This window comes from Hydra vulgaris, chromosome 11 (assembly GCF_038396675.1).
Source record: "Hydra vulgaris chromosome 11, alternate assembly HydraT2T_AEP".
Taxonomy (NCBI): domain Eukaryota; kingdom Metazoa; phylum Cnidaria; class Hydrozoa; order Anthoathecata; family Hydridae; genus Hydra; species Hydra vulgaris.
In genome coordinates this window covers 21,203,165-21,275,253 of record NC_088930.1, presented here as the reverse complement: position 1 = coordinate 21,275,253, position 72,089 = coordinate 21,203,165, and the positions used below count along the sequence as shown (strand labels likewise).

Sequence of the window (72,089 nt, the reverse complement as noted above, 5' to 3'; positions counted from 1 at the left end):
TGGTGTTTTTAACGCAATAATTAATTTTAACTTTCGTATTTTAGTTATATATATTAAAAATCCATATCTGAATAATTATAAAGCAATTAAACTATTTAATTTTATTTTATTTTAAAAAATGCATATTTGAATAATTTTGGAAAGATTATTAAAAGATTGAAGTTTTTAGCGAGTTCTAATTTTTTTCCTTGTTAGATCTGCAGTTAAAAAAACTTTGTTGCAGTAAATGTTGATTTTATTGTTAGAAGTGCGTTAAACAATATACACAATTTATTGTTTTTGTGTTTTTTAAAAGCATAAAATTTTTTTAAACAATGCAGTAGTTATGCTGCTCTTACCTTCAATATGGTGGTTGAGAAAATCACTGCCTTCAATTATTGTTGCAGAAAATTATTAGCATTTTGACTTTCAAACACACTTTCTCTTGCAATTTCTTTTACAACTTCCTAAATCTCATTAAGTTTAATACTGTTACTGTTACCACTAGATGTATGAACCCTTTTAATATTTTCTACTGCTAGGTAAATGGCGGCAAATTTTGAAGTATAAATATTAATTTAGAATGTGGAATATTGCCTGTTTCTAAGAAGATTATTAATGTCATAAAAAATTTATTTCAACCTTCACCCATTTCCTTTTTTACATTATAATAAGTTTAAACTTAATCTCGTTTGTAACAGATCAAAGCTTTCTAATATAAGATTTATAAACGCCTTCAGCGGTCAAAAATTCTTCTTTATTGCAGTTTCTAGCGTTATAAAGAATCTAATAGTTCTTTTAAAGTTATTTTCTCCTCTAAAATATTTTGTTATCCTATTTCATTAATAATTTTATTTATAGAATCCTTTACTTGAAGGAATTGTTTGAGCATGGTTTTCAATGAATTCCAACGAATTTTGACACTAACATCAACTGTCTTGCCCGCTTCTTCATTAACATATTCTTGTAAAATGTTGTTTTTGACTGATAAGAATTATTCATTTTTATCATTCTTCTTAGGTTTTTTATAAGATCTTGAAAATCTTTTATGAGTTCTATGACTTTAATGTTTTTTTCTCGTTTGCAGAAAATGTTTCTAAGTTTAAAAACTATTTGTATTCAACTCATCGTTAATGTTTCAACAGATTATGCTTACACTTTGTAACAAAGTGTAACACTTTGTGTAGGCAACACTTTGTAACAGTGTAACAACAAAAAATTGTTTCAAAGAGTAGAAAATAATAAACTAACGTTTAATAAATAAAAATAAATTTTTACTTTTGGTAAATATAATGAATTTGTTTGAAAGTTAATTATTTTAAATAACTATAATACTAAACTTTCCATCTTATGATAATCATGATAATTTATGATAATCATTTAATGACTCGTTTATCGTTTATGTTTATATCTAGCTAACATTATTTTAGTGGATTTGCAGTGGACGGTTAGATAGGCATTTTGAACGGTTCATTAGAGTTTTGCTAATCGATTACTTAGTAGATCATTAGTGGCATCCGCTAAAAGTGGCAAGCCGACATCTTTTCAACAACAATGTAGTGTCTATCCATCTTTGGCAACTGCCACTTATGGTCCACTAAGTAACCGGTGAGCAAAACTACAGTAAACCGGCTAAAATATCTAAATAGTTCCACTAAAAATCCTCTATAGAATATTTGCTGGGTGGTTGTTTTTTTTAGACAACACTCTGTGTAGCCAACACTTCGTGTAGACAACACTTTGTTTGGACAACACTTTGTAACAAAGTGTAACAACAAAAAGATTGTTTCAAAGATTAGAAAATAATTAACTACACTTTTGAGCAAAAAAAAGCAATATTTTGTTTTAAAGTATCCGGATTGTCAAATATTCTTAAGAAATTATCCGGATTTTCAAATAGTCAAAAGTAGGCGAATTATCTGGACAATCGGATATCCGGATTAGTAACCCTAATTGTAAAACAGCATCATAAAACTATGGATCTTGGTTCTTAATTCCTGCCATTTCTAATCGAGAAACCCCAACTATTGTTGTTGGGGTTCGCCTATTAGAAAATCTTAAAATCTGCTATATGTATGTATACATATATATATATATATATATATATATATATATATATATATATATATATATATATATATATATATATATATAAATATATATATATATATATATATATATATATATAGTATCGGACAAAACGAGTGCAACCAGCTAATTTAGTTTCTTTATATAAAAGTGCTGCATTTTTTCAATTTAGAGAAATAACAATGTAATTGTTTAGAGACAAAGTTCTTCAAATTTTATTCATCACAAAGTTCATTATTTGTACACGAAAATTAATAAATTAATCAAAAGTATTAAAAAAAGTTGATTTCCTTCTGAACAAAACAAGTGCAACTCGACAAAATGTTGACCAAGCTGTATTTCGCTATCAATATTTCGTGGCGAATCCTTTGTTGTCGATCACAGCCTTGCATCTTCGAGGCATAGATTCGATCAGGTGATCAATGAAACTTTGTGGAATAGCTGCCCAGGCCTTTTGGATTTGTTCAAACAGTTGATCCTTATTACAAACACCTTCACGATTAATTCTGCGGTTGACGATCTCCCACTAGTTCTCGATAGGGTTGCGATCCAGAGATTGAGGCGGCCAAACCATCACCGATAGGTGGTTGTCTTCAAACCACTGCTTGACTACTTTTACAGTGTGTTTCGGATCGTTGTCTTGCTGAAAAACCCATTTTATTGGCATATTCCATTCAGCATGAGGTAACATAACATCTTTCAAGATATTTTTATACATAAAACGGTCCATTATTTCATCGTTTCGATATATAAGACCTAGACCATTAGCAAAAAAATACCCCCAGACCATTACATTGCCTCCACCATGCTTCACGGTCTTATGGCAGTAAAGTAAATTGAGGCGTTTTCCGGCCGGTTGACGTACACGGCAAATGCCATCGCTCCCAATGATGTTGAACTTCAATTCATCACTGAACAGAACAGTTCGCCATTTCTGCACATTCTTGTCAGTATGAGATGTAGCAAACAGGTTTTTTAGTGAAATCAGTGGTTTCTTTGCAGGGCGTCGAAAAAACAATCCGGCTTCAACAGCACGTCGTCTGATTGTTCGGTCCGATACAGGCAGCTCTAATTGCTTTTGTATCTCGACTGATGATATTCAGTGATCCTTCTTGACGGATCTGACGATCATAGAATCTTCTCTAGAAGTGGTGGAACGCGGTCTTCCACCTTTGTTATCTGCTGCCAACTTCCCCGTAGAACCATATTTGGAACATAGTCTTGATACGGTCCATTCTTTCACGCGATATTTATCACAAATACTTTTTTGTGACATTCCACTTACATAATCGCCAATAATTTTCTTTCTTAGTTCCAATCCAAGACTGTCGGGAACCATTTTTGCACTTGAAGTCATAAAAATAATAGAAATAAAATATCACGCTTCTCAAGGCTTACCGTGTTACATTTACCTTGTGATGATATATTAATGCTCTGTGGAACACAACGTCTTGGTTGGATGTGGACTATATTGATGTAATGAAACACTTGTTGTATTTCACTTCTTGTATTGATGTTCTTCGATAAAACACTTTGATAAAACTCACTTCGATAAACTGTCTTGATAATACTGACTGATTGACTTCCATATGCTGACTGAATTACATGTCGATTTACATGTCTCTTATATAGTAAAATGAACCTGTGTGAACCTGTTCTGGAAGATCTAGATGCTTCTTTTCGATGCTTCTGGATGCGTCTGAATGCTTCTGAATGTTTCTGGATATTTCTGGATGCTACTGGATGCTTCCAGATGCTTCTTCTGGAAACTTCTGGAAGCTTCTGCATGCTTCTGGAAACTTCTGGAAACTTCTGGATACTTTCTTTAATTATTAAAAAACTTCCGTGACGTTGACACAGACCAGACTTAAGAAAATGAAACAAACCAAAAGAGTTGCACTTGTTTTGTCTGCTGCAAAATGGCACTCATCAACAAAATTCTGTCTGTGTGCTGTCACCTGTCAGCTGATTGCTCATGTCATGGTATGCTATGACTCCAGACTCCTGAACTGTTTGTTTAAGACATGTAAAATTAGGAACACTTTTTAGCATTGTTCGATGTTGGTTGCAAATGTTTTGTCCAATACTGTATACATATATATATATATATATATATATATATATATATATATATATATATATATATATATATATATATATATATATATGTATAACAGATTTTAAGATTTTCTAATAGGTTTTCTAATCTCGAATGCGAGGAATTGTATTGTTTGGCGAGGTACATACGTGATCTAGCTGAAGTTCTACAGACTTGACTCGTTCGTAAGTCGTTATTTCGTATATTCTATTTAGCTTTAGGTCTTGCAGATGTGTGCGTTTGGGTCTGAGTTTATATGGTATTTGGAGACTGGTTCTTACCAATTTTTTATCAATATTTTCTAGGAAAAAAGTAACGTTTGAATTTGTTAAGTCAATAGGAAAGTTGTTTGTTAAGGAAAGTGCTCATAGCAAAAATTGCTAATCTTTTAGGAATACTTTATCGCGTAAATAGTGTAGTTTATTTTGATATTTTGATAGTTTATACATTTTGATAGTAACAAAGCATCTCCAGCAGGCTTAACAGTTACACCCGAAGATTGGTTTACCAATTCTGCTTATGTGGTTAGAAATTGCACAATCATCCATAGGTGAATGTGAGAAATTTCAGTTTGTACAAAACACATTTGCTCTAAAGCACTTATCGTATTAATTTTCTGTGTCATTAGAGCAATAGTAACAAGCGCTTCGCGCATAGCTAGATTGTTTCCAAATTTTTAGGAGTAATTTGCGGCAGTGGACTTGTACTGCTTAAAAACATCTTCTGGAAATGTGGGGTCCTTTAAAGGCATCCCTGCTCCGCAATGCTACAAGATATCAATGGTATCTTGTAGCTTTGAAAACGCTACTGCGACTTGGTAGTTGTCTGGTTGTTTGAGTTTTAAGCAAGTGGGATTTTAAACTTTTTATGAAAAGATTTAGCTTGGTCTTGTCATCAATATTTTTCTGTTGACTGAGTTTATCTAGGGTATTAATATAGAAGGTATGGTCTGTATCTTGCGTTAAACTAAACAGTTCCATCTTTCAGGTTAATGCGATATTTGCATTATCATAATAATGTGGAATTACTTCAAGCTGGTAGAAATCATTCTTAATGAGAACGAGAAGGGTTTTGTAGCACATTAAAGTGCTATCTTCTAAGTATCAGTGACGGATTACTCACTTGGCTCACTAGGAACGTGCCTAGGGCCCCCGTTGTAGAAGAGGCCCCGGTGTAGAAGAGGCCCCAAAATTAAAAATTGTTAAAAAAAATTTTTGTAAATATTAAATTTTTATTTAAAAAAAATTTTCTGATTTTGTATTTATTCACTCTAGAAATGAGTATTTATTTAAAATTTTATTTTGAAACAAACGAGTGTAAAGTTTAATTTTAAAAACAAATACTACTAAATATCTTAATTGTTAGAACACATTAATATAAAACTTGCATTTTCAAATCATTATGCCAAACGGGTGGAATTTCTCACTCTTTGAGCAGCGGCAATAATTCTAAGAAAAAAGAAAATCAAACTTCTCAAACAGCCAATAATAGTTGAGAAAAATCGTCGTAACTAATGAAAGCGTGCGTAACTATGCGCACTATTCAACGTTAACTGTAGCAATAATATTAAGATAAATCAAGTCGTTTCGTTTGTTTACTTTGTTTACTTAACTAATAGATTATAATGAAAATAAGATACTAATGAAATAATAATGAAAATGAGTTATAATGAAAAGAAGATGAAGGAAGTTGCAAAAGGACAAATGTCATTGCTAGGATTTATTGACAAACCATCGACATCAACTTCAACATCTTCAACGTTACCAGAATTATATTGTGGTGGTAATGATACTGAAATGCAGAAAGCGACAAATGCAAATGCAATGCTAATAAACAAAGGGAACTTAAATGCATTGGAGGAAGAGTCTATTCCTATTCCTATTGAATCTAAATTGTAATTTTAACTACGACACTTTTAGTAATGATCCTGCCAACTTGAAATCCTCTGAGGAACTAATATCTTATTTCGTCGTAAAAGAATATATCCCACAAAATGTGGAATTTGACAATTTATAAATTCTACTGTGCAGGTAATCGGAAATAAACAGCGTTTTTTTTCAAAATCAACGTTTAAACGTAAAATGAAAAATGGCGAAGAAGTAGATCGTACTTGGTTAATTTTTTCTCCAAAGACCAAAATGTTGTATTGGGGCGTTTGCAAATTATTTTCTCCTACATCAACTGAAATGTTAATAACGGGATTTAATGATTGGAAAAATGCGACATTGCGATTGTTATCACATGAAAATAGTCATTTACATTCTCGTTCCTTTCAGAGTTGGTGTACTCGATCAAAAAAGCAAGGTTTAAATTTTTGTAAATTATATGAATCTCAATGTGACTATCGGAAAAAATTTTTGCATATAATTATAGTTGTTATTTTATTTTTGTGCGAACAAGGTCTAGCTCTGAGAGGAACAAAATGAAATTATTGCTTCTGTTAATAGTGGCAATTATTTAGGTACGTTGGAGTTGTTGGCAAAGTATGATGCTTTCCTTGCAAGTCATACAGAAAAATTTGGAAATTGTGGTCGCGGAAATTTATCGTACTTGTCATCAACAATTTGTGATGAATTTATTCAATTGGTTGGTAAATATATTACCAAAATGATTTTAAAATAGATCAAAAAATCAAAATATTTCGGTATAATAGTAGATTCTACTCACGACGTACAACATGTAGATCAACTTACCTTTATAATACGCCATGTTAATTCGGCCACCTTTGAAGTATTTGAACGTTTTCTAAAACTTATACCAATTAAAAGTCACAAAGGTAGTATCTTAGGGGTCATCCATAAATGATCTCAGTAAATATAGGGGGGGAGGGAATGCTGGAAAGTTTGACACTAATTGACAATGGGGAGGGGGTGTTGAGACCAAAATAATGTCAATTTAAATTATTTTTTTAGTTTTAATGAGCAGACTTTAACGGTATTTACATCTAATAAATGGGGAAATTAATATTAAATGCGGGGAATTTGATATTATATTTTATTAAATTATTTATAATAAATTATTATAAATTAATATAATAAGTTTCCCAGAGACATTAAATAAATAACAACTACTAACGTAAAATAAAAATTAAAATCGTTTTATTAATATATTACCATTTGACTGCGAATCAAATTATGTTAGAAATATTAACTCTTTGTATATAAAATTCACAATCGTTATTCGCTCCCTAACGTATTATAAAATGTGGTTCAAAGTAAACTCATAAAAGTAAACTCATAAATTTGTCTTTTTTGAAATTAAATTGTCGTTATTTCAAATACGAAACTCTTATTGCTCTCTAGTTGATTGTAAAACAAGATGCAATGCAAACATAAAGTCTTTTGAAAATTTGAAACGCTATTTTCTTTCTAGCGGGTTGAAGAAACTCTTTTAAAAAGCTTGCGCCAACGATGAGCAAAATCATTATTCTGATTGTGATGTAAACAATACTAATAAATCAATATTAAAATATGGATAAAACCGCATTACTTAACTTATTGATGGTCTCGTATGGAAATGCTCATCCCGATAAAAAAAAGGCTAATATCCAAAAAGAAGTCCATAGTAAAAGGAATTCATTAAAAAAAGATAAACTGGTGCATAAAGATCTTGAATCAAGAGTAATGTATTTAATCAATTTATTTAATGAAAAGGCAATGAAGTTCAAGAGCAAGCAATTATCATTTTGGGCCAATACTCCAAAACAGTCTGCCCAACGTATACTCCACTTGAATTTGACAAGAATTCCTCATAGTTTGTTGAGCCCACCAATGAGTGATCTGTTATTGATGATCAACAAAGTGCATTAACTTTTAGTTTGTTAACCACGAAAAATCAAAAAAATGCAAGAACTGTGGCTCAAGATTGACTCAATTCTGAGATTGCAGCTTTAAATTGTGAAGTTGCTGGACTAAAGACTAGAAAGAGAAGTGGATTCATTGCTGAAGCTGAAGAGGATGATTTGAAAAAGAAAAAGAAGAAACTAGCTCATCTATGTACAGAACTGGCCAAAAAAAAGTATGATCAAGCTCAACAGAAGAAAACTAGAGAACTGAAAAAAGCTAGAATGGAGGAAATCTGCTTGAAGCATCCAGAAGTCGAAGAAAAACTAAAAATTCAGAAAGAAACCTGGTCGACCGTCATTAGAAGTAGATCAAACTCTTCTTTTAAAGGCGAATATGAATATTGCTCTCCATAGTTTGTCCGCTGATGAAAGACGTCGGTCAGAGATTCTTCGGGTAGTGATAGCTTAGCTATGTTTGTTAATATTGTATTTGTTAGAATTTTACTCTTAATTAGTACTTGCACTATTGTAAACATCCTTGAAATGTTAATAACTAATTTCAAGATTTGATTTGAATATAATTTACGAAATAAATCCCGTTATCTGTAAAAAAGTTAATTATATCCAAATGTATTTCTTTATTATTTAGAGCATTAAAACTCTCGACGAATTGACATCCGAGATGAACAAAATTGGATTTGCAATCAACAAGAGCGCCCTCTATACTTGTCTACTTCCGAGAAGCTACGAAACATTAGAAGGTAAAAGAAACGTCAAAACAGTCCTTGTTAGATTGATCAGTCCACAAAATGAATCTCATTTAAAACATGTTGACGGACTCTTTTGCAGTTCAACTATAAAATATGTGGAAGAATTTTGTTTTAATTTAGGGCCAGATGAAGTGTGTTTCATTAGCCAAGACAACAAGGCTAGAATGCCAATTGGAATCACAGCAGCCAAAAAACAGGCGCCTTTGTTGATGCATTTTGAGTACCGGGTAACTCTCCCGGACCACGACTGGGTCGTGGGTGCTAAACACAAGCTTTTACCATCTTTATACGTTGGAATTACGATCAAAAAAGATGGTCTCGGAAAAACAGATGCTGTTACTTATTCTAGACCTACCTCCATTGCTGTTCGATCAGGAAAACACGCATCCTTGACCACCTTCGCTCATGGATTAGACTTTTAGCGGCTCTTAGATATCAAAGAATTCGACTCTATTACCAGAGATTCTCAAACTAATATGATTAAGCCTATCGTTGTGTTTAGCGTCGATGGAGGACCCGACGAAAATCCCAGATACCAGAAAGTAATTGAAATCGGTATTCACCGTTTCTTGAAAAATAACCTTGACGCTCTTTTCATCATGACGAACGCTCCAGGCCGCAGTGTATTCAACAGAGCTAAGCGACGAATGGTACCTCTAAGTAAAGAATTATCTGGGGTGATTCTTCCGCACGAACAATACGGAACTCATCTCGATTCTCAAGGTAGTTACAATGATAAAAATTAATTTGTAAAAATATTATTACAATTTTTAACCTATAATAACCAACACATCTTTTTAAATCAGGCAGGACAATAGATGAAAATCTAGAAAAACAGAACTTTGGTTTTGCTGGACAGGCTTTGGCTGATATTTGGTCTGATCTACAAATTGACGGTTATCCAACCATTGCAGAGTATATTGATCCAGACAAATCAGAGCTAGAGTCAAGGAGCCTTTTATTACAAGATCAACGTTGGATTGCCGATCATGTTCGTAGAAGTTAATATTTTACTCAAATTGTGAAATGTGAAAATCGTTCTTATTGTCGGGCTATTAGAAGCTCTTATTTTACTCTAATTAAAGCAAGATTTTTTCCGCCACCTGTCCCTGTCACCCAAACGAGAGACGGGCTCAAAGCAGTAGATGTCTCAGAAAGAGCAAAAGAATTGTTTCCATCATCCGTCTTTATGATCATCGCATCAAACATTGAAAGTATTCTTCCTCGTACTGCCAAAGGATTTCCAATTTTGCCGTATGATGCGTTTTGTCCATCAATTCAGTCTAGACTAGCTGATAGAATCTGTAAAAAGTGTAATATCTACTTTGCCTCTCAAGCTATGTTGAAATAGCACGCTTCTATCCATTCTTCTGCTATAAAACTCCCTCTAATTAAAAGGGTCCAATCTGTTCATATCGCTGCCAGGCGTCAGACAGAATATTTGGCAGTCATCGCCTTGCAGAAGAGTTCGGAAACTGCTGAATGGTTAGATGAAAATGAAGTTGACGCAACGAACTTGATTGTACCTCAAGAAAACGATATCCTTTTAGAGTGCGGAGAGCATTCACTACCTATTGTTTCAATCGATGATCACTTCAACAATCCATGGGAAAATTATATTAAAGATATATAATACTATTTGCTTAGTTGATTATTTAATGAGATATCGACTATTATATAATATAATTTGATGTGATCTACTATTATATAAATGTATAATTTACTCAGAAAAAAATTAATGGTTTTTAAGCATTTTTATTGTTTTTTAGGGGAAGAGTACAAAAAAACTGACATCATATATAACTAATTCCAAAAATGATCATGCACTTGTTAGCTCCCGTCCGTTAGTTCTTAAATCGCTTTCTGAAACACGCTGGTCAGCGAGGCATGATGCTATAAAAGCATTAAAACAACACTATATACAAATTCTGAAAAGCTTACAGAATATTGCAGAAGACAATGAACAAAACACTGATACTATTAATGAGTCAAAAAATATTATGTGCAAATTACTGGAGCTGGTGCTTATTTTGGAATGATATATTGGAACGAATAAATAGGGTGAATGTAATGTTTCAAGAAGAAAGACTCACAATGAATGTAGTTGTTGATCATATGAAAAGTTTGTCAGAATACTTGAAAACAATTCGAGAATATTTTACGTATTATGAAGGTGAAGCTCGCTAAATGTTAGTAAAAATTAAAGAACAATTAAGTCTTGATGAATTTAAAATTAATTACAAAAGAGAACAACGGCGACTTATTAAGCGAAAGCTACTTCCGGGGGAAATAAATACAGAATGTTCACTAACTCCACAGCAAAAATTTAACACTCAGGTGTATTTAATAATTGTTGACAGTTCAATCGTTGAAATGAAAAAACGTTCATCATGTTATCAAAATGTTTGACAAAACTTTTCAGTTTTGTTCGATTTCAACAACAAAAATTTACTGTATAAAAGAAATCGTGCGACCCATCTTCAACAAAAATATTCTAATGATCTAGAAATTGAGTTAAATTTGCCGCGGCAAAGGCAAGAAAAGTAGATATATAAAAAAACCAAATACTTATATATAGTTTATGAATAATTTGTTTTTCTGTGTGTAATTTTAAGCCTACTCTGTACCTCTGTTTGAAAATAAAGTACTATATTTACCAAATTTCTTTTTTTATTTTTAAAATTTTTAAATGAGTAGTGATAGTGGGTAGAAAAAAAATATTTGTATGTGTTGTATATAAAGGGGGCCTCCAAACATAAAGTGCCTAGAGGCCCCAGACGTCCTTAATCCGGCACTGCTAAGTATAATGGTAAAGATAATAGTTTCCTTTCATCCGACCACTGGTTATGAAGAGCAACACGACCAATGCTGAACGTTACACGTTTTGTTTAGATTAAGCGTTCCTTTTGGTTAGTTCATTTTCGACCTTCGCAGCACTGCATATTTAACACAGTTGTTGTTATACTTAAAAAGGAGGGAAGTAAATTAGGCCTATTAGGCAGGCTGTTTCAAAATGATTTTAAATTGGGCTATTAAAATATTAATAAATCACATCATTTATAGTTACATAGATTACTTAGTATACGATATTTAAAAAAATTACTTAAAAGTGTATTGTGAAAATCTAAAGAGGCAGGACTTCTTAAAGCACCTAAAATAAATAAAATAAATAAAAATAACTGTGGAACAAGATTAATTTATCATCGGTTGTAAATGTCTAAGTTTAACTTTTTTCAAATCTAATGGAATTTCTATTTAACCTACGCCTATTTGAGAATAAGACTAGCTAGAAAAGAGATTTATGTATTTCAATTTATTAATCGTTGTATCTTTTTATGTTGATTATGATTTTCAGAAGAAATTTGATTCTTAGTCGTGCAAGCTAAGCCTTACGAGAGACAAGAACTTTTTTTTAATCAAAATAGATAAAGTGTAATACTAATTTCATATTCAAATTAAAGTAGTTGTTCAGAATAAATTAGAGACATTTTATCGATAAGACTCGGAGCTCCAAAACGTAAACGATAAGACTCGGAGCTCCAAAAACAATATAATGGATATTTGGAAAAATAATAAAGATAAAAGTGTTTTTATCTTTATTATTTTTCCAAATATCCATTATATTGTTTTTGGAGCTCCGAGTCTTATCGTTTTAAACTTAGGATTGTCCATAAAGTACGTACACTAGGAGAGGAAGAGGGGTTCTGCAAATGGCGTATATGAGAGGGGAGGGGCAGTAGGTCAATTATAAAAGTATGTAGACACTAAATTTAAAAAAATATCTTAAAATGTTGGGTTGGTTGGTTAAAAGCGTAGGTACTTTTAGGGACGTAGAGGGTATTCAAAAAAGCCTATGGCAAAATGCGGGTGGGGAGGGGGGTTTGGCGAAAAAAAAGCGTACGTACTTTATGGACAACCCCTTATTCAAAAATTTGTCTTGTAGTCCTAACTTGAAAAAAAACTAGACCTGTGTATCCAAGACTTGTCATGGTGGTTGTAATCTATTATTTTTTTTTTGTTTTTCTATTTATTCTTTAATATTGTCATTGGGAGATCTTGAACTTAATAAGTTGTCGTTTTTTGTTCAGCATTTCGCGAGGTTAGAACTATTTTGTTCTAACTCCATGTTTTTCCGAACTGAGAAAATCAAATTCAAAGTTTTAAAGGACCTGTAGACCACTTAAACATAAAAGACGTAAACAAATTAGATTCATATTAATTTCCCGTACTTGCTACCACAGTTTAAAAGTAAATACTTCAAAAGATATAATGTGCAGGTATCTGAATTACCACACCCTGATTTGGAGATCGAACAATATAATACACACTTATTTTATAAAATACAATATTGATTTGTTTTATCTCCATTTTTTATATAAAAATATAATACAAATTAGTATTTTGTATATATATATTGTATATATTGTAGCAAGGTAAAGAACTGTTTGGCATATCTCTGTTTTATTGGAATAAAATGTTACTTTAACTAGTAAAAAAACTTTATAAATGCAATATTTATAAAGTTTAATTATCTAAAGTATGTACCAAGATTTTTACAAAAAAATAAAACTTTGGTTGAAATAAGCTCCAAGAACATATTATCCAAAATACATTTCACAGTGAAATGAATTTCAAAGATTAAATTCAGCAAGGTAAGCACATCTGGTTAATTCATTAAAAACAACAATTTCAATAAGAAGCCCATTTAACACCATAACATAAACATAAAACATAAATATTTTGACATTAAAATAAATTATTTTAAAATACTATTATAAAATGTCTACAGCAGGCATATACTTGAACATATTTTGAAGGTCCTTAGCTTTATCATTAGAAATTTGAGCACACTGGTTTAAGACAGAAGCCGTTGGTACAACTGCAAGAGGTCTTGCCACAGCTAATGAATATCGTGGATTGTTAGAAAGACGCTTAATTGGTACTTCTGAACAAACATCAGTAAATGACTTTCGGTAGTATATATGATCTGAAAACTCTGCCCTGTAAACCAGATGCTTTATTTGGGTATAGGGAACAAGGTTATAATTAAAATAGCCTGCAATAGCTGAAAAATGCTTAAAATCCAATCTTTTCATTTGGTAGACAGAAAAAGGATTTCTCTTTTGAATATTAGCAATTGCTCTGGTTAAACCAAGTGGACTAAATATTTCAAGAGGAGCTAGTGCTCTATTAATTTGACTATGTATATTGTCAACCTCTTGTATACTAGAATGCCCTGATTCACAGAACTTTTGCTCTATTACCCTGATTTTTGGGTAACGTATCAAAAACTTACGTAAGGCAATGGCACATGTCCATTGCCTTACGTAAGTTTTTGATACTATTTCTATTTTGAGGCACGCAGGAATCAAACCATAGTATGAGTTTATTAACATCTGGGTGGTCAGCAATTATCTTCTCTAGCAAGCATATTACACTACTTGCAAGGTCATTTCCTGCACGACCTGAAATACCTTTATGCCAAAGCATACAATAACCTTTTTTATTTAGGGAGCAATGCCCAATTAAATTAAAAGCTGAGAGTTTACGTTTGTAAAAAAATGCTCCTATGTTTGATTTTGGTAAACTTATTACATTTTCAAGGTCAATGCATACTACAGCTACATTTTTATCCTTAAGTTTGTGGTCTTTTTCACGTTCTGCTCGATTTCTTCAACATTACATGTTTGGAAAATTTTTGGGTTTGCTCCTCAGTTGGATTTACTACATTATGGTATTCATAACATGTATCACATAAATCAGTTTTTGGCTTTTGAAATTCGATGTTAAAGTCATGCTCAAATATGAATCTATACATATGCTTCTTAACAGGGGCAATATTCTTTTCTTTGCAATAGGTAGAGTAAAGTTCATACATTTTATTAAGATTTGAAAAAGCTTCAAAATATTCTTTTTTTGTTCTTTTACGACAGTAGTGTGATGGTACACGTGGAAATTCATTGATATGATCTTTAACACTTTGTTTTGATCTTTGATCAACAACCTTTTTGGTGTGTTTCCCCCATTTTGAAAAGGCTGGGCTTCCAGTTGCATCATTCTTGTTTTCATGATGATAATAAACTCTTCTACTATTTATATTTAAAGTAGTGAGGTAAAATTCTTTACAAACTCGAGTTTGCAAATCACCAACAAAAAAGCTGTAATAAAATGAATATGTTTTTCGCGAAATTTCATTGATGGTTCGATGACGTTTCTTCTGGAGTCGTTCAGTAGTTCTACTGTAGAATGCTTTTTTTGGGTATCATTCATAGACCAAAAATCAGAAAATATATGTGCTCGTTCTTCATCACTGATATATTGTCTACATTTAAATTTACAAGAATTTAAACAGTCTTTTCTTGTGGTTACAGACTTGCATGGAACATTTTCTCCTTTTCTATTTTCTATTATGAAAAAAAAACATTATATATATATATATATAAATATATATATATATATATATATATATATATATATATATATATATATATATATATATATATATATATATATATGTATATATATATGTATATATATATATATATATATATATATATATATATATATATATATATATATATATATATATATATATATATATATATATTACCTTCAACGTTTTGCCATTTTGATTTTAACGACTTTCAAATATAAAACAGATAAAACGGAGATAGCACATTATAATTTTAATTTATAAACTACATTAAGGAGGTGGAACAAAATGCAATGTCAGGTATATTAAGAAATAATTTATTTTTTACTGATTTGGTAGTAAAAAATAAATATTTTAACTATAAAAAGAAAAAAAATTTATCTGACTCAAATTTTTTGATTTGTGGAGATAGAACAAAATAATTCTAACCTCGCGATTTGTAATCCATTTCTTGTAAAACTAAACTTAAGTAAATTTCTAAATTCTACAATATTTTTGGCGTAGCCAAAATTTTGGTTTTACAATTATTTTTATTACATGTGGCCAAAGCCACATGTTGCAAGGTCAAGCCCAAGTCCAAAGCCAACAGCTACAAGGCCGAGGACAAGGCCAAGGCCAAGAGTTTTATGGTCAAGGCCAAGAATAAGAGTTTCAAGGCTATGGCAAATGCAAACATTTTCAAGACCAAAGACTTAAATTTTTGCCTTACGTTAAGGCCAATTACTAACAAATCTGTAGGTAATAATTGCTGTGACAATAAAACCACATATTGTAAAAATAAACCAAGGTTATGCGCAGAATTCAACAAAGTCAATAAAAAAATATACTTATAGATATATATGAAGGCCGAAAACAAAATTACATAAAAATAAAGAATGATAACTTTTAATTCTTAAATTTTAGGTAATTTTTTTAGAAGGCCAAGGCCAAAACAATTAAGGCCAAGGCCAAAATTTTTAAGGTCAAGGCCAAAACTTACAAGACCAAGACCAAGGCTAACAGTTTTAAGCCCAAGGCTACAAATTTCGGCCTTAAGGCAAGGCCAAGGACTAACAGCTCTGCCTTTCAGTATCGACTGAATATTTGGGCATTTGTTATTTAGGTCTAAGGGACTTTTATAGCGACAAGGAAGTTGTTTGTTTTTTTTATAGAAATTTTATTCATCAAAGAATTATACGTCTTATACAGAAAATTTAAACACACTTGTTTTTTTAAAAGTTTAAGTAAGTTTTTTTTTTTCTTAGCCGAATATTAATTAAGAAAAAAACACAGCTTTGAGTAAAAAAATACAAAATCTTTTCTGAAATTAAATATTAAACTCAAGTAATCCAAAAATTACTGAGAAAAAAGTGCAATAAAGTTTAAACGCACTTAAAATTTTTTTAATCGAAATATATTAATACGGGATATGACCCCTTTGTTTTTAATACAAACTTGTATTAAAAACAATGTTTTCATATACTAATAAAAATTGTGTTGGCCAAGGCATAACTCGAATATTACTTTCAAGGAAATAACCAGTGATTGAATGTGCTGTATGGCATGGAGCATTGTTTTCTTGAAAAAACTAATTTGCCAACGGATGATATACATTCCCGTATGCCGACAGAACCACCACCTTTTTGAATACGACTTAATAGGTGTTTCTTCAAATATTTTTCCTTATTTTTGCGACAACCAGGTTTCTTTTTCTTTTTGTTAATAATTAGAAATTCAACTCATCGCTGAAGATAATCATTTTCCATTGTTCCACTGAATAATTTATCGGTAAACGTCAACAAAGGCTTTCTTACACCATGGAAAGAACTTAGTTCTTTCTTGCGTAACAACTTATTGTCGTTCGACTAACTGTTTTGTCTACCAGCGAACTATTGGCTTCTGCATTTATAGCTGATGCTCCTGCATTTGGGTTGCGTTTGCTTAGCGTGTAAAGCATGTTTTCATCGCGTGTTGTCAATTTTTTTTAACGCCCAATACAAGGTTTACCATTCACGCTACCAGTTGATAAGTATTTTTTTATTGTTGTCTAAACGCTGAATTTAGAAATATTTAAGCACCTGCTAATTTCCTTAATGCTAATTTTCATTTTATGCATTCCAATGACTTGTCATTTGTTTTAGATAAACAGCTCTTTTACAAGGGATTTCAGTCACGTGACTTTTCCGTGTCGCAAGTTCATCATATAAATAAACGCGATTTTTTTGGCAACTTTTTCGGGAAATATTTTAAAGCTATCTAATTTCAAGCCAAATTGTCCGTTGTATACCTTTGGCAAATGTTAAATAAAAAAGTTGTTCCCTAAAGGTTATTCTTTAAAGTTCCTAAAAAAAGAAGCCAAAAAATTTTTTAAGTCGTTTTCTTCATAGTTACGTTAATTTACACATTTTGACAAGTAGTTATGCTGATTTACATTGCTTTTTTGGCATTCTAGCACCTCAAAAAGGAATATTAAGGTTATTCAATTATAGTATTTGATATTAGTTTTTATAACCATTTGCTTTTTATATCTGGACTTATCAATTTAAAAAATACACTTTCCATTAGAGTTGTTAACCGGAATATTTCGTACAATTCCGGAAAAATAAAATTCTTTCGAAAGGATATTGAGAATCAGGAATTTTTTTTTTTTCTTACCGATTTTTACGAAACAAAAAAAACCGTCGATGTTCATTTCGCAAATGCAACTTACGAAATGTAGCCTTTCGCAAGTTGAATTACGAAATAAAACTATTTTGCTTAAAGTAGCGCTTAAGGAAGTCGCACTTGCGAAATGAGCTCTTTCGCTAAACGACGTTTCGAAGTTTATAAAAAAATTTTGTTGGTCAAACGGATATAATTGTGAAAAATAAAATTTTTATATACCAAAATGTTTATGATAAATTTTTATTTACAGTATTGCAACATATGAACATTTTAAGGTTTTATTTTTTAAAATAATGATAAAAAAACAAATTTTTTTCGAAACGAAACTCTTTCGCACCGCAACTTGCGAAATAGTTCTTATCGGGAAAAAACCTACGAAACGCGGCATAATAAATATATTTAATTACGTTTTATGAATCAAATACGTATAATTAACTAAGTAATTAAAATGCTAATTTTTTTTATATGATATTGTTAAGTTTCAGTTTTAAATTTCTATAAAAGAATCAAGACTTTCATAAAATATATCATTTTTAGAATGTCATTTAATGAATAAGAATTAAATAATAAAGATAACTTGAACAACGTTAACGTACGAATGCAATTGCGAAATCGGGAAACAATTCCTTTATTGAAATCAAAAAAAGACCTAATTTAAGTGATGAATCCTAAAACTTAATTATATAATAAAATGCCTAAAAATAGTTCTTACTTGTTTTCAAATAGTATAATTTTATGTTTAGTCAGTTTCAATTTTTTTATATTTGAGGTGCTATGTTATATAAGCTTTTGCTTTTATTAACTCGATAACAACAAGTAAATTGAAAAAAAATTTAAACACATCCTTGATTAAAAACATCAATGATTTTTTCTTAAATGTTTTCCTTAATAAATAAATAAAATAGTCAGGATGGTAAGGTGGGAAGGGCATTTGTTGCCCGTTGTACCGTTGGCCCTGGAAAATGCTTTGATTTTCAACATCCCAACGTTATCGGGACTATACAACTGCTGAAAGTTTTAAAGCTCTAGCTGTTTCGGAGAGCAGTAAGAAATTAGTTGCAAGATTTTGTAGCAAAAAAACGGGCACGTACAATACAACCCTTCCCCGGGTCTTCGCCCCTGTAAAAAATTTTAACATAGAAGCTCACCAGGACTATACAAACGCTGAAACATTCAGAGCTGTCGCTAGTCTACGAAGTAGTGATAAATGAATTGCAAGATTCAGTAAGAACTGACAACGGCCAAACAACACTTAAAGTTCAATTAAAATTTGTAATGGAACCAAATATTTTACTAAGTTTTTATATATGAGAATATAAATAGTAAACCTCCATTTCTGCTTAGCTAAAGGCAATAAAAAACCGAGGGAGAAGTTAACCAAAGTCGGCACTTGATAAATATAAATATATATAAACACTGGCATAGAGACATGTTGCGGAGGAAGCATTTCTCTTTCCCTCAAAACTAACTCAAAGTTTAAGTTTTTTCTATTTAAATTTTAGCTGCGTAAAGCCCCCTTAATTTCTGTTTCAGTCCCCCCCCTCCTTTCCTGCATCCTAGCTTTCTTAACCTTTCTAGGTCACTGTGTGTGTGTGTGTGTGTATATATATATATATATATATATATATATATATATATATATATATATATATATATATATATATATATATATATATATATATATATATATATATATATATATATATATATATATATATATACATATATATATATGAACTATTGAAGAATCATTTAGCAACATTATTTTATTTAAATAATAAGTAATAACACTTTTTTGCATAATGAATGCTTTCGAGCCTATTCCGTAAGAGCACATTCCGAAACGCTCCTTCCGTAAGGAACTGTTTCGCAAGTATTTTTTCGAAATGATTTGTTTCGCAAGTTTCTTTTCGTAAATGGTTATTACGGAATTAATATTATTTATTTTTTTCGTATAATGCGTTACGAAAGGTGAATTTGCGCAAGTGCAACTTGAAATACGGAAGATAAAAATACGAAATTTTTGTAAGTTTTTGTTTACGGCGAACAACTCTAGTATATCTCATCAATTTATTGAGTTATCATTTCTTAAAAGTATTATATAAGTTAAAAAAACAAGTGCGTTTCTTGTACTTTCTGTACATGGTGTATATTTAACTTTTGTCACCATTGAAGTTGACATGTTTCCAATGTAACAACAATTGAATTTTGATTTTACATTACTACCGTTATAAATACGTTGTTTTTTTTTATAGAAGAGTTATAAGATGATATTGCTTTGATTGTAAGGAAAATGAGGAAATGGTTGATAACGGGTGATGCGGAAGTTATCGGACAAAATAAAAACGTCAATAACTTATTTATAAATAAAAAAACAAACTACTATTATATTTTTTTTAAATAAAGCATTCATCTTTTAATAAAAATATATTATTTTTTATATGAAAAAACACCACCATCTGCAATTGATCTCAATTTTGCTCTGACGCCTTTCATATGCGACAGTAAAAAGTTTAAATCAATTTCTTGTAGTTTTAGTTTAATGCGATCAATCAAAACCTGCTCTGTTGAAGCTTGCCAATCTTCCTCGTAAACCTTCTGTGCCAAATATCCCCAAAAATTTTCAATTGGTCGTGCTTGAGGCACATTTGGGGGATTGGATTCTTTATCAACGTAATAGACATATTGGTCCATCCAATTTAGAGAATCTTTAGAATAATGAGAACTTGCTAAATCTGGCCAAAATAAATAGTTAAAGTCTCCATGATACTTGTGAATAAATGTAAGAAGTCGTTTTTCTAAACATTCATTAATATAGATTGATGAATTGATCGCTACAGCCTTGGAAGTGCGAAACAATGGCTCGGACATACCACGGTCAGATATGGCTATCCACATTAATAATTTTTTTGGAAATTTCTCTTTTCCTATAAAACGAACACTTTCTGGGCATGTCTTTTTGTTGTTTGTGTAGTATCCAGAATTTCCTGGCATGTTGTCCCCTGCAAAACAAAAGTATTTTTCGTCATCGATGACTAGAAGCGATTTTGTGTTATAGAGTTGGTTAACTAGTTTCCTGCTTCTTTTCTTTGCCTTTATTTGTTGTTCTATAGTGAATTTTGGAGTCTTTTCACGTTTTCTATATTTAATATTCATTTTTTTAACTGACGACCAATTGTCGATTGATTTACACCGAATTTAATAACTATTTTTCTCTGACTGACCCCTTTTCGATTGTTGACAAGTCTCGTTAATTCGGCTTTCTTTTCTTTAGTCCAGGATGTCGGACGACCAGGGTGCTTTCTATCAGAAAACAATTGAACAGTTTCAAGTCTTTTTAGGTTATCATATATTGTACTTCGAGCAAATCCTTCCTTTTCAAAATGATTTACGATTTTTTTTTTTAATATTAGGTTTATTTACAAAAAACATTTTTAGTCGCTTTCGAAAAGATTCTCGTTCAGCTGCATTTAACCTCATTTTACCACAAAAACTGATTACTATGCTCAAATAATAATCAGTTTTTGTGATAAAATCAAAGATAAACCCCAAAAACTAATTATTATGCTCAAACAATGAAATTAGGATTTGTCCGATAACTTCCGCATCACCCGTTATGTCGGTTTTTTAAAGCCTTATAGTAATTCGTTATCAGAAATATCTTTGCTACCTTGATAATATTTTACATTAAAATAAAAATTTTCAGACGCACAATCAGGTGGTCTATAATAAAAGCTTAATTATTTTTTTTATAGATAATTAATGTTGAAGACTCAATAGTAGTTGGCCAGGCTAGCAAAATTGCAGCTTATCATTAATTTATCTCCCATAGTGCATAATTTATCTCCCATAGTGCATTATGAAGGAAAAAAGGTTGATTACCTTATCAGACGACAAAAATAACAGCCAAAAGTAATTTTTTAAAAGCATTTTTATAACTAAAATTTATTTCATAATTTTAGTCCATTTTCAAATTTTTTAATTTGGGACGGAAAACTTATTAAAACTTTAAAGAATTGTTATTTTCTTACTTTTCGACTTTAGCACAAAATTTTTACTTTGAACTTCTAGGTATCTTTTATTCCATAAAATTACATTTGTTCCACCATAAAATATCAACGCAAATACATTCTACAGTATTGACATTAGAGTTACAGAATAATTTTGCATAAAAATGTATAAATAGAAAGTAATAAAAAGTACAGAAAAATTTTAACAGGCGATTCTTAGTTTCCTTTAATTTACAGTTTAAAGTTGTTACATATCTTGCTATATTACAAAATGAACTTATCTGTTTTACGAAAAAAACAAAAACAATACTATTATTAAATAAAATATAAAAGAGCTAATCAAAAACTATATCCTAACCAATTGAGTAAAAAATATTTAGCTATATTAAAAAACTACTAATTAAAGTAACTACAACTCATCTTTAACTTTCGATTTCAAATAGTTCACTATACTTTCGGGTTTTACGATACCTTCATAATTTTCAACAAACTGCCCTTTTGAATAGTACCTGATTGAAGGAAAAACCACAACTCCAATGCTGCTGCAAAATACTAAATTTGAAATAAGAAATTGTATAAATGTAAAACTGCATGAAAAATAATCTTACGACTAAGTGAACTTAGCGTTAACTCTCATTCTTGCGTTTTTTGACACAGAACTTTTAAAACAGTATAAAATATTGTTAACGACAGAAGATTCAAAGTTTTTTTTATTAATTATTAATAATAATCTTTTGTCATATTTAAAGAATAAATTCTTTACAATTTGTTTTTTCAAATATTTATTAAAAAATATATTAATATATTAAGTAAAAAGCATTAGATTAAGTATTTGGTTGCTTATTTCTATTGTTATTGTTACTTTTAATGTTTATATGAAGTACATTTGACACACAATGTTACAACACACTTATCAATAACTTCTTGATTTCTTAAAACTGAAACTTGATCCTAAAAATTTATACACAATTAAAAACTAAAATTGCTTGCAAAAAATGTGATGCAAGATTTTCTTCAAGGCAAAGTAAAAAATAACGCTTATGCTGAAGCTGATGTTGTTATGCTGAAGCAGTTGATGTTATTGTCAAGAGAAAAATATTAAAACAATATTTTTTGTTTAAAGGGTATTGAGACAAACGTGGAGAACCTATCAAATCCTGCTGGTGTTATAGCAAATTGAGAATGATTATTAAATAAAGTAAAATTTTTCCTCTTTTGTTTAGATATGCCAATTCTCTAAAAATCACTTCTCATATGCTCCACACTAAATGAATGCATTAACTGAACCAAACCGTTCTTTTAGTTAAAACCCAAACAAACAAACAAAAAAAGAATCAAACCAAACCAATTAAATTATCTTAAAAATAGAAAAAAAGAAACCAAAATCCAAAAACATCGTCAAGAAATTACCAAGATATGGTTTTTACAATTATTTAATTATAAAAATCATCTTTGAAAATGATTTTTATAATTAAATAATTTGAAAATGATAAAGAATGCACTCCAATATAATTCGTATATTGTGATGATCACATCAAATTGCAAAAAAGATATTCTAACAGTCATCGCAAAAAAATAAAAAAATAAATAAAAACGCAAAATCCAACATAACCCAAAATTAACATGAAAGCATATATAACGTTGACCACTTTAATATAATAAAAGTAATACACAAATCATCATTTTCACCAAAACTACACTCACCATCATTTTCATCAAAACTACACTCACCATCATTTTTATCGCAGTTCATATAAAAATGTATTACACTTACCGTCATTTTCATCGCAGTTAATAGCAGCAAAAGCATATAATGGTTGTGTGGAGATACGTGAAGCTGCTTGCATAACACTTCCTCGCATTTCAAAACAACCATTACACCCTAAAAAAATTTACTTAACTTAAACTTTATAAATTTTGTATGTTTCTTTTATATATATATATATATATATATATATATATATATATATATATATATATATATATATATATATATATATAACTATATATCATGTTATATATATATATCTTATACTTCATATATTTTTGATGTAAATTGCAAAACATTTTGTCTTTCTGTTAAAAATTAAGTACAAAAAAAAATCTTTACATTTGACATAAAACATAACAAGAACATGGGTCTTTTCATTCAGAAAAGATTGGAAACCATTTGCAGATAAATGTGTGACTTGACTAGGCATGTCTGACCAATCAAAGTTGTCAATAGAAGCTTGACGACGATGAAGAGATTCTTTTTGTTTTTTCATAAATCTTATGATGTTTTCTACAGAACGATCATCACTAAACTGTTCTATAAACTCTCCTTTACTATATATAAAAAAAAAAAATTTATATCAACTATGCAAAAAATATTGATAATTTTTTTATAAAAAAAATATAATCATTTTAAAGCTAAATTTTATCAAAAAAATCAATACCTGTAATATCGCACTAAAAAGTAAAAATAAACAATTTAGTAAAAAAACAAAACAATTAAAAGTTGAAACTATAAATTTAAAAAAGTATGATTAATAACTTACATGTAGGATATGCCTTCACACCTTCCTTATTTGCTAACTCTACTGCTTTAGTTGCATCGACTGCTGCTAACACACCAGGAAAATTTTCTTCCTTTAATGTATTAGCTGCCTGCATAAATGCAGGTTTCATTCCATTACAGTGACTACACCAAGGAGCATAAAACATGATAAGTACATCTTTTTCAAGAATAAATTCTTCAAAAGAATTTTGGGTTATGTGGTGTACAGCTGATGGCTCGTCTTTCCATTCTTTAACAGCAGACGGTCCTTTATTTTTTTCTGAAGCTCTAAACAGCACAGTAAAACAATTAAAGTAAATTGAATATAAAATTAGATGATTATTTATTTTGTTCCTTGTTTTAAGAAGTTCTTTACTATAACAATTTTAATTATACTTTTTCATATAATCAACAATTGATTCAAATGAACGATCCCCTTCATACTTTTCTAACTGATGACCATTTCTAAAAAATAAAAACATTTCTATAAAATAAAAACAACTAGAATGCAACAATAATAACAATAATGTAATGATTCAGATAGCAAAAAAATAACCCATTAAAAACATATAAAACAAATAAAACCAATAACAATAATAATAATACAATAACAAACTAATAAAAAAACAACCAACAATAAACAACCAGTATTAATATAAGAATATATAGCCAATAACAACATATATTGCAATAACAGATAACAACAATATATTGCAATAACAGATAACAACAATAACAACAATATTGCAATAACAGATAGCAATAATATTATCACAAACAAAACCAATGAAAATGAAAAAAACCTAAATATATAAAAACACAAGTTTGTGTTCAAAACCCATAAATAATATCAACAACTATCAAAGGTAGAAGAACCCTTGATAAGTAATAGAGTGGAGCAATTTTCATAGCAAAAAAAAAAAAGTTCAAAAATAAATATTTTTGTGACACAAATCGATGTCTATTAATTGTAAGAAGAAAGTAAAAAAATATTTTTCAATTTTGATGAGATCTTGCAGTTCCTCTTAGGATTCTAAATTCTTGACGGGTCCTAATACTTTTGAATTTTTTTTTTCTAAACCATATCAACCTTGGACTAAAAAAAAAGAGAAAAAAATGCTTGTTTTATAAATCCAATCCAATAATCGAACAAGGAACCTCAAGAACTTATCTAAATTGAAAAGAAAAGAAAAGCAAGGCTCTTTTTTCATTAAAAGACATCGACTCGCAGCTCAGGCAAATCAAATTTCAAAAATTTTTAAAATCACTCCACCCTAATAAGAAAGTTATGTTTGTATGTTTGTTATGAACTAAAGGTATGAATTTAGTGAATATGCTATTGAAATTACAATTAGCCAAGTTAACATTTAACATTGAAGCTAAATCCGCAACAAAAGTATTTTTCTTTAAAAAGATACAATTCTAAACTAAGGACTTTATTAAAATTCACAAGGTCATTCTTCAACTTATAACAAGTCGTGTTATTTTATTTTTCAAAAGACTACATAAAGAAAAGAGATAACTTTTATACAGTAATTTTTGAAGAAAAATACTAAATAAAGGTTTGTGGAACAAGAGATAAAAGAAAGGTTTGTGGAAAAGAGATAAAAGCTCTCTAGAGCAGCAACTATGCTAGTATTTGTAAAAATGAAAAAAAACTTTACAATAATGAGACAAAAGCTCAAGCTTGGAAGCAGGTCTAACTATATTCATGATTCTTTAAAAAAAAGAGCACCATTAGAAAAACCATCCTAAATATGACAACTCTATTCCATACAAGGACAAATAAAAGATTTATGGAGATAGAGAATGAAATCAAGAGTAAAAAAGTAGCAATTAAATGAGGCCTTAAAAGATGCATACTTTACAATAATTTGAATCTATGGCTTTTATTAGAGGTTAGCAGTAAAAGATAATCAAAGAAAACTTTAAGTTAAAGATGATGATGATGATGGTGACGATGATGACAATAATGAAGATGAACAAGTAAGTTACATTTACAATTTTAATTCTATTAAATATTTAAAAAATCGTAATAATTTTTTTAATTTATTTTATAAATTTACCATTGTTTTAGATTATATTAAACTTTATATCTTGCATATACAAACAATATTTTATATCTTGTATATACAAAGAATATTTTATATCTTGTATATACAAAGAATATTTTATATCTTGTATATACAAAAAAAAAATAGTGATTCAAAAGTTTTTTAATTAATTAAAGCATCAGCAACAACATAATTAATCAGCAACAACAAGTTGAGTACCAACATCAGTTGTTAAGAATTTTTAATCAACATTAGAAAGTCGATTTGTCTATTATAATATCTTTGGTATTTGATTTTTTGTTAATAATATTTTCAAATCTTCATGTTTTAATGAAAGTGTTTTTATCATGCAATCAAAATATAATCAAACTTTTTTAGTTTATTCTTGCTTAACAAAAAAACAAAACAAAAACAAAACAAAAAAAATTAAGATATTAATAGTATTGTGATTCTACCCACAACAACAATAAAAATGAATTAATAAATTTATAAATAAAATTAATAAATAAAAAAAAGGATACCAAAGAAATATTATCAACAAATAATTTCCATAAACCTGTACACATATACCAGTTATAAGAATTGACTTACTTGAAATACATCACTTCATATGCCAATATAAAAAATCAAAAAATAGCAAGTAGAATAAATTTTTAAAAATTATAACACATGATTACATACGCATATATAACAATCATCATGAACAAAGTTTAAGAAAACAGTTTCCAAATAAAACACCTTTCTTATTGTTAATAACAAGCACAAAACATTTTGTTTTTAAAATATTTTTTGAATCTATAAGAAAATATGTGTTAAAAGAAGACTTTTAACTCATTCTTATAGAATGAGTAAAAAGTCTTACATTTGAAATATTTTTAAAAGTTGAGCTAAAATAAGAACTCATAGACATTTTAAATGTTTTAATTTTCAATTTGAACTTTTATTTTTATATTGTTTTCTTTCTGTAATTTTTGTAATTTCTGTAATCATCTATTCAATAATAATAAGTGATTTTATTCAAAGGAAATAAATTATTCATTTTTATTATTTTTCGAATGTTGTTTAGAGTATTCAAGCTAGCCAATCACATGCTTTTTTAGAAATAGCTTTAATACAAGTCAAAAACATACAATTTGAATCATTCAACAAATATTTAATTTTTTTGTCACACAAGTAAACAGGGTGGACTCAAACATTTAGGATATAGAGACAATTACATAAATTAAATAGTCATCCAAATTAATAGAATGTAACCACTCTAATTAAGTATAATAAAGCATTATCAACTTAATAAATAAACAAGTTTTATTATATTTTTCTAATGTATTAGCTGAACTTATATTTAGGGATGAATTTAGCTGTACATTAGGGTGGTTCATAGTTTTCAATTAAAAAAAAGTGATTCATTGCAATATTGTTAATGATCAAATGATGTAACTCAAATATTGTTTATTAACATAAACAAAATTAGGGATAACTTTGGATAACTTGTGTTCAATTGAATCCTTTGGACAGCTTATGATTAAGTTTGATGATAAAACTTTATTACAAAATTTGTATTGACATAACTAAAAGACAAGAATTATAGTGAAAATCATTTTTTAAATGTCATTTATATTTAATATCCAATTATATTTAAATACTGAAGACATTTATATCTAAATGTCATCAACTCATTTGCATCAAATGTCATTGTAGAACTCAATTCTAAAGTTATAATGTCTGAAATGATTAAAAATATATTTATAAAATGATAACATTGAAATATTTCTAGACCATTAAAACATTTTTATTTTATTTTTGTATTCGCATGTAAAATAACAATTTAGAAAAAAGATTAAAAATTTACTTAGATTCAAAACAACAAATATAACTTTCAACTTTTGTCAATGTGATTTGAAATTAAAATGGGAGTGGACTGAAGGAACCATGTACTAAAACTATAGAAGTTTCTTTGTTAACATATCTAGAAAGTAACATTGTAACACTATATATTCATTTTGATAAAATCCTCTTAATGAGAATATTCTTCAAGTATGAAGTTTAAAAATCCAAAACATTGTAGTTATTACAATATATGTAATATATACAAATAGATTAAAGATTTTTATATTGAGGGGAAAAATACGGTAAGAACTAGTAAACATCTTTTTTTTTAACATTTTAATGTCTTTATGTTTATTGCAATAATCATTACAAATCTAATACTCAACATTTCTGGTTTATGAACAGTCTATTGAAAGATGTAATTACGTACTTAAAAAAGAAAGATGTAATTAAGTACTTAAAAAAGAAAGATGTAATTAAGTACTTAAAAAAGAAAGATGTAATTAAGTTCTTAAAAAAGAAAGATGTAATTAAGTACTTAAAAAAGAAAGATGTAATTAAGTACTTAAAAAAGAAAGATGTAATTAAGTACTTAAAAAAGAAAGATGTAATTAAGTACTTAAAAAAGCTTTTCAATTATTATTTATATTTATATATTATTTTTATTAAACCTATTTTTAATGATCTAAGAACTTTAATTTCTATTTTTATGTCTAAACATTTTTGGATGTAATTAATTTTCACAGGCTAAAAAAAAATATATAGAAAAAGAATAAAAATATATGTAAAAATATGTAAAAAGTAAAGATAAAGTATATAACTGCAAACTTGATGAATTTTGGTTAAAAATGTCCTTTTTTAAAATTGTAAAATGACCCGGCTGTACAAATTACAAGTATTGTATATAGATAGATACAAACACATTCAATAAATGGTTTAACTTCTCAGGAATGTCTTTTTATGATTTATGCAAGTTTTTTACATTAAAAATTTCTACTTTCTTTTTAAGTTCAACCTTATCTATAGTTATAAATTTATATCACAACAGATTTTCAGCACAAAAAAAAGCAGCAGTCAGTATCTTATTTACTCGAAATAGTGGTTAAAGATAAAATAGTAGTGTAGTTAAAGATGAGTTTATGCAATTAATGTTTTTATGCAAACTTAAAAAATAAAAACTGCAAAATATAAATTACTTACAAGTTGGGTATCCCTGTAAAGCTAAAGCTTTTGGAACAACTTTATTAACAGTGCAATCAAAAGCTGCTAGTTTACCAGGAACCTAGTAAACAGAAGTAAAATAAACCACAGAAAAGTAAAATATTTTTGTTTTTTAACAATTAATTACCTCTTCTTTAAGATTAACATATTCTGCAGCTTTCTCATAGGCTGGCTTCATACTCTTGCAATGGCCACACCCTGTACATTAGTTTATATTGTCCTAATTACTTGATTACTTATATCTATTATATATCTATTTATTTTAGGAAAAAAAGCCATTAAAAGGGGGAAGATAGTAAAAAAAAAAATAAAAAAAAAATAAAAAGATATTTATCAAAAATTTGCTTACAAGGAGCATAGAACATAACCAAAACAGATGTATACTCTGCAACAAAGGAATCAAATGTGTCATCATTAAGATGAACAACAGCTGTGTTTTCATTAGACCAACTTTGTACTGGTGGTGTAGAATAACGAGAACTAAAAATTAGGTAATACAACTTTACTAGTAGTAGAAAAATAGTTCTTTGAAAAATATTTTGAACGAAGGCTTCTATTTAAAAACTATTTTATATGGAATTTTATTATTATTTTATATATATTATTTTTATATCATTATATATTATAAAATTATTTTATACTTAAGTGATGCATTATAAATCATAAGCAAAAAAATTAACTTAATTTTACAAAATTATTAATTTTATCTTTAAAGTTATAACATAAAAATTTTTTCATGAAAAACAAATTCACTTCCATCAAGTTTACAAGCTAATAAAGTTGGTAGTCAACTTAGCAGTCTTAAAAAACTATAAATTGTTAGAAAAACATAATGCTGGGAGAGAATTTCATAGCACTAATGTTTGAGGTAAAACAATAGATAAACAAATGTGTTTTAAGGATGAAGAAAAGGTTACAGTAAAAAGATGCACTTAAGCTGAATGATGAGTTATGCAGTTTGAGCAGCACTCATGGTAGTATTTGTAAAAAAGAGAAAGAGATGCAACCTTATGACAATGGAAAAGAGGCTCAATCTTTAAGCAGGTTCAATTTCTTCATAAATGATTTGTCTGACAATTTTACTTTTTTATAATACATTTTTAAAATTTAAAAACACAGATTTAAAACACATTTTCTCTGCTATAACTTAGGACTAATTTAGATAATAATTTGGAATGCAGTGGTCAGTAAATTTAACTTGAATAAACTTACTTTCCATTAACAATTAAAGTAAAAATCTTATTATTCATTCTAAAATGAAATTTAATGAGTTCACCTTTGTTCTCTAAATCAAATTTTTTTAAACTTTTTCCTTTCAAACCTTTTTCTTCACATTATATATAGAGAAAGTCCATATGCAGTTTTAAATTTGTAAATATGCAATTTTAAATTTGTTTAAAAAATTGAAGTTTAATAGAAGTAGAAGAAATTGGATATATTCAAACCTGTTTTAAAACTATATTGCAAATTAAGCAATTTGTAAGATAAAAATACATCAGTAATACTGGTATTCAAAAACTCTTAATACAAAAACAATATAGTATTAGGAAATGATATCAAATGCATGCACTTTCATTATTCATTTTAAAAAACTCACTTTTTAACAAACTCAACTATTTGTGAAGAAGTTCTTCCTCCCTCATAGTCTGCATATTTTTCACCATCCCTATAAAACAAGAGCTCAAATAAAATAAAATAAAAAAACAGCTTAGGAAAAAATTTTAAAAATCAAAAAGTATAAAAATGAAACTTACTTAAAGAGTTTAACTAAAGAAGATCAAGCAAACAAAGCATAACCAATGGATATAAAAAATCAAAAAAATATTAATATAGTTAATATTAATATAGTAACTACAAACTAAATTAATTTTTATTTAAAAACTAAAAAATTTATCAAAAAATAAAAATCTTTTAAAACTTACGTGTAGGGTAACCATGAACATCATACTTAATACATGTTGCTCTGTTAACAACACAGTCTATAGCAGCAATTCTCTCTTGAAGCTGGAATAATTAAAATGACGATTATAATTAATAACAATTATAGAAGAGTACAAAAATAAGAAAAATAAAAGCAAGTAAAGTCAGATATATGTAGTAAAAAAAAAACAATAGAAATATGTACAATTTTTTGTGAATGAAATATATTTGCAACATTTTGGTAATCACTTTTCATCTTATTACAATGGCCGCACCCTAGAAATAAAAACATTATTAATTTCATTGTTATTACTAATAATTGTATTTTTAAATTATACATTAATAACATATGAATAAAATTTATATTATTATATTTAATTATCACTATTTTCTAACACTTTTATTTCAAAACTATTTTAAAATATTAAAAATTTTTCTGCCTACATGGTGCATAGAACATTATCAAAACTGTTTTTGTTTCCTTAATAAAGTCAGGAAATGTAACATCATCAAGATGGATGACATCATTGGAATCCCAAAATTCATTCTTTGTTGTTGGCACCTTCTTTTCAGTTTTAATACTAAAATTAAATTTAAAAAATTATTTTTTAGAAATTAATTGGTTTCCATGACACTTAATTTAATATGGTTACTTAAGCAAATAACCTCTTAAAATAATCTAATTTAGTTTACCTACAATTAATTTATATTCAAACCAATGTTAATATTAGTGAGAGTTTACAAAACACATTTTTGAATGATAAATATCAATAAAAATTACCTGCTCAAAAAAGTGATTATGTCCTCTTTAGACCGCCCACCATTATAATGTGATACCTTTCCATTATAGAAATGTTTGATAGTTGGATAACCTGTAACATTCTGTTCATTACACAAATGTTGGTTCTTAGTGCAGTCTACAGCACACAACTTATGATTTTTATACAACAACTCTTCAGCAGCTTCTGTATAAGCCGGTTTTAGTGCTTTGCAGTGGCCACACCCTAAAAAGATTATAGGAATAATGAACAGAAAAAAATAAATTTACACAAATATAAAATATCTATAGAATTTTTTTTTTTTTTTTTTCATGTGAGTGTGTATTGTCTATAATTGTTAAATGTGTTGATTTTAATTAGTTTATTCTTGTTAAAACTATTGTAACCATCAACAAAAAATAAAGTTTTAAAAAAAAAAAAAAAAAGAACTTACATGGAGCATAAAACATAACTAAAGCTGACGGATTTTTGCTGATAAAGTTATCAAATGTGTTAAAATTTAAATGCACAACATTAGTGTTAGTTTCACTCCATTCTGGCTCTACAGGTCGACTTTTTTCAATTATTGGTTCCTCTGGATTTTTCATAAATGCAATAAAATTTTCTTTAGTGTTTCCTCCTTTATAAACAAAGTCTTTCTTTCCATACAAAAAATACCTAAAGTATAGAATAAAGATGCTCTACCAACTTTTAAATTTATACTTTACTAATTATATAGCTAAAATAATGTCTGCTAAACTTTAGATTAAAGTTGATACCAAAGCAAAACAGTTAGCAACTACTGTGTGTCCATACAGATTTAATTAAACAGTTCAATAACAACATAATTAAAATTTTTTGATTTTGATTCAAAAGTTTTAGGCATTTTTAACTTTTATTGTAATATTTATGCTTGTGTTAACATACTATTTTGGTATGTTATTTTTCAGTCAACAGTTACTGGCAATAACATAGATTTGTTTTCATTTAACAGTTACTAGTAATAACCTTATGTTAAAACAAGCACTCGCTTATTTTAACATAAGGTAAGAGTAAACATTGGTTTTGTGGTTTGAATTTACTTATCTAACAAATAAAGCAGAAATTGGAAGCTAATTATATGTGTTGATGAATTATTTTTTTCCCTAAAAATACAGAATTGAAAAAATTAGTATATATATATATATATATATATACATATATATATATATATATATATATATATATATATATATATATATATATATATATATATATATATATATATATATATATATATAAACATGTTACATATTGACTCCAAAAGAGGAAAGAAAATTGTGCCACAGCATCCATGCTTAAATTTTACATACTGAATACATTTTTAGAAATAGTTGACTCCAGAGATAAAAAAGGAAATAGACAAAGATGTCAAGTTAAAGTAAAGTCTTCTTGAGATATCAAGTAAAAGCAGGAACTCAAGTAGTCTGTAGACTGGGAAGCTTGTACTCTGATATTTTCTTAATCAAAATTTTTGTCAATGCATAAGTAAATGTGCCTTTTCCCAGTTATAATGTTAAAGTATGCATGTCCTTTCCTGGTTATAATGATAAAGTGGCCATGGTGAAGGAAACTTACCAAGAAGAATGAAAACTCAGATAAAAAAACTCATTTTATAATGGGTAAAAATAGGAGGAACTCATGAACCCTAAATCTTCCTAGTGGCAGCATTATTGTCAGGAAGGGCATTTAGAAGCAAAAACAGATTTGTTTTTACTTTTGAATGTCTGAAGATGGCATGAGAAAGACTTATGCAAATCATACAAAAGTAAAATTATAGTCATTAAAAATTAACCATAGACTTAAAAGGAATTTAAAAGAATAAATGGGTAGTGTTTTTTATGTATTTTAATTAAACAAGTTTTAATGAAAGTTATTATAAACTTCAATACCTAAATGTAGGGTAACCAGATACTTCATAGCTTTTACAAAGTGCATCGTGAACTGTGCAGTCAACACCTGCAAAAGTAATCTTACGATCATCTTTAAAATATTCAGCAGCAGCCTCAATTTCAGGTTTAGCTTTCTTGCAATGGCCACACCATGGTGCATAAAACATCACTTTAAACAAGAAAATTATACATTTATACTAATGTTGTTATTAGTGTTATTATTATTTTTATTGTTATAATAGTCATTATTTTATATGTTTTGTTTTTATTTTTATATAACTAAATTTATAATCAAAAAAATTATTAGCTTTTTTTTATAACAATAAAAATGAGAGGAAAAAAAAGGCAATACTTTAGAAAAAGTTTATATTTGGGAAAAAAGTCAAGTATTTGAGAAAAAAATTAACATTTGAGGAAAAAGTCAAATATTTTAGAAAAAGAAAAATCAAAATAAGATTGAAATTTAAAAAAGCCTTTCATTGGAGACTTATTACTTTAAAACAAAAAAATTTTTTGTCTCCTCCTCCTCCTCATTATTATCATAATGAAAAGCTTTATAACAGGTTCTACTTTAATACTACATCTCTACTTTATTCTTGTACGAGATCCTTTTTTTTTATTTTTATTTTAATTTATCTCCCCAAGGCATTTTATTACATCTCTATACTTTATTCTTGTACGAGATCCTTTTTCTTTTTTTTTTTAAATTTTAATTCACCTTCGGGTAATTCCACATCAAATCACCCAAAATTTAGGAAATTTTGAACCATGGGTCCTCAAATTTTTTAAAAACTTCTTTGGCTGTTGCATCTTAAAAAGGAAAGTTAACACATAAAATTTCAGCTAAAAATGTTGAGCGGTTAACAAGATACTGCAATTTTAAAATTGACCTGGTTTCCCAAAATGAACCGGTTTTTATAACATTCTGAAAAAACATTTTTCTTAAAAAAATAAGAAATAAAAATGGCAAAATTATGAAAATAAATACATATAATGTTTTTTTGATGCTGAATTCAATAAATGTACTTAAAATGCTGAAATATAAAAGGAACATGCTTAAAGTTAATAAAACAACTAGTTTCTATAAACCAACTTTCGGGCCCAATATCTCAAAACACCCCCGTCAAATTTTTTTTTTTTTTGCTGGTAATATTTTCAGCTGCTTATAATCTTACTAGGCACAAAAAATCTAACTGGAAAAACAACTGAAACATATGGAACTTTAATTTCAAAGATATATCAAATTTTCAATAAATTATTTAAAAAAACTTGCAAATAGTATTCTGTAAAATATGAAATTTAGTTTATAGACTCCTTAAAAAAAAAAAAAAGTTTGTTATATTTAAGGAAGTCTTAATTATATGATAACTTAGTTATTTGATCTTAACAACTGAAAAAAACATCCTGTTTTGTTTTTATATAAAAACTGATTAAAAAAATTTTGACAATTATATTTTGTAAAAATTTGCAATAACTAGTTTATAAAATGTTCAGTTATAGAACAGCATTTATTGGTAAAATTTTATTTACATTTTAACAAATTAACAATTTTATACATATATAGATTTTATATATATATCAATATATTGGCTTAATGACATCAGATGCATGCAAAGGCCAACAAGATGTTATTGAAACTGAAAATTTTGATGAAATTATGAGCTTGATAAAAGAAAAAATTCTATGTTCTGACAAAAGGACCATTGTTCAACTTCTAACACTGGCACCCCAAGTTGGTCAATATTAGAAGTATAAAATAACTTTGCAGTAAGGTCAAATTATTATATTTCAACCAATTTTGACAAAACTTTGTGGGGCACCATCTCTGATTTTCCTGATTTTTACATATCATTATCTACATTATATAGATAGGTTAAATTTGAAATTTCAGACTTCCAAGTGCAACGGTTTAGAAAATATAGCTTTATAAACACTCCGCAGTGACCCCCTTGATTTAAGAATTGTAAAAACAGGCTACTTTAAAGCCTCATAACTTTTTTCTAACTTTCAACAAGTGTCTCATTTTTTCTAGAAGTGTTTTCTGGGTAGTTCTGTATTAAAAATACTGGTTTTTGTTAACTTGTATCATATTAGGAAAAAATTATAGCCTCCTCAACTTCGAAAAAAAATTAAAAAATGCTTAAAAAGGCCAAAATGAAATTAACTGTAGTACTTTTCTATTCTTCAACAAGTCCTTACAGTTTCGTTTTTTGATTAGCTACTCTTATCTGCAAATAGGCAAAAAATAAGCCGCTTGTTGCAGTTTAGAACTGAAATATATCTAAAAATGTATTGTCTGTTTGCCAAAAAAGTCCCATTTTCAGCCATTTTGAAATGCTCGTAATTTTTTCTAACACTTTGTATTGATATAAGATTAACAGCAATTTAGACCATAAGATTCAACTATCTGAAAATGCAAACATTTTTTACTTGTTGCATTCACAACAAAAATGGCAGCATTTTAAAATAGCCCTACTTTTTAATTATCAAGGGTTGGATGCATTATTGGTGCCCCAGTGCCCCCCCCCCAACCTGTCTATTAGCATATTCAATGGGTGCAACTGATTATAAATTCTTTTTTAAAAAAATAAAAGATATGATTGATTCCCCCCATGCTGATCTATTTTTTAACCTGGGTAGGGGCACAAATAAAGGGGCAATAACTAGTAAATAGTGATACTTTAAACATATTTTAAGTTAATTTCAAAATTCAATTTACAGCAAAATTTTGTTTCTGTAAATTAAAATGCTAATAACTGAATAAGTGCAATCTCCAAAAGTGGAAATGAATGAATGAATGCATGAATGGCAATGTGAAGTAGAACAATACAAATAAAACTTATATATATATATTATATTTTTAAATAAATAATCTGACTACTGATCTATATTTCTAATTTACAGCTCATTCACATTTTCTTAAAAATAATAATTCAAATTATGCAATCGTTATCATAACGATTGCATAATTTGAATTATTATTTTTAAGAAAATGTGAATGAGCTGTAAATTAGAAATATAGATCAGTAGTCAGATTATTTATTTAAAAATATAATATATATATATATATAAATAAATATATATATATACGTGTGTGTATATATATATATATATATATATATATATATATATATATATATATATATATATATATATATATATATATATATACGTGTGTGTGTATATATATATATATATATATATATATATATATATATATATATATATATATATATATATATATACGTATGTGTATATATATATATAAATATATATATATATATATATATTGTATATATGAGTTATATATATATATTATTTGTATATATATATATATATATATATATATATATATATATATATATTATGTTTTTTATTGTATATGTATATATATAACAATATATATATATAAACATAACATATATGTATATAAACATAACATATATATATATAAACATAACATATATATATATATATATATATATATATATATATATATATATATATATATATATATATAAAAATCTGTTTCATATTTTAAACTTTGTTTTTGCAATTTTTTTTTCTTTATTTGTTTGTATCTTAGTTTTATTTATAAATTTATTTAGTAGGTTCAACAATAATTTAATTCGATTCAATTTTTTATAGTGAAGAAAATAATGAATTCTTGTTCTATTGGGATTGAACTAAAGTTAGATTGTCATAAAAATACATACTGTGGTCAGTCTGAAATTTTGGAAATATTAAATGAGGAAAAATACTTGCTGACCTTAAGAACTGGAATAAAAAATAATAATCTGCATAGAATTTGTACTCATCATAGTCTACAATTTATTAAATACTATCCAACATTTTATAAGTCATGCTGTGATCCTCTCTCAATTCATTTGAAAATTGTTAAAAGAAATCTGACAACTGTCACTTTGGAGCATAATCAACTGAACTTTCCTTTAATTCCTGGGAAAAAAATATGTTTTAGTTGCGTTAGAAAAATCAAGAATGTTGAAGCAGTTGAGGAGAGAAAAGATCCAGATTATGTGTTACCTGATAACTCTGTTATACAAATTGATAACCTAAATCCTTGTCTTATAAAATTTGGTTTGTCACCAATTAAAAGATCATTAAACATGAGAATGTTACAAAATGATAATAAAATAAAATAAAAAGTTAAGTTGTTAAATGAGTCTTTGAATTTATTTGAACAAGAAGTGTCACAAAATGCTACACTTAAAATCTCCACTTTAGATTATCTAGTAGAACAGCTAAAAAAAAAGTTTCATAATAAGAATAGTATTTCAAAGAAAATAAAATTACTCACCTTAGTTCCTGTCCATTGGACCATTCAGGAAACAGTTAATGAATTTAAAACAACACAATATATGGTAAAGCAAGCAAGAGCTTTGTGGGACAATAAAGGAATCCTTGGTGAAAGATCAACTGACATAAGAAATTCAAAAAAATTGACTTCCGAAGTTATAAATCAAATTGTCAACTTTTATGAAGATGATAGTAATAGCAGATTATTGCCAGGAACCACGGATTATATTAGCATAAAAACAGTTGAAGGAAGAAAGCACATTCAAAAGAGACTCATATTATGTAATCTTTCAGAGCTATACCAAAAATGGATAGAAGAATCAAAGTCTTATGATATAGTTAAGGTGGGATTAACATCATTTGCTCTTTTAAGGCCAAAACACTGTGTACTTGCTGGAAAATCTATATAATGTAGATAATGATATGTAAAAATCAGGTAAATCAGAGATGGTGCCCCACAGGCCATTGGTTGAAATATAATGATTTGACCCAGTAACAGAATACCAAAAAATATTTGCAGTTACAGAATACAGCAAAAATGGCTAGACAAATTTTTAATAAAAAAGGATCATTAGCAATCTCTCTGTTGTATAAAGGTAAAATCTTACATGAAAAAATAAAGGATTCTGTTAAATTTTTGTCAGAATTCAAAAGAATGTCCATAAATAAAAAAAACTGCTTTTGTGTAATTTAAAGGAACTATATGCATTATACAAAGAAAACAACCTTGAAATACAAATAAGTTAAGTTCAAAATTTGCTTCACATAGATCAAAGTGGTGCATTTTGCCAGGTGTAAGTAGTACACATTCTGTTTGTGTTTGTTCTTATCACTAAAATGCTATATTGTTAGTAGATGCCTTAAATATTGGACTAAAGTATAAAGATTTACTTTCAAAAACCGTTTGCTCAGTAGGAAACAAAGAATGCATGCTTTCACAGTGTGATAATTGTCCTGGTTACGGGTGATGCGGAAGTTATCGGACAAATCCTAATTTTATTATTTGAGCATAATAATTAGTTTTTGTGGTTTTATGCGTTGGCATAAACGTTCTATAAAATATAAACTTTATTATTTGAAACACAATTATTTAAAATTTAAAAAAATTAATTAAAATTTTAGTTATAAAAATGCTTTTAAAAAATTACTTTTGGCTGTTACTTTTGTCGTCTGATAAGGTAATCAACCTTTTTTCCTTCATAATGCACTATGGGAGATAAATTATGCACTATGGGAGATAAATTAATGATAAGCTGCAATTTTGCTAGCCTGGCCAACTACTATTGAGTCTTCAACATTAATTATCTATAAAAAAAATAATTAAGCTTTTATTATAGACCACCTGATTGTGCGTCTGAAAATTTTTATTTTAATGTAAAATATTATCAAGGTAGCAAAGATATTTCTGATAACGAATTACTATAAGGCTTTAAAAAACCGACATAACGGGTGATGCGGAAGTTATCGGACAAATCCTAATTTCATTGTTTGAGCATAATAATTAGTTTTTGGGGTTTATCTTTGATTTTATCACAAAAACTGATTATTATTTGAGCATAGTAATCAGTTTTTGTGGTAAAATGAGGTTAAATGCAGCTGAACGAGAATCTTTTCGAAAGCGACTAAAAATGTTTTTTGTAAATAAACCTAATATTAAAAAAAAAAATCGTAAATCATTTTGAAAAGGAAGGATTTGCTCGAAGTACAATATATGATAACCTAAAAAGACTTGAAACTGTTCAATTGTTTTCTGATAGAAAGCACCCTGGTCGTCCGACATCCTGGACTAAAGAAAAGAAAGCCGAATTAACGAGACTTGTCAACAATCGAAAAGGGGTCAGTCAGAGAAAAATAGGTATTAAATTCGGTGTAAATCAATCGACAATTGGTCGTCAGTTAAAAAAATGAATATTAAATATAGAAAACGTGAAAAGACTCCAAAATTCACTATAGAACAACAAATAAAGGCAAAGAAAAGAAGCAGGAAACTAGTTAACCAACTCTATAACACAAAATCGCTTCTAGTCATCGATGACGAAAAATACTTTTGTTTTGCAGGGGACAACATGCCAGGAAATTCTGGATACTACACAAACAACAAAAAGACATGCCCAGAAAGTGTTCGTTTTATAGGAAAAGAGAAATTTCCAAAAAAATTATTAATGTGGATAGCCATATCTGACCGTGGTATGTCCGAGCCATTGTTTCGCACTTCCAAGGCTGTAGCGATCAATTCATCAATCTATATTAATGAATGTTTAGAAAAACGACTTCTTACATTTATTCACAAGTATCATGGAGACTTTAACTATTTATTTTGGCCAGATTTAGCAAGTTCTCATTATTCTAAAGATTCTCTAAATTGGATGGACCAATATGTCTATTACGTTGATAAAGAATCCAATCCCCCAAATGTGCCTCAAGCACGACCAATTGAAAATTTTTGGGGACATTTGGCACAGAAGGTTTACGAGGGAGATTGGCAAGCTTCAACAGAGCAAGTTTTGATTGATCGCATTAAACTAAAACTACAAGAAATTGATTTAAACTTTTTACTGTCGCATATGAAAGGCGTCAGAGCAAATTTGAGATCAATTGCAGATGGTGGTGTTTTTTCATATAAAAAATAATATTTCATATAAAATAATATTTTTATTAAAAGATAAATGCTTTATTTTAAAAAAATATAATAGTAGTTTGTTTTTTTATTTATAAATAAGTTATTGACGTTTTTATTTTGTCCGATAACTTCCGCATCACCCGTTAAAGAACCCCTCACCAAATATTTGTATAAGATTTTTGGAGAATATAAAGATGATTTTGAGATGACTGTACAAGCAATGGCAAACTACTGATCCTGCAACACTATTGAGTTTAACAGCAGATTTTCCAACATTTGTTGAACTATTAGTATCTTGCTTTGAAAAGCTACAAGCTCATTCTTTTATTGCTCACTCTCAATCACAGTACCTTAACCAACTAAAACAAAATATGGATCAATCAAACATTATCATTATTGGCGACTTTGCTGAAAATTATGCTTTTGTAGTCCAAGATGAAATACAAAGCTATCATTGGAACACCCAACAATGTTCTTTACATCCATTAGTGATATACTATAAAAACGATAAAGGTGTACTGAAACATATTTCCTGCTGTTTTATATCAGACAACATACATATGATGTAACTTATGTGTACAAAATATTCCAACTAATCATACCAATATTAAAAATAAATTTTCCCAATCTGTCCAAATTACATTTATTCACTGATGGTTGTGCAGAACAGTACAAAAATTGTAAAAACTTTTACAATCTATGCCAACTAGAGAGCGAATTTGCCCTTAAAGTTGAATGGAACTTTTTTGCCACGTCCCACAGAAAGTCACCATGCGAAATAGGAGAAGTACAAGTAATATGGGAACAATATTGTGAACTATTACAAACACAGTCAAAATAACTTACATCTTCAATACCTTAAAAAATCTTGTATATTTAAGTCACTTTTTAAATTACTACTAACTTATTTTTATTTTATTTACAAATATTGTTTGGGAATTTCTTAAAAAAGTAACACATCTTTGAAATTAAAGTTCCATATGTTACAGTAGTTTTTCCAGTTAGATTTTTTGTGCCTAGTAAGATTATAAGCAGCTGAAAATATTACCAGCAAAAAAAAAAAAAATTTGACGGGGGTGTTTTGAGATATTGGGCCCCAAAGTTGGTTTATAGAAACTAGTTGTTTTATTAACTTTAAAGCATGTTCCTTTTATATTTCAGCATTTTAAGTACATTTATTGAATTCAGCATCAAAAAAACATTATATATGTTTATTTTCATAATTTTGCCATTTTTATTTCTTATTTTTTTAAGAAAAATATTTTTTCAGAATGTTATGAAAACCGGGTCATTTTGGGAAACCAGGTCAATTTTAAAATTGCAGTATCTTGTCAACCGCTCAACATTTTTAGCTTAAATTTTGCATGCAATATTTTTTTATAGTTAGGAATAATGTGTCAAAATATAACACAAAAAGAAGACACATGCTTCAATGGACTGGGTGATTTGATGTGGAATTACCCCTCCCCAAAACCATTTTATTACATCTCTCTACTTTTTTCTTGTATGAGATCCTTTTATTGTATTTTTCTACTTTATTCTTGTACAAGATCTTTTTATTACATCTCTCTACTTTGTTCTTATACAAGATCTTTTTATTACATCTCTCTACTTTATTCTTGTACAAGATCTTTTTATTACTTCTCTCTACTTTGTTCTTATACAAGATCTTTTTATTACATCTCTCTACTTTGTTCTTATACAAGATCTTTTTATTACATCTCTCTACTTTGTTCTTATACAAGATCCTTTTATTGCAAATAAATATTTTTATTTTTAATAATAATTCAATAAAACGAAAAGGAGAAGAGAAGAATAAAACTAGATTGTTACCTAGAGATCTTTAATCTCTTCTGCTTACCCTTTCTCATTCAATTCAGAGGTTTAAATATATATATATATATATATATATATATATATATATATATATATATATATATATATATATATATATATTTAATATTTGTTGCTTAGACCAAAAATAATTTAAAAAAAGTTTATATTTATTAAGGCTAATAAAAAAAAGGGGCTGACTCACTCCCAAAAAGGCAACAAGCAACCATTTAAGTTGTGAGTTAAAAGAAAGCAAAGAAAAAAGTTAATGAGCAAGAACTGAAAAAAAGAATAATTTTCAGGGTTTAATTCGTTAATAAAATTTTTATTTCATTAACTTTAATTAACAAAAAGAAAATTGTATGGCTTAGGGAAAAATAAAGATAGGAGAGAACAAAGCATTAATGTGCATGGAAAAACTAGATGAATATAAATTTTTCAAGCAAAAAAGAACAGTTATAGTGAAAGAATGCAACTTTAATGCATGTCAAGTCATGCAAGAGTGAGTTTAGGTTAACGAAACCAAATGGAAGTGACGATAGGTTCATGTCATGGAAGTGATAAAAGGTCGTATCAATCAATCAATCTGTGTCATTAATAGAGGTGATGATAGGATGATATACAGAGATGAATAGGAGATTTGTATACATAATTAACATGAGAGGCCAGTACTGAAAGATAATCCAAGAAGAAATAAGAGAACTCAGTAAAACTGTGGCCATTAATATAGGAATATTAACTACACTGTAATCAGTAAATAATTGAGTTTCGTTTGGGATAAAATTTACCAGCTATTCCTAAGCTGTCACATTAGAGAGATCACATTTAAGATCTGCCTGTTTTTAAGAAGAAAAAAAAAAGCTGTCACATTAGAGAGATCACATTTAAGATCTGCCTGTTCTTAGAAAAAAAAAAAAAAAATTAAAAAACTTTTCTAGATACACCTTATGAAAAAAGCTTATGGAGACAACCAGCATGCCAGACTTTATTGAAAATTTTTAATATGTCAAGAATAAAAGCCCTTGTCTCTCCACTTCTCTAATGTCTGATAAAATCTGTTACAACAGTTAACAAATCAGCTATAGAATAAGATGATTTAAATCTGTATTGATTGTCAGAGAGAAAGTTGTTAGACTCAATATGAGATAATAGAGGTTTGTTAATTAAAAACTTAAAGAGCTTGCTGGTTGCAGAAAGGAGACTGGGTAATTATTAGGAAAACTAATCATGTAATCGCTTCAGAGTTCAGAACCATGAATGCCATATGTGATTGCAAAATAAGATTCAATTAAGCACTTCTTAAACACTTTAAAGAGTATTAAAGAACACGGGAGAACACATTCATAAAACTGTGACAGAAATATTATCCAGACCAAATGCTGTATAAGAGTTTAGCTGAGAAGTTTTTGGTAAAAAGCTGATTTGAATATTTTACAATGGATATAGCTCTTTCTCTGGGATGTCAAAAGATGTGTGGTCATTAATTGATTCAAAATGAATTAGAAGAAAAGCTCTTTGCAAGTAGTTCTGATTACACTTAGGATAGGTAATAAGATCATACCTGAAATGAAAAGAGATGAAAAATGAAATCTTATATTTGAATTTGTTAATGAAATTGTTTAAGATTTTTCGAAAGGTTCTAGAACGTCTGAGATAAAATATCAGAAACTTTTCGCATCAATTTCTTGCAACAAGAAAAATTGTGTTTTAAAAAAAAATGAAATTTTGATTAGAAATAGCTGCTGTCCAAGAATGGTGGTTCATATCAAGTGGTGGCTTGACATGAAACTGACAAGAAAAAAACTTAAATGAATCTAGGAGATCATGTAGGAGGCACAATTTTCAGCAAGACCAAAGACATCAGCCCAAGGATTATCACAAAAAAAAATTATAAAAATCAGTTTCAAGATCAAAGTATGATGATGTCTGATGAAGAAAAAAGTATCAAAAAGTTATATTAAGATTATAGCATTGTTCAAATCACCCAAAGAAGAGCAAAGAAAAACTGAGAACTCAACAAGCTCAATGGCAAATTTATATGCAAATATATCCCCAGGCCTAACATGTGACTATTGGAGTCTATTTGAATCAGAGAACAATAGCCATCAACACTGAGACCCGAATAAATTAGTCTCATAAAAAGCAGTATGTCTGGTGAATTTTATAAGAGGTAAAACATAACAGATGAAAATGACTTTAACGACCATGAATCTAAGTAACAGATAGAAACAACTTAAATTTTTATGTAAAATATTTTCATTAGGTACTACAGACATGCTTTAAATTATTAGTGAACTTGAATCTTAAGCACCTTAAGCACCCTAAGCAATTAGTTAAGCGCAAGTCTTGCTAGCTGATCTAAGAATCTTATTAGATTTATACTTATATTAGGAGATAACACATAAAAAAAAGAGATAAGACAATTCAGAGTTTATTATCCCAGACAGAAAACAATGTAACACAGGTTAACACCTATTCCAGACTGTTAGATATAAAAGAGATGGAAAGCTAATCAATAAATTTTTTTTGCATAATTCTTTGCCCAAAAGCTTTCTACATAGAGAGTAGTAGCCAGATGTCAACATCTGCCTAAGATAAATAATATGATTGAGACACTATTTCTAGTCCTCAACAAAGAGCCTCAAGACATGGAGTATTAAGAATTAAATTCTCAGAGTTACAAAATGTCAGACAAATCAGCAGGACATAAATAAGGGATAAGAGTCCTTGATCCTCATGGAAGAGACAACTAAGAATTTTTAATAACTTAATTAATTGTTCTTTATTTGATGATAAAGTTTAGGAAGTTACACTAGAAACATTGTTTGCCATTTTTTTACTGAACTTCTTTAAAAAAAAAATTAAAAGCCTGTTTTTTATTGCCAAAAAAAAAGAGCAAATTTTAAACTTTGGCCATGCTCAAACCAGATCTTTAACCCTAACTGTGATCCTATAGATGTTTTTCTATCCTTAATAAAATATTATTATTTTCCATACTTAAACCAAACTAAAACCAAAAATATAACTATCAAAATTAGGAAAACTCTTGATTCTAGAGAAAACAATAGATCCTTAGAGTAAAGGCCCTGGTTCCTTAGTCACCAATTTAAATATGTGCCTGTAAAAAAAAGTAGGGTGTATTTATTCAACTCTTTATTTAATGAATAAATTCTTGCCCCAACTGTGCCTACAATAATATCACATTATAACTTGTGGAAAGACTACAAAACTTCATTAACTAATTTAGTATGCATTATTACAATTTTCTTGTCCAACTATGAACAAATGTTTATTAATGGAATTAAATTTTTTGTGCATACAACAGTATGACTTTCTAAGAACAGTGAAAAGTTAACTTTTTACTGTTCTTAGAAACTTTTTATAACTTCAAAAATCACTTTTAAAAAAGACTTTCTTTTAAAAAGGTAAAAGAGACTAAAACTACTTTTATTAGTTATAACATTCAATGTATCTGCTAAATAAAAATTGTTACTTAAGTTTTATTGAAACTTTCAATTATAATATATATAGAAATATAATTATATTTCTATATAAATTTTACTTCAAATTTTTTTAAATAAGTGCACCTAAATAAATCAGTTCAATAATAAAAGATAAATAAGAAAAAATATCTAAAAAATAAAACCTAAAGTATGTTTTCTTGTTTTCATTTCATCTTTAAAATTTTCATCGGACAAATGAAGTATTTCAGATCCAGATGTTTCAGCCCATGGCAAGTCAGCAGGTGGAGGAGGTGGTGGCTCTTTTGGATCCTTCATAAATGCAACAATATCATCAGCTTTGTATGTGTTTAATCCATACATTAAAGTTCCATTGATAAAATACTTAATAGTTGGGTAACTTTTAACTTCAAACTTATTGCATGTAGCTTGTGATTGTGTACAATCGACTGCAGCAAGAGTTGCAATAACCTAAATATAAAATTGTTTCAACTAAAATTATATATATATATATATATATATATATATATATATATATATATATATATATATATATATATATATATATATATATGTATATACATATTATATATATATATATATATATATATATATATATATATATATATATATATATATACATATATATATAATTATAGTTAAAAACGATAAAGAAAAAACTTTTTATTATGGAACTTTAAGTTTCATGCCTAACGGCAATCATCAGCCATATATTACAAAATTAAAAATTAAACGTTAAATTACAATTAGAATTACGGTGGCGTGAGTTCTAATGACTCCATGAAAACACAATTTTAACGTATATGTAAATTTAGTATAACGTATAAATTTAGTATAATACATATATATATATATATATATATATATATATATATATATATATATATATATATATATATATATACATGTATATATCCCTTTAATCCCCACCATGTCTCTGGTAGTACCGCGCTAAACTAGTTTCTCAGCAATAAGTTGATCAATTCTTTCTCACCTAGGATCAGTAAAATTGTCTTATTTCTTCCGTTTGAAAGTAAGACCAGAATAACAAACGAATCTAATGACTCAAATTATTAAGTAAAAAATTTACAATACTTTATTCATAATCTTTTGATGGAACTTAGAATTAAGATGAATACACGTTTTGTTACTTATCCAATCAAGTGCATATGCAACTTCAGATAATAATATATAATACTATGGTCCTACCATAACTTTAAGTGTAAAAATATGATCTATTGGTCTGCTATCCTCTGCAATTGTTTTCTCTTTATGCTTTTAGAAACATTTTTCAATTTTCACAATACTGGTGGGCAACAAATTAATTTCAAGATTTAAAAACTTTTGTTATTGATGTATCAAACTAGACACTAACTTCCAAATAACATATTTTTATAATCCCTGACGTTCATTGTGTAATTTCATGGTGTGTTAAATAACATAGGCGTGTTTATTTGTATCCTGGTTTTATTCCAAGTTTCCAAAAAAAAGTTTTGTTAATACTTAAATCAGTGCTTATTACTGAATTAATGAAACAATTCAGAGACAAAATTAGACATTATTTGGTACTGCTGGCGTGGTATATTGTTTTTACTCCTGCTAGCTGATTTAAATTGTAAATCAAGGTTTTCACTGTTTCTTTAAAGACAAAATCTAATTTATGCAGACAAAGGGAGTGAAATCCTCAAGCATTCCATCAAGGAATTAAAAAAAAGTATTGACTCATTGTTTTAAGAGCACTCTAACTCTTTTCTAAACATTTTAAGTGACCCAATGGAATTGGCACAGAGGCTGCAATCAAAGAACTTGCTTGAAACAATTGCTGCAGATGACTTAAAAATCCAAAAATTTATATGTAAAATTTACATTCATAGTTTGAATTAAAACAAGATTTTCTAGAAAAAATCTTGATTCAGCATTTTTATTGGATGGACTTTATTGGATCCTATTTAATAACATACATACATACACAGTTGTGGACTCACATGGTCAGGAATAGCATACAACGCACGCTATTCCTGACCACGTATTTATTTTGGTTTTGCAACAACTTGACCTGCGTCTTTTAGTTTTTTAAAAACGTTTAAAAAATGCGCTGAAATAAAGTAATAAATTGAGAAATAGCTTTAAATGATTGAATTATATACTGAATATATAATATACTAATATCTAATATAATATATATAATTAATATACAATATACTTTATTATATACTAAGGAAAGATATTATATAGTTAAGAAGTGTATTTTTTACAATGAATGTAAATGTTTTTAAAACAATTTGTACAATTAATTTTATAAAGAACATAGAAAACAATTGTATCAATAAACTTTTAGATGAATACATAAATTTTATAGTCAAAAATATAACAAAGTTAATTTTTATAATGCTTTCTAATAAAATTTCTAATGAAAGTCTTTACAACTCGCTAAATGCTTTTAAATGATATCTTAGAACATTAAATAAAATTTTTATTTATTTCAAAAAAAATTTTTTTTTATGATGAATGTAAATGTTTTAAAAGAACTTGTTTGATTAACTTTATAAACAACGACAAACACCAATGTGTTTCAAAAAAATTTTTTTTTTTAATTCATATTAATGTTGTCAAAAACATAACAAGGTTTTTATATATTGTTTTATAAACTTTCTAATTAAATGTTTTTATACTACCCTAGTCTACCTTAGTGTTTTATATTACCCTAGTAGTAGTAAAACACTTATTAGAAAGTTTATAAAACAACAACAACAAACGCTTTTAATTAAAATAACAAAATTTAATTATTCTTTTAAATAAAAAACATTAAATATAAATCAATAAGGAATATTTAAAAATTTGTGTGTTTCTTGAATATGTTTGAATATAATTTTATAGATGATTTTATTTTATGCTTACTTTTCGATTTAAAAGAGTTTGACTAATAATATAAAAACATTAAAAGAGTATGCCTAATAATATAAAAACATTAAAAGAGTTTGACTAATAATATAAAAACATTAAAAGAGTTTGACTAATAATATAAAAACATTAAAAGAGTTTGACTAATAATATAAAAACATTAAAAGAGTTTGACTAATAATATAAAAACATTAAAAGAGTTTGCCTAATAATATAAAAACATTAAAAGAGTTTGACTAATAATATAAAAACATTAAAAGAGTTTGACTAATAATATAAAAACATTAAAAGAGTTTGACTAATAATATAAAAACATTAAAAGAGTTTGACTAATAATATAAAAACATTAAAAGAGTTTGCCTAATAATATAAAAACATTAAAAGAGTTTGCCTAATAATATAAAAACATTAAAAGAGTTTGACTAATAATATAAAAACATTAAAAGAGTTTGACTAATAATATAAAAACATTAAAAGAGTTTGACTAATAATATAAAAACATTAAAAGAGTTTGACTAATAATATAAAAACATTAAAAGAGTTTGCCTAATAATATAAAAACATTAAAAGAGTTTGCCTAATAATATAAAAACATTAAAAGAGTTTGACTAATAATATAAAAACATTAAAAGAGTATGCCTAATAATATAAAAACATTAAAAGAGTTTGACTAATAATATAAAAACATTAAAAGAGTTTGACTAATAATATAAAAACATTAAAAGAGTTTGACTAATAATATAAAAACATTAAAAGAGTTTGACTAATAATATAAAAACATTAAAAGAGTTTGCCTAATAATATAAAAACATTAAAAGAGTTTGACTAATAATATAAAAACATTAAAAGAGTTTGACTAATAATATAAAAACATTAAAAGAGTTTGACTAATAATATAAAAACATTAAAAGAGTTTGACTAATAATATAAAAACATTAAAAGAGTTTGCCTAATAATATAAAAACATTAAAAGAGTTTGCCTAATAATATAAAAACATTAAAAGAGTTTGACTAATAATATAAAAACATTAAAAGAGTTTGACTAATAATATAAAAACATTAAAAGAGTTTGACTAATAATATAAAAACATTAAAAGAGTTTGACTAATAATATAAAAACATTAAAAGAGTTTGCCTAATAATATAAAAACATTAAAAGAGTTTGCCTAATAATATAAAAACATTAAAAGAGTTTGACTAATAATATAAAAACATTAAAAGAGTTTGACTAATAATATAAAAACATTAAAAGAGTTTGACTAATAATATAAAAACATTAAAAGAGTTTGCCTAATAATATAAAAACATTAAAAGAGTTTGACTAATAATATAAAAACATTAAAAGAGTTTGCCTAATAATATAAAAACATTAAAAGAGTTTGACTAATAATATAAAAACATTAAAAGAGTTTGCCTAATAATATAAAAACATTAAAAGAGTTTGACTAATAATATAAAAACATTAAAAGAGTTTGCCTAATAATATAAAAACATTAAAAGAGTTTGACTAATAATATAAAAACATTAAAAGAGTTTGCCTAATAATATAAAAACATTAAAAGAGTTTGACTAATAATATAAAAACATTAAAAGAGTTTGCCTAATAATATAAAAACATTAAAAGAGTTTGACTAATAATATAAAAACATTAAAAGAGTTTGACTAATAATATAAAAACATTAAAAGAGTTTGACTAATAATATAAAAACATTAAAAGAGTTTGCCTAATAATATAAAAACATTAAAAGAGTTTGCCTAATAATATAAAAACATTAAAAGAGTTTGCATAATAATATAAAAACATTAAAAAAGATCAAAGTTTTAAAGTTATTCAACCTTGACATAATTATAAGCATAATTAAATAATGTTTTATTAGAGTTTGAACTTTTTAGTTTTATATTAGACTTTTTTTAGAGCTATAGATATTAATTTTTTTTTTTTAATTTCTTCTTCATTAAGATTTTGTTCCTTCTTTTTATAGTTAAACTTGTTTATAATTTTCTTTCTTTTGTTGGGATTTTTCAGTGCAATTTTGAAGTGTTAAAAAGCCACAGTTAAGCTTTCAAAAAATAAAATATGCGCGGTCAGATATCGAGTGCAATTGCATACCTTTCCTGTCCATGACTGCATATATATATATATATATATATATATATATATCTTACACTACTTATTTAGATGAGCAGTCTGACGTCATACTGATATAGCCTGCTGCCGGGGATTTCAGTACATACATTGACTGACAAATAGCCTGACTCGCAGAGGAGTGCTACTACATCAACTAAGGATTTGGCATGGGCAGCAAACTTTTCATTCGTTATTCTTCGTTTTTTCTTTTTTTTTCTTCTAAAAAAGCCGTATGGATTAAGATAAGCAAAAAAAGTGAGCAAATGCTTATATAAATACGCTATAGTAGATATATATATATATATATATATATATATATATATATATATATATATATATATATATATATATATATATATATATATATATATATATATATATATATATATATATACTTACAACAAGGCCATATATTTATATACAACAAGGCCATATATTTATATATATATATATATATATATATATATATATATATATATATATATATATATATATATATATATATATATATATATATATATATATATATATATATATATATATATATATATATATATATATATATATATATATATATATATATATATATATATATAAATATATGGCCTTGTTTTAAATAAAAAATACTTAATGCATTAGCTTAACGCAATATTTAATGACATCAACTTTTTTACTGCAATAATATTTATTGCTTAATATTAATTGAGTTAAATGTTATTTAACGGCTTTTCTATTATTAGTATAAGGAAATGTTTATTCATTTTTTTTTAATATTAAATAATTGAATTTAATATTGCATTTAAAAAAATGTTTGATATTCACAAATTTCTTTCCTCGACATTTGCATAAATTAATTAAAATATGTTAAATTTTTGAATTTTTAAAATGATTATTTCTTAGATTTCTAATTGCGGCTTTGCAACTACAAATGATTTTTTTTTTTTTTAAAATTAGAGAGTACCAAATAAAAAAATTACATTAGTTTATTTACTTCATTTATTAAAAATTTATTATTTTATAATTTAAATTATATTGCTGTATATTATTTATTAAAAAATAATTGCTGCGATTTAACTTGTGTTATTAAAAAAAAAGTTTAACTTACATTTTGTATAAATTTTTGATGCAATCGTTTAAAACTTAATTTTGAGTAATAAAAAACAAACTGTTCAGGAAGGAAAACCAAAAAAACAATTTCAATAAAAATGAACTAATTTTTTTTTAAGAAGCAGTAAAATTTAAATATTGAACAATATTTTTAAATAAATTTTAATAAACTTTAAATATTTTAATAAATTAAAATATATTTTTTAAATCAAAATTTAAATCAACTAAATTATATATTTTTTAAATCTAAATTATATACTTTTTTTTTATCAGAATAAAATTATATATTTTTATTAAGTTAGTTTTAAATTAAACCATATATTTTTTATTAGAATTAAATTATGCTTCTATGATCTTTGCTTCAAGCTTAAAAAATCAATCATTGCAATAAAATAAAAACAAAAAAAAAATGAACTTTTAATTTTATTTGAGTTTTTTTCATTAATAAGTAGTGCTTATATCAAACATAATTGTCATTTAAACTTTTTTAACAAATATTTTTACATAACGCCATTCAAAAGTTAATGAGACTTTTTTTAAAATCAATTACTTATTTTATCTTAATGCTTATAGAATAATTTGAAAGTTAAAAAATTATAAAAAGTGGCTTAACTGAAATCACTTACTGCTTACATAAAATTGCTTAATGCGTATGTAAATCTCTCTGTGCGCAATGCTTTAATGAAACAATTCAGAGACAAAATTAGACATTATTTGGTACTGCTGGCGTGGTATATTGTTTTTACTCCTGCTAGCTGATTTAAATTGTAAATTATAAATATATATATATATATATATATATAAATATATATATATATATATATATATATATATATATATATATATATATATATATATATATATATATATATAAACACAGTGCTGGGAGTATTTTAAATACCAAGTATTTAAAATACTATTTTAAATACTTTTTACTGTATTTGCACTTGTATTTTAAATACTTTTGTTGGTATTTAGTATTTGTACTTAAAATACTTTTTATTAGTATTTTGTATTTTATACTCATTGAAAATACTTATTGAAAATACTTATAATTCAAATACTGCTTAAAGCATTTACAATACACATTGTTCACTCTGTCGCTGTTTATTCTGAAGTGTCACTTAGCCACTATTTATTCTGAATTATTTCTTGTTTTATTTATCTACCTTGGTTTCATTTGGGTAATTATTAAATTATATTGCGGGAATTATTTTAAATTAAAGATGGCAGCGAAAATAAACAGACTTTTGCGGTTAACAGTAAAAATAAAAAGACTTCTAGTGAGCCATTGACAGCGACCAATCTCAATGTGACCACTGACAGCATAACTGAAAATTTTGAAACAAATGGTGCTCATCAGGAGTGCATGTTGTATTTGAATGATAAAGATACAAGGTTGAATGCTCTGAATAAGTATAAGACTGTTCGGTCACTGTTTGTCAAATTCAATACCACTGTACCATTGTCGGCTCCAGTTGAACAACTGTTTAGCACACCGGGACAAATACAAACGCCTAGGCATTTGTATTTGTCCTGGTGATGTATTTGTATTTAAAATACTTTTTTGTTCCAGTATTTGTATTTGTATTTAAAATACTTCAATAAAGTATTTTACCCAGCACTGTATATATATATATATATATTTATATATATATATATATATATATATATATATATATATATATATATATATATATATATATATATATATATATATATTATATATATATATATATATATATATATATATATATATATATATATATATATATATTAATGCATATAATTTATTATTTAAAACTATTAGTTAAAAATTATGTTTCTTATTTTTTCTATATAAAAAGTTTCTCAAAGTATATTTACTAATGCAATTTTTTGATTAATAAAACTGAAATATTTTCATTATATATCAAAACTGTATTTTTGTCAATATCATAAAAGATATCAAACCTAAAAAACTTACATTCTCAGCTTGCAAAGTTATTGCTGCATTGACATATTCTGGTTTCATTTTTTTGCAGTAACCACACCCTGAAAACATTTACATTAAAAATTCAGTAAAGTTGTTTTATTTGTTTTGTTGTTTATTATTATTATAAAGTTGTTTATCATTATTTTTTATTGAAATGACAGATTTTTTGAAATTTTTGAATTCAATTTACAATTTCAATCAATAAAAATATTTTCTGTCAATGTTTCATTTTTATACATTATTATCTTAGATCATGTCATTAAATTTTTAAGACTTATTATGTCTTAAAAATTTATACATGACTTATTAGTTAATTAGTATTTTTTTAAATTATGAAAATTAATATTAGTGAATAATATAAATACTAGTAATGAAAAAATCAAAAAAAAAAAAAAGGATAAGGAAAAATATGAACAAATGACAACATACATGGTGCATAAAACATAACCATTGTGGATACGCTTGTTTTTAAAGTGCTATCAAAGTCATTATCATTTAGATGAGTTATTTCAGGAGCTTCCCAATTATCACCTTGTTCTTCTTTTGATACAGGTTTAGGACTAACAATTTTTTTTACATAATATTAGATTATAGGAATGTTGTTTTTAAATTTTTTAAATTATTTTAAATGTACTCACTCTGCCAGCCATGTCACAATACCCTCTTTGTCCATTTTACCAGAATATCGAAACTTTTCATTTCCATCTCTTAATAGTAATAATAAAAATAAAATAATCTTGTATACAAAATAAAGTGTGCAATATTCTCGAAGAAGAGAAATATATAGTACTTTAGTAATAAAAACTTATCAAAACTATTTTTCGAGTTTTTTCTGGAATAAGTTTATCAGAAGCAGCTGTAATTTTTTTTTATGAGCAAACTGTGGAAAAATTTAATGTCACAAAAAAAAGTTTTTTTTAACCTTACATAAAATATTATCAATGTCATGCTTAAATAGCTGTCTGCTTTTTTAGTATAACATTTTTAGAGGCTTGAGAAAAAAACAATTGTAAATTATTTGCTTTTAATCATTTTAAGAAAAATATAAAACATTGAAATAAAATATTTATTTTGCTAATAGGCCTTTCTACATAGATCATCCATATTTCGAAAATCCGGAAAATTGTTTGGATAAAATATCCAGAAAAAATCTAGAATATGTTTTCTCTTATTTTTATTTTAACTTCGCTTCTAGCTGAGTTGCTTTACATTTTTTTTCAAACTTTTCATAATTTTTCTGAGTGATGAGTGAAAAAGCTTAAAAAACAAATATATCACAAAAATATATGCCTAAACTTGTATGTATGGAAAATGTTATGGATATCCGGAAAAAATTAAAAGTTGAAAAAAATATCTGGAATTCCGGAAATATCCGGAAAAAGATTATCCCTGTTTCTACAATAAATGGAAAAAGTCCATGCAATATTCCAACATAAGCTCTAATGCCAGCACATCCACGGCTTTAGTAAATATATTTACTGAGGGTTTGGGCTTGCGAAGGTACAATATATATATATATATATATATATATATATATATATATATATATATATATATATATATATATATATATATATATATATATATATATATATATAGAACATTTATTGCTGCAAAAAATATTTAAAACATAAATGAAAATAGTTAGTTACTCAAAATAAATAATTGTTGGATATCCAGTAATATTAAATTGATAGCGCACATTATAGACATCAGGTTTATCAACATCCATTGCTGCTAAAACCTAAATAAAAATACTTAATAACATATATAACAACATAATACATATATTTCGCATAAAAAAATTAACTTGTTTAAGCTACAAGAATAAAATAAATTACTTCTTTCATTAAAACTAGTTCAGAGAAAATTATAAAAATGTCTATAAACTTTTTAAACATAAAATCTTATAAATATTGAAATATAATGAAAACATCATTTAAAAAAAAAACTTAACATCTTACATTCTATAGAAACATATAATGTATATAAACATATAAGTATGAAATAAAATACTATAAATATATTTCAAAAAAGAAAAAACTCACAGCTTTATTCTTCATCGCATCAGCAGCACCAGCATATTCAGGTTTTAACTTTTTGCAAAAACCACACCCTAAGTTACCAAACCATTTTTTATTTTTAAAAGTGTCCTTGGAAAGCAGAAAAAATTTATCAAATTTTGAAAGAAATATAACACAAATAATATATACATGGTGCATAAAACATGATCAGTAACTGGCCTTTCTCTTTTTTGCGCAATTTGTTCAAGTCCTAAAAGCAGAAATTTATATACTAAATAAAAGATATTCGATTACAAACATAATTAAAAATTTTCTATAGCTTAGAGTTTTTCAGCGCAATTTTAAAATTAAGTTTTCTGGGTTTTTAATATTTTTCTCAACAAAAAATAGAACTTTTAGAAATTTGATTTGAATGTTGAAAATGCTTTTAAACTTACTTTACCAAAACAAAAAAAGTAGAACCATTGGTTAGAACCATTTTAAAAGCGAGACAAATTCTTCTTATAAACAACTTTGATATAAAGGTATTAACATATTATTTCATATATATTTTAACATATATATTATATACTTTCATATATAATATACATCATGCATATTATACACATCATATATATTATACACATCATATATATTATACACATCATATATATTATAACATATATATTATAACATCATATTATAACAATATATATTATTAACGTATTATTAAAAAACTCATTAAAAAGAAAATGGACTGGCTCTTTTATATTCTTTTATATATGATATATATAAAAGAATATAAAAATATGTGAAACTTATATGTGAAATATAAAAATATATTTTATTAATTATATTATGTTATGCTTTCATTTATTATAATTATATTTAATATAATGCTTTATTTCATTACAAAGCATTATAATAAATTATTTATTATAATGCTTTATTATATAAATATATTTTATTAATGCTATACTCCATACTTCAATGAAATTTTTGAAGAAATAATATGAAGACTTGTATCAAACAAGTTGTATATTTTTAATTTATGGCCACCTTTAGATATATAAGGTATACAAGTCAGCAATTGACAAGTTTTAAACAAATCAATAACTATTGATTATTATAAATTTAAATCAAAGAAATATTTGCAACCTTTTTTTCAATTCTTTTTCTAAAAAATGTGTTTGAATAAGAATCAGCTTTTATATCTTTTTTATTTTTTATACATATAAGCATAAACATACTGTGCATTAAAGTTTTTAAAAGCTTTAATGAATTATAATTTTGAACTCTACCTTCTCACTGTTTATATGTACAACATTTTGAGCACTTTGATCCTCTTCCCAAGGAGCATCTCCAGTTGGATCCAGCATAAATGAGACCATTGACTAAACCATAGAAATAAATTTGCCAATACCTTTATTAAATCAAAAAAAAAACCTTACCGGCGCAAGAACAAAAGATTTGAATACCTAAATATGAATTAAGGTGAGTATTAAGAACATTTTCATGAAACTAGGACATTATTATGGAGCAACAACAAACTTGAAAAACTGATTATTTTATTGGGTCATAAAAGTACACCAATTTGATTTGATAATGCTGATAATATTATATCAACTTGTTGTAGTGTATCAGTTTGTGTGTTTAATGTGTCTGTAATAGTGTATCAATAATAATCATTAATTATATACTAGATTGATTATTTCATAAATTTTGCATTTAATGCTGTTTTCCAGCATATTGAGATATATAGATATATAAGTATAAAGATGTATATATATAGATATATAAATATAAAGATGAAATGCGTAAAAAGAAAACCTTTTCATTTTCTTGTCTGTCATAATCTTTGTTGAAGTTTCCATCTCTAGAAATTAAAAACAGAGTTTCAATTAGAAAAAGAATAAAGTATAACTATCAGTTTACTAACATATGAGGGTTTTTAGTTCATAAATTAAATTTTTAAACAGGCACATTAACTCCATGGTCTACTACTAATTGCATGTGGATAATAAAACAAGTAGGACACATGGGTTGTTTAATAAAAATAAAAAGTTTTATTCAGAAAGAAAAAAAAACTCACTTGTAATGTCTTAGTTTAATAGGTTGTGGGTTGACCTCATACTTTTTGCAAAGTTTTTTAGTTTCTTTGTTTTCACTATTAAATATCAATAAAAATATCATTACATTAACTTAACGGTGTTAAATTTTTTTTTGGTAAATATTAATAAAGTTTTAACCCGCAGTTAATGTGGATAATTGATCCTTTTCCTTTAATCTCTTTTGATACATTATCAAGCCATTTGAGTGTTTTAACAGCAGATTTATCTAAAAATCAAAAACTCACTAATAAATTTTGAATTCATAATGTTAAGAAATATCAAAAATTTAAAAAAAAAATCATAAAATATTAAATCAAAAAAAATAACTATAAATATTAAATGTATTAATTTAAAACTTTAATTTAAAATAATTATTAATAACATGTTAATATAATTAACAATAAATTCATATTAACAATATGAATTTATCTCTAATGCATTATATATATAAATATAAATTGAAAACGCCAAGTTAAGTTTTTAAATTTGTTTTTAATTTTTAATTTGTTAAAACTTTTTCAAATAACATTAACTACAGAAACATTTTAGCTCCTAATTGTTGGAGTATTTTATTAAATCTGAGTCTTTAGATGTCATTGCACTGTTGAGATTTTTAGCCTGCTTTTGAGCCTTTTGCATTGGACTTTTTTAAAGTTGGTTGATTCTTTTTCATTTGCAAACACCTTGCAGTTAATTAGTTTTGACTCAAATCCTTTATCCTTTATTTGAATTTTACATTAACTAATTCATACCTGACTGATTTTATTCATACCTGATATCAAAAAGTTAATTATTGTATCTCTAGAGATTTGTAAGTAGCTCTATTATAAAAAATGCTTTCTGATTTACATTTTGACAATCGCAGCCCTTGGAATTAGAAAAAATAAGGTCGGTAGTAACTTGCCGACCTTAATATTAAAGAGATCGAAAGTATATCTATATTAGGGTGGTTCTTAAAACAACATTTTTGAAAAAAACCTGTTCCTACCCCTTTACTTTGTTCTATATAATACTTAAACACTAGGTTTAAAATTTTTTTGAACAAAAAATTATTTTAGGGGTAGCTCAAGACCCTTAAAAATTTGACTGGTCCCTAAAATTTTGAAAATAAAAGTTCTTCTAAAGTATGTCAACCTGGTACTCAAAAGAAGCGAAATTATATAAAAATTTTAAAAATAATAATCAATTTACAAAAAAATAACTTTTTTCTTAAATAAATGCATAAAACTATTGTTTTTGAGCTGAAAATAAAAAAAGTCATTATTTTCAAGTTTTAAAAAAATAGTTTTTATAAACATACTTTTTTTGTATTATATAGAACAAAGTAAAGGGGTAGGAACAGGTTTTTTTCAAAAATGTTGTTTTAAGAGCTACCCTAATCTATATACAAAATCAAATTAGTCATTTTTTTAAAAAAAATATTAAAAAATGCAGCAAATAAAAGATTTTATAACCTTTTTAACAGCCATAATTTAAATTTTAAGTTTTGTTCTCTTTGCAATAACAAAAATTTTTTTTACTTAGTTTTTAACAATGTACTATTTATGACTAAAGGTTGTTTTTTTTATATAAAATTTTGTTAGTGTATAGATTTTTATAACAGCTCGTTTAGATTAAAATTTTATTTATAATATATTCTTTTTATTCATAACAACAATATTTGAATGATTAATTATATAACTTAACTTACCATCAGATGAATAAACTGTCAACAAGTTTTTATGTGTTTTAAGTATTTTTTTGTACTCTTTGATATCATCAACTGACATAATATACTTTGTGTTAATTTTGCTTGCAACAACTCCCACCTAAAAAAAATATATGACATATTTAATAAAAATGCAATGGTTGTAACTATTATATATCTAAAGAAAGAAAATATTAAAACCTCTGTTTCAGGCACCAATACCTCTAAACACTTATAACTCTATACTACTGTGGGTTTAGGTTGGCTTTATTCTAATGTATTTTTTTTCTCATATAGATATTTTAAATACCAACTTTCAACATGGAAGTAAAAAAAAATAATGAAATAAACTAAAATTAATTTGTGTACTGAATCCCTACAGGTGTCTATTTAATATATAGAAGTTTTATATAAACAGTTAATAAAAACATCAGTTTTGTTCAAAAATATTCTTAAAATGTCTTCACTTTTAGTACTATGTAGATTTTTATTGTTAATTAAAATTTATTAAAGGATAGTAGAGGTTTAAAGGCCAACAGTTAGTCAAAAAACAGTTTAAACTAAAATAGCAATTCTTCATAATTTTAGTTTTTATTTTGACTCTATTACCAAAAGAACTACATAGCTTTCAGCACTAAATTCAGAAATATTTTGCATAAAAATATATCAAGGTGAAATGCCTTATCTGCAACAATTTTATTATTTGCATCATCTATTCTATTCTTCATCTATCTCTGCAACAATTTTATTATTTGCATCATCTATCTAAGGCAAATATCACAATGACGGCTAAGAAAAATCATCTATAATTATTTATCTTAAAGTAGTCGAATTTAATTTAGGTTTAAATTAGGTTAGGAGAAATTTGGATGAAGTCCTAGGAGCTTGATTCTCTCCCCTCTCCCCTCTCTTTCTCCCTGAAATTGCCACTGCTAATCCAGGCTTGGGCAGGAATGGTGTTCGATTGAGGGCTACTGCTGACCATACAAATGATTTTATTTTTTGACAACTTGACCACGACTGTTTAGATGTTTAAATGATTTTTAAACATTTTAGAAATGTGCTGGAAATAGAAACGCTAGCTAAACTTAAACTAGGAAGAAAATTTAAAAAAATAAAAATGAAAAAAGAAAACAACTCCTTATGAAAAAGAAAATATATAAGCACTAAAATAAAACTCAAAAAACTTAAACTCGAAGCGAAAATTACTTTTTGATACATTTTTAATTGCGCTCAAAATAAATTACTTAAAAATTTTTCTTTCAAAATGCTTTTAAAATTACTTCTAATGATTGTTTAATAAATAAACAAATTTTATTTAAATTACTAAAAAGTTTTATATAACACATCGCTCAATAAGTCCGTAGGATGACATATAGATGGCAACACAAATACCGAATCCGTATTGTTTTTAGAAAGTACCAACCTTCAAACGATATCTGTCAAAGTTTCATGACAATCGGACCAATTATTTATCAAGTTAGTGTGTGAACGATTGAATCAACTTTTGTGAATTGAAAAAAATGGAAAAATCAGAATTTCGTGTGCTCATTAAGCATTGCTTTTTGATGGGAAAAAACACTGTGCAGACCAAACAATGGCTTGATAAGTGTTATTCGGACTCCTCTCCATCGAGGCAAATGGTTGAAAAGTGGTTTGCTGACTTTAAACGTGGTCGTGCAAACACCGATGATGCTGAACGCTCCGGTCGCCCAAATTCGGCAGTTACTGAGGAAAACATCAAAAAAATCCATAAAATCGTCTTTCCGACCGCAAATTGAAATTGAAGGAGATTGCCGAGGCCATAAAGATATCAGAAGGCAGTGTGTTTACAATATTACACGAACATTTGGGTATGAGAAAGCTTTGTTCGAAATGGGTGCCGCGTTTGCTAACACCGGACCAAAAACAACAATGAATCGATGATTCTGAAGCATGTCTGGCACTATTTCACCGAGATAAAAAGGATTTTTTGCGTCGCTACGTCACAATGGATGAAACATGGATCCACCATTTCACTCCTGAGTCAAATTGACAGTCGGCTGAGTGGACACCAGCGGGTGAAAGCCGCCCAAAGCGCCCAAAGGCTCAAACTTCTGCTGGCAAGGTTATGGCCTCCATATTTTGGGATAGCCATGGTATATGGTTCATTGATTATCTTGAGAAAGGTAAAACGATCAACAGCGAATATTACATGGCATTATTGGAACGATTGAAGGCTGTAATTGACGAAAAGCGACCGCACATGAAGAAGAAAGAAATTCTCTTTCATCAAGACAATGCACCGTGTCACAAGTCAATGAAAACAATGGTAAAAATGAATGAATTACACTTCGAATTGTTGCCCCATCCACCATACTCGCCTGATTTGGCCCCCAGCGATTATTGGCTGTTCTCAGATCTCAAAAGGATGCTCCAGGGAAAGAGATTTGGATCGAATGAGGAGGTCATCGCCGAAACTGAAGCATATTTTGAAGGAAAAGATAAATCGTTCTACAAACATGGTATCGAAAAGTTAGAGAAGCGCTGGAATGACTGTATCGCCTTAAAAGGAGACTATGTTGATGAATAAAATCAAACTATGTCAAAATGTTGTTGTTTTATTAGCTATCCTACGGACTTATTGAGCGATGTGTTATATATTATTTTTAAATATTATAAACATTTATTTTTTACTAAAAAGTCATACAAAAAAAATTATTTAAAAAAATACTATAGTCTTTTTAAAATAGTATTTAAAATATATTTTTTCATTAGTCATGCTGATTAGCTAGACAAGTTAAAAAAAAAAAAGTTTAAACAATCTCTAAATAAACTAATTCTTTGTAAAAATAGAAACAAACAAAAAAAAAAATAAAGCAATTAACTCATTCCATTGCAACAAAAGGTTTAATTTAACTTGTTCATAATTTAAAGTAACTTAAAAAATCATAATTTAAAGTATCTTGAAAAAATCATTCAAAAGATTTTTAGAAAGACATGGAGAAAATAGATTCAAACAAATTATTATGTTTGAATTTATCATAAAACACGCCTACATAATGCCTAAATATGTTTATTTTAAACAATCACTGTAATTATTGTTTTTTTTTTATTTAAAGCCTTCGTGTAAAATAAAAACTTAAGAAAAGATCAACAAATAAAAGTTATTTATAACGTAACAATTTTTTTTTATGGCATTTAAATTGTTAAAACATCAAAACCGCCTTGGTCAAATTGTAAAGAAAAAATATATAAGCATGGTCAGTTACAGCATGCGATCACACAGCGTTCCTGTCCAATCCTGCTAATCATATAGACTAACTCCTAAAGAGTACATATGTTTCAGTTAAGAGAGACTGCAGTACAGAGTTGTAATCACAATATTAAAAAAAAGCTAGCCTCCACAACTGTAGTGGCCCTTTCCGCCTTAAAGAAGGTGAATAACATTAAAAAAAAATTGCATGCCAAATATTCACAAGTGTTTCATACTTGACAAAATTCTTTATTTTAATTAACATTCTATTTCCTTAATGTAGTTTGTTTGGAATGGATTTTATTTATTGGATAGCATAAGATTTTCAATAAAAAAACAATATTTAGTTTTTGACATTAATTCTAAAATTGAGTTTTTTAATAGTTTTTTTTTTTTTTGCTATTAAAGCTTATAGAGTACTATTTCAGTTTTTTGGCATTTAAGGATATTTTATTACAAATACTGAACCAATTTGATTTACAACTACTGAACCAATGATGCTAGATCATGATTCAGGTATTTATTTAGCTTTTTTAAAGATTTATCTACTATTAGCAAGTTGATATCAGCAAAATGATATAATTTTGAGTACTTAATCATCATGTGTTTTTTTATCTATCAAAAATAATTTAAACATGTGTCCAATGTGTTTAAACTATTTATATAGATAAAAAAAGAAGCGCATCCTATATCATATTATAAAATATTTAAAAAATTTTACTTACACAAATGGTGGTCAGTAGGAAATGTAAATACATTGATAGCATTGATAACACAATCTATATAGATAGAGAAAGCAGTATTCAAATGAAATAATATCATTAATAAAATGTTTATTAATACAGTGTTACAATTAAAAAAGAGCAATCTCTGAGGCGTTATATATATAATTCAATTATATACATTTTTTAAATTATATTTTATAATATAATTCAATCATATTATAATTGAACTTGGCAATTGGAAATTTGACTTTTAAATATAAAATTAAAAACAAAATTGTGTAAAAAAAACCCTTTTTCAATTAAAATAAGTAAAATATTTTGAAAATCGTCATCTTAACGTATCCCATTAAACCAAAATAATAATACTATAGATATTTATCAATCTACAAATTTATCCTTAAAAAGTTTTATCTCATGAACATGAGGATGTTTACGTGTTAAGTTATTATTATTTGTCTCGTGTGGTCCGAAATAATTTTTTTTTTTTAAATTTTGCGGATAATTCATAAAAAATGTCTCCTATTTAAAATTTCAAAAATCAGTGACCATATCAAATCAGTAAATTAGTGTGACAAGCGCTAAAACCAGAGCCGACTTAAGTACTTCTTGGTCTCCAGGCATTTTAGGTATTCTAGCCTCTGATGGTTAGTAAACGACCTGGGCTGGTAATTGACCTGGGTCAAAGCTGGATTTATGGCTGAGGCTGTATAAATACTAATGCATATTGATATGATATATAAAAATAAGTCGATGTGCACCAATATTTATGCAGTCCCGTCCGTAGAACTGACCTTGGCTACAGTCAAACACCAGCCCCGGTCGTTTACTACTGCTAGCCTGCCGGTATTTAAATTTATTAGCAGTTTAAAAGAACAAAAATAATTTATTTGTTACGCTACGACTTTCAAATGATTCAAATGATATTAAACATGCATCGAACGCTAAAACACAAAAACACGTTGTTTGATGAAATTTTTATGGCTTCTGTTAAAAGTGGTTAGTATAGGTTTAAAAACCTTTCATTGCCATTTTAAGCTAAGAAATGCTAAAAAAGGAAAAGAAAAAAAAAAAATCCAAGTTTTTAAATAAAGTAAGGAAAGGGAAAAATATAGAAAAAGAAACAGAGTTTACAAATTACAGAAAGAAAAAAAATTAAAAAAGAAAAACCCATAAAAATATCAAAAGACAGCAACAAACAAAAAACAAAGAAAAGAAGAAATTTAAGAAAAGAAGTTAAAAGCAAATTAAAAGAAAAATAATTTAAATTAAGAAAGAAAACTATTTTTCACATTAACATAATAAGATTATTTGAAACAAATAGCAGAAAAATTTCAATGTTTTTTATAATGAGGATATGTTTTTTGCTATATTCACTGAATCAGATCTTTTGTAACAGATTTCATAACAATCTTTTAATAAGCATTTCTTTTTTGTTTTTTTGTTTTTTATTAACGCTATTTTTCATTAATTAGAGAAAGTTTATTTTAAAAACTTATATATGGTTGAATGCATAGATGATATCTGCTATGTCAATAGCCATTAAGATAGCAGATATCAACTCTACATTGGTGAGCCTAAGTTTTGAGTTAAAAATTGGCTTCCATATGGAAGCCAATATCAAATTTTCTATTTGAACAAAAGAAAAATCTGAAAGAAGTTTCTGACGTATTATAAAATGAATAAACCAAATATCATACTTTAAAAAAAATGTATGCCTAATATATTACTTGATTTTTTTTCTTATTCTTAAACCTCTTTATCGGCAATTAAAACATGAACAAGTTTTTTAAATTTCAAGTACTATTTTGCTTCTGCTAAGTCTCTCTTATATGGAATGAAAGCTCTCAATATATTTGTCGCAATTAGACAAAATAACGCTTACGCCTGTACAGCATAAATAGATAACATTAAAATACATTAATTAGTTGTAACTGATTAATTTATAATTGCACATTCTAAAATCAAGTGCAATATCTTTCCGCTATCTATATAGATAGCGGACAGAAGAAACACGGACAGAAGATGCCGAGTTAGAAAGATAGAATAAAGTTATATTCGATTTTTCTAACTCGACTTCTTTTGTCTGTCATCTTAGTTTGTCAAAACGGTTATGATGCTCTTTAGTGAACTGAAATCGTCTTTGCGGGCCTTGGTATGTGGCATCTATATCGCAACTAGCCAGAAGAGTATAAACCACAACAACACCAATAGATAACATTGAAAAAAGTTTAGCAACACAATGACTTTCTTATTTTATGGTTTTAAAAATGCGTCTTAAAGTTAAAGATCATTTATTAGGAAGTTTATTAAAACTATTAATTGCTTTTTTAGCGTTATTTTATTATGATTTATCTTGCAGAAGTTTTATTTTTAGTTTCATTATTTTATGTCTATTAACAACCAATTTTATTCAGATCTAAACGCAACGAAAGAATTTTAAACACAACGAAAGAATTTTAAACACAACGAAAGAATTTTAAACACAACAAAAGAATTTTAAAAGATTACGCTACTTTTATTTATGTTTTTTATAGAATGACGTCTTGAAAAAAAATTTTAATCAAGTTTTTTTGATTACCTAATTTCCCAAACGAGAAGTTCAAGTTAACCAAAGAAATTTGCTGAAAGAGGCAAAAAAATGGTTCAATTTTGACAAAGTTTGAGTTATACAAGGTTCAACCTAACCGGGATATTTTAATAGTAATCAATTAAACGATTTCAGGGGACCAAACGAAACAATTCGAGTTAACCAGTGTTTGACTTACTGGGAATTAACCGTAGTTTTAAATACCACTAAAAACTTTTCTGTTAAGAATGTAATTTCAATTTTTTGATACAAATTGGAGTATCTTTACAAATATAATATCATTGTATTAGTAATTATCATTAAGGCGGTCAACCCAATGCAAAGGAGTTTCTTTAACAATGAAATTCAAAGATTTTTTCAGAAGTAAAGAACCCTTTTTAATACCCTTTGGTATTTCGGCTACTTATATTTTAACTTATTTATAAGTTAACCTTTTATATAACATAACCTTTTATTAATTTGACTGGTATGTTTCTAAATTTATAGATATATTGCATATTGGTTTCTACTTTCATCGGGCAATTCTCATTGGTTAATGACAAATTTTTTTTTTCCGATATAAAATTGTAACTTGCGTTTTAAAAGTTGTTTTTGGTTTTACTGAAAACTAAGAGGTATGTAAACACTCTAAAATAACAGGAGGTAAAAAAATCTTTTTCAAACAAAAGAAACTAATAAAATATAAAATTATTTAAAGTAAATAATTAAATACATTGATTAAAGTGATCATGATGCCTACGGGGTAAGTGGCATCAATTTCATATGGGTAAATATAATTAAAGAAAATAATATTAACTATAATAAAAACAAACCAATAAAATTAAATGAACATTAACCTTGTATAACTGTGCATATAAAAAATATATATACTGAAAAAAATTGATGGAGCAAAAGAACTAAAAACAAAGAGTATATCTGTTGAAAAGCTTATTTTAATTTCCGTTTGAAAAAAGTCCGTTTGAATTAAAAATAAAATGAATTCGGTGATTTTATAAACTACTCAATTGATTTATCATAAAGAATTTTTTATTTAATAAGAATAATTTTATTTAATAAGCTTGTTCCGATTGTAAAAAGAAATTTGTTAAATACGAATACAGATATTGTACTTTTTTTATTTTTTCGTGTAAAGATTTCCGAATGATTTTTACAAGTTAGGAAGTTAATTATTTATGCTTGACTGATTTAGATTTTAGATAAATGATAGTTTTTGTTTTGTTTTCAATTATTTTTAAGCCCTTTAGTTATTCAAGGACACAATACGTCTTTGGGGTTAAGGATTATTTTATGAATAGGGAAGTGCGCGTCATAGAAGGATTTAAGTGTTTTAAAAAAAAGAAAGTAGATCAGGTTTTTATCATATTTTTTTAATCATCAAATTAGCAAACATGTCAGACATGTCAGGCTTATATGAGGTTTCCCATAATAAAAATACTGAAGTTCAAAGATGTTACTTTTGAATCTACAGATATTTTCTGTATTTTATTTTTTATTTATTTTTCTTCATTATAAGTATAAAATTTATGTGAAATAATATAAGCTGCAAAGTAACTAATAATTTTCACTTGTTCACTGCTTGTTAAAATTTATGTTAAGATTGGATGTTAAGTTTTCCAAGAGAGGTTTCCAAAAATATTTAAAATAAAGGTTCGAAGAGATGTAGTATATTATAAAATAAATTCACACGCATCAAATAATAACAGTAACTCGTATAAGAAACCATTTTTATATTGCTGATTGTTATTTAGTACAAAATATCCATCATTAACTCCATCATTTAATCATCAACACTAATTACATTTATAATCATTAAAAATTGACTCTAAGTTCTAAAAGTTGATTATTTTATAGTAATTATCCTCGTCGTCATTTTTTATGTAATGAAACTCAACTTTATATAACTGACACTTCCATTTTTGTTTTCAACACAGTTTGGTTAAAATTATCTATACTTCTTTTAGTAAAATATTACTTGCCTTTAAAAACTTTTTTTAATGTAGTGAATAAATCATGGCATTTTTTTCAAAGAACTTCATCTTTTTACATCAATATAAGTTAATATATTGAAACTTGAAATGTTTACACTGTTGATGTTCTTTTATTCAGCGCGATGCAGTAAAACGCGAAGCACAAGATACGAAAAGGCACCCAGCGTCTATTTTTCAGATGCGGAGATATAAGCGTTTTAAGCAAGAGAGGTCGAAGTCAAAGTTTTTCCAGCAGTTTAATTATTATTTAATTTTTAAAAGAAAATATAAATAGGAGCTAAGGTTTTATTAGAGAAATTACTTTTAAAAAAGTAGGAAGTCTGATTACTGTACTACTACCTTAATAAGTTTCTTAACTGTTTGACATAATTTGTTTATTTGTAGGGGAGACCGGGGATAGTTATTGGCGGGATTAAGTTGACGAATTGCGTTTATCTTCAGAATCTTTCATAGAAATGACCATAAAATATATGGAACCTTCCTAATTGGCATTTCAACTTTTACTAAAAACTTTAGTGGTTTACGCATACGCATTAAAGATTCGGGATTTATGTGTTTTTGGACAAAAACGTAACCTTTGGAGCATTGCTTCATATTAACTTTGCGAAGAAAATGTTAATTTTATTTTTAATAATATTATTAAGAAGAAATTTAAAAAGGAAGTTTATTAATAATATTAATAAATGTCGTTTTTGTTACACACAGTGGGCCAGCAATGGATAAAAGTTAAAATTTTGATATGTTCATTATGTCTATATGCAATGTTCTATGTATACATATCTAATTAAAATTCTGGAGTTGTGTAATTATATTTGTTGTTATAATTCCTAATCATCTTAACGGCTTTATGACTTGCTAAAAATTTGATAAAAATTTGATAAAAATTTGACAACTTTTTTATAATTTTGTTAACATTGTTACACAGTTTTTTAAAATTATTTTTGCATAACAACAGTATTGATTGCAATCAAATAACCTTAGTAGATGGTAAAGTGAAAACAGCCTTATCAGTTGAGACCAATGCATCACAGTCCTGCTGCAGTGTGGCAGCATACCAAAAAAGACGAACAATATTTAAAAAATGGCAGAAAAGAATGAAAATGCAAACTACTATGGTCTACAGTATGGCTTGTCATCATTACATGCATAGATTAGAAAAACGAAATGCTGTCTTCACCTTGCTTACAAATTGGATAAAAAAAGTAGCTGGCGCGTAGCTCAAAAGGAAAGTTATTTGTATCATCAAAACAAAATAATTCCAAGAAACTTTTAAAAATTGTAAATATTGTTAATATACTAAGCTGTACTACTAACTTAGCTTATGTAATTATATATTTAAGGTGGTAGCAGGGTAAAAAATGGCTATTTTTGGTAAAATTTTGAAAATACTAAAATGAATGTTTTGAATTCTTAAATCTACGTATTTTAATATGCGTTTTTCAAAAAGTCGAAAATCTTAATTTTAATCAAATTTGCCCTTTTTTAAAGGCCTTAGCAACGCTTTTCTCCGATATCTCCTAAACCAAAAAAGCAATTGATATTATATTAAGCTGTACATTTATGGTTAAGTTTATGTTACTATATAATTACAATATATTGCTTTTAAAACTTGTTTTAGCTTTTTTGCAACTTTTTTTCTCACTAAATCTTAATTTTTCTGAAAAAAAAACTTTTCATAGAAAATAGAACATGGGCTGAAATTTTGCAGATGTAAACATGAACATATTAGAAATTTTGTCTATGAAACAAAATTTTTTAATTTTTTTTTTAAACTTATTTTTATCATGTTTCGGTCCCAAACTTCCCTTATTTTTTATCTTAAAGTTTGAATGTCAACTTGGTAAAATTAAAAATTTTTAAAAAAATTCTGTTTGATTGACAACATTCTGAATACATTAAAGAATTCATGTTTAAATTTTCGAACAGTTTTGACAATTTTTGAGTTAGTTATATTAGATAAGAGAATCGGCAGTTTTGGGGTAAAATAACACTAATTATGCGCATAAATAATTACGTCATCACTCAGAAAAATTTTTTTGTACTGTTTTATACTTTTTTTATTCATTAATAGAAAAGAGTTAAAGTCTATTGATAGTTTTCAATTTTTATTAAAAAAGTTGCTTTTACCCTGTTACCACCTTAACTGCCTCTTTTAGGTGGCTCATTTATTTGTACATAGCTACCCATTGTATTACATACCACAAAGTTTGTACAAGATATTACAACACGGGCATAAGGTTGTGAGGAGATGAGGAGAATGGTTTTACCGATTGGCATGCGCTATGAAGAGGCACAAAACAAAGATTGCAAACGTTTCCCTGAAAACTACACATGCACACTTAGTTGTTCGAAAACAAACTGTAATGTATAGTGCCATTTTTTGTGCTTATTAGACCCAATAATTAGCAGCATGAAGTAGTCAAGTTCTCAAAATTTGCTTCAGGCTCCGACTTCCAAAAATATGATTTCTTATTTTATGCATGTATGTTTTATAAATTGTTGATGCATTTCAAATTGTCAATGTTTTTTTGCACTATTTTTTATTTTGATTATTAATTACGTTAATCTTTACCAAAATAAATTACCTTAATAGTTAAATGTTATTTAAAATAGGACGGTTGAAAATCTACCTTTGTGTAAATAAGGAAAGAATTTGGTTGTTAAGGAATATACCCATAGCAACTAAATGTGAACTGAAAACCGCTTGTATATAAAACCGCTTGTATATAAAGTTGCTATGCAGAATTATCCAGAAGTATCCATAGCAGACAAATATAAAATTAATACAGAAAAAAAGCGCAGACCTTATATTAAATATAAGATCTGCGCTTCTTATGAAAGTGATAGTTTTATATTTGTCTGCTATTGATACCTAATTTTAAATGAATTACAAATTAAAAATTTACTAAGTTCGGCATGAGTACTATAGTACTCATGCCAAATTTAGTAAATTTTTAATTAGTAATTAATTTTATCCATTTAAAGTGAATTTTAGTCCACTGTGTTACAGTAGCATTTTAAAAAACTTTTAAAATACATTTGATATTTTGAAAATATAGAAACGTTTTCTAAAAAAACTATTTTAAATAAAAATTAGTAATATCTTTTTCATTAAAAGCTTATGAGAGATTTTCTCAATCGGTCTCTCTCCGTTACTGAAAGTTTATACTAATTTTCTCAATCGGTCTCTCTCTCCGTTACGTTTGTCCGTTGAAATGCAATCATTGTATAATTGATATATACAACGCCTTTTACTAGTAATATAAACACTGCAATCCAGTTTCTACTTATTTACTAATTAAGTTATCAAAAAATGTTCAATTGAAGTATTTATT

The 72,089-nt window shown here is 26.9% G+C and overlaps 4 protein-coding genes across 5 annotated transcripts; all 4 read right to left on the bottom strand.

Annotated features, from left to right (window-relative positions):
• Positions 1 to 20,225: 20,225 nt before the first annotated feature.
• LOC136086920 (uncharacterized) lies at positions 20,226 to 20,951 on the bottom strand. The gene has a single exon (XM_065809419.1). It carries the CDS (start codon positions 20,949 to 20,951, stop codon positions 20,226 to 20,228), a length of 726 nt encoding a protein of 241 aa, XP_065665491.1.
• Positions 20,952 to 22,005: 1,054 nt separating this feature from the next.
• Positions 22,006 to 24,133, bottom strand: LOC136087516 (protein disulfide-isomerase A5-like). Its single transcript, XM_065810429.1, has 3 exons — positions 23,916 to 24,133; positions 23,580 to 23,687; positions 22,006 to 22,357 (listed from the first exon to the last, which is right to left on the bottom strand). Exons 1-3 carry the CDS (start codon positions 24,070 to 24,072, stop codon positions 22,215 to 22,217), a joined length of 408 nt encoding a protein of 135 aa, XP_065666501.1. The 5' UTR covers positions 24,073 to 24,133; the 3' UTR covers positions 22,006 to 22,214.
• LOC136087517 (protein disulfide-isomerase A4-like) lies at positions 24,055 to 27,070 on the bottom strand. Of its 2 annotated transcripts, XM_065810431.1 has the most exons (4): positions 26,990 to 27,070; positions 24,741 to 24,809; positions 24,244 to 24,632; positions 24,055 to 24,133 (listed from the first exon to the last, which is right to left on the bottom strand). In XM_065810431.1, exons 1-3 carry the CDS (start codon positions 26,998 to 27,000, stop codon positions 24,320 to 24,322), a joined length of 393 nt encoding a protein of 130 aa, XP_065666503.1. In that variant the 5' UTR covers positions 27,001 to 27,070; the 3' UTR covers positions 24,055 to 24,133; positions 24,244 to 24,319. The 2 variants fall into 2 exon arrangements, with proteins under 2 accessions (XP_065666503.1, XP_065666502.1); XM_065810430.1 differs by lacking the exon at positions 26,990 to 27,070 and having other exon boundaries at positions 24,741 to 24,893.
• A 2,345-nt stretch (positions 27,071 to 29,415) lies between these two features.
• LOC100208732 (protein disulfide-isomerase A5) lies at positions 29,416 to 64,336 on the bottom strand. The gene is made up of 24 exons (XM_065810428.1): positions 64,180 to 64,336; positions 60,223 to 60,340; positions 58,671 to 58,758; positions 58,514 to 58,588; positions 58,252 to 58,297; positions 57,723 to 57,815; positions 56,632 to 56,692; positions 56,467 to 56,534; positions 56,071 to 56,162; positions 55,057 to 55,125; positions 54,848 to 54,978; positions 54,410 to 54,477; positions 46,472 to 46,757; positions 34,056 to 34,224; positions 32,579 to 32,802; positions 32,148 to 32,370; positions 31,811 to 31,947; positions 31,572 to 31,642; positions 31,369 to 31,450; positions 31,201 to 31,213; positions 31,044 to 31,112; positions 29,796 to 29,926; positions 29,574 to 29,644; positions 29,416 to 29,507 (listed from the first exon to the last, which is right to left on the bottom strand). Exons 1-24 carry the CDS (start codon positions 64,219 to 64,221, stop codon positions 29,418 to 29,420), a joined length of 2,517 nt encoding a protein of 838 aa, XP_065666500.1. The 5' UTR covers positions 64,222 to 64,336; the 3' UTR covers positions 29,416 to 29,417.
• Between the last annotated feature and the right edge of the window lie 7,753 nt (positions 64,337 to 72,089).

Excerpts from the sequence above, each read along its gene's own strand:
- LOC136087517 (XM_065810430.1), bottom strand. The coding sequence starts at position 24,826 with ATGTTTTTATTTTTTAGAAATGGTCATCAGTTAGAAAAGTATGAAGGG. Across the intron at positions 24,633-24,740 it reads ATTGTTGATTATATGAAAAA|AGCTTCAGAAAAAAATAAAG; the intron begins GTATAATTAAAA and ends TGTGCTGTTTAG.
- LOC136087516 (XM_065810429.1), bottom strand. The coding sequence starts at position 24,072 with ATGAAAAAACAAAAAGAATCTCTTCATCGTCGTCAAGCTTCTATTGAC. Across the intron at positions 23,688-23,915 it reads TGTTATGTTTTATGTCAAAT|GGTGTAATGGTTGTTTTGAA; the intron begins GTAAAGATTTTT and ends AAATTTTTTTAG. Across the intron at positions 22,358-23,579 it reads TAACTGCGATGAAAATGACG|TATTTTGCAGCAGCATTGGA; the intron begins GTAAGTGTAATA and ends TTTCAAATTTAG.
- LOC136086920 (XM_065809419.1), bottom strand. The coding sequence starts at position 20,951 with ATGAATATTAAATATAGAAAACGTGAAAAGACTCCAAAATTCACTATA.
- LOC100208732 (XM_065810428.1), bottom strand. The coding sequence starts at position 64,221 with ATGCTATCAATGTATTTACATTTCCTACTGACCACCATTTGT. Across the intron at positions 56,163-56,466 it reads ATGCGATGAAGAATAAAGCT|GTTTTAGCAGCAATGGATGT; the intron begins GTGAGTTTTTTC and ends ATTTTTATTTAG. Across the intron at positions 54,478-54,847 it reads GGTTATGTTTTATGCACCAT|GGTGTGGTTACTGCAAAAAA; the intron begins GTATGTTGTCAT and ends AAATGTTTTCAG.